The sequence below is a fragment of the Bidens hawaiensis genome, unplaced genomic scaffold (assembly GCF_021521415.1).
Source record: "Bidens hawaiensis isolate Kalapana, Puna unplaced genomic scaffold, B.hawaiensis_p1.1 tig00003698_1, whole genome shotgun sequence".
Lineage (NCBI taxonomy): Eukaryota > Viridiplantae > Streptophyta > Magnoliopsida > Asterales > Asteraceae > Bidens > Bidens hawaiensis.
In genome coordinates, this window is record NW_027491212.1 from 1,685,721 (window position 1) to 1,757,809 (window position 72,089).

Here is a 72,089-nt window from a genome sequence, read left to right on the forward strand (position 1 = left end):
AAAATCGTCTCAATGTTATCTTCATTAACCCTAAGGTTAATCGGCAAACCGTTTAACGATTTGGCCAATTTAATTTCTAGGGTTCATATAGTTAAACTTGGTATTGTAGTTGGTTGTTTAAATATTTTCTTGTACTAGTTATAACTTGAGTTGGCCACCAGTCCAGTTGGCTGGTGGCAATGTGGTTAAAACGTTGGGACGTTGGGGGGCGCGGGTTCGAATAGGGATGTCTCTTTTACCCGAAGCCCGAAACCTAACCCGAGAAAACACGTACCCGAACCCAAGAAAACACGTACTCGAACCCGAAAAACCCAAACCCGAGAAAAGACTAATCCGAACCTGAACCGAAGTAATTCGGTTTGGTCCTCGGGTTTGATTTATAAGTTTCGGGTCAACCCAAATAATCCGAAAAAAGTTTTAGATTTGAAAATAAATATATTTTTAGGTATAAATGTTATTAGAATATGGTCCTAATCGATTGTTATCATTACAACTATTATCGATCGATTGTTTATTGTTAATTTATGTTTTACGTTTATTACTAATAACAGCAACCGTAATCGACCAACCAAATCACGCCCGATTGAAGACGATTATGGCTCGAGTTAGTTTTACTCTACATTTGGATTTTTTTATCAAGTTATAATGATTTATTATTTGATTGTTTGCTTACGAGCAAAGAATAATATGTTGTTTTAATTTTAGCATTGTAGTTTTTAATTTATTTTTTTGTTTTGTTTTATAGGATACTCGAAACCCAATTAACCCAACCCGAATTACCCGAACCCGAAAAACCAGTGAGAGATTCGGGTTGGATTTCAGGTCAAGATTTAAAACTGTAAAACCCGAAGAACCCGACCCAAAAAACCCCAAAAACGAACCAGAAGAACACCCCTAAGTTCGAACACCCCCCCCCCCCCCCACACACACACACACCCTTATTTTTTGGAAACAATTTTGTCTATTTGTTATTAAATCATATAAATATTAATTAGTATTATAACTATTATAAAATCAATAACAAATTTATATTTTCATAAAACCGACACATTAACTAGTCTTTTTATGAACTTTGGTTAAACACCATATGTATATGTATATAATATGAGTTTGTTAATTAACATATTATAATATAGTTACAAGTATTTTATAAAAGGTTATATTATTTATTAATTATTATCTATTATTTACAATATTAATTTAATACTTGATCTTTATTAATAATAACAATAATGTAATAATTTATTTTTTTCACAAATACCGATCAACCTTAAATCATTATCTATATAGTATTTGTTACAACTTTAATATTTTTAAGAAAATGATTTATTTTGTTACAATTATATATTTTTTTAATAACCTTTATAAAATTTATTTTTAAATAAAAATATTTTATACTCTTAATACCCATTCATATCTTGATTCTCTAGTAGTTTATTTATTAATTCGTAATATTCCCCGCCATCACACTTGTTAGGATTTAACTTTGTTACATCTCGATCGTGACGTTTATTCTCTTACCATTCTTAACGCATTTATTCATTTGCTTATTATTAAGGTGAGTAATCACACCCATTCTTTTACTTGTTTTCAATGCTTTGGGAACATATGCGTATTTACAGTACTTTATTATTATTATTATTATTATTATTATTATTATTATTATTATTATTATTATTATCATCATCATCATCCACATTAGCAACTGTTATCCTTGTGTGTATATTAGTTTATGCCTAACTTGCAATTTGCTTACTTGCTTTATTATTACCACATTCGGAGAGGTCCATCATAATAGTATGATCATACGACTGTCGTAGTGGCCGGCGTCCAATCGCATAACAATGGTTTCACCGACAAATCTTTTTTGGTAACCAATGCCCGATTCACATGGAAACGGTTTATCACATTCTTTATTATCTGTTTGAATTTGTACATGCTTTGGGATAACTGTTATCTCACAGGAACAATTTGCATTTTCTTTATATGTTATATTGTGTCTCACTTTACTGGTGTTTTACTCACCCAACTATGTGCTGGCAAAATTATTTATATTTTATACGCATATGCAAGATATCATTTGAACTAGTTGCAAGATTTGGTGAAGAATTTAGGATTACTTATGTTAGAAGAAACGTATTAAAGACTAAATCAAGACTTAGTATAACTTAGATTTTGGATTATCTTGTTTATATGAATTATGTACTTTGTACTTGATTTATTTGAAAAATTAATTAAATTTAATCGATATTGTCACTTTTAATTATTGCATGATAGTACCTTGAGAGATATGAGCAATCAGCTCACGCTCGACATTTCCGCCTTAGGTTGGGGTGTGACACTCATGCCCTTATGCAATGACACCTTATCTAAGACCATGTGTAATAAAAACTCTTCACTTTGGGCGTTTTAGGACTTGTGACGTGCCAGTCATTAATGATTCATTTTGCAAAAATGATGTAGTGGTAAAACGTTCATACAATCATTACTCAATCATTTACTCCATTATTTTTTCTATTATTTTAAATAAAAATAATACAAACAATATTTCATTAAATAAATAAAACTATATTAAAATTAGAAAACTATATTAAAATTTAAAATATAAAAATACTAAAAAAACATTAGAGTACTTAATATAATTTAAAACTAAATTAAATTATCTCTTTCAATAGTGTCACCTTTTTGGGATGCTAGAGTCCAAGTAATAAGGTCAGGCTCGGTGTTCTTAAAAAGTCGAGATTTCTGTCATTTATCTCTGTTTGCATTACCTGAAGATATTGAAACCCAAGGCCGCGTATATCTTGGAGTCACGGTTCGTTTCCTCATATTCGCCTTTTATTTCGACACCCGCCACCGACGATCCCACTCATGATCCCTTTGCACGATTTGTCCAACCGCTCGGTTTAGGGATCTTGAGATCCTTCTCCTCACCATTTCTAGAGCAACCGAAGATGACGTTTTGAATCTCTTTAGTGGTCGCCTACTTTCGGATGTGATGAGGGGTATGAGACCCCGCTTAGGGTGATTTCTTTTATGCTTCCAACAATTCGTGTAAAGAAAGACCCCTTTGGTACTTTGAAACTCTATTAACAACTTTTCATTGATATCTGTATCATTGGCAATGCTACCTCACCCGGTTTTCACTCATTGGAAAACCCAGTGAAAAAGTTGGCATTTTGTGTTTATATTGGTCCATTTTGACTGTCACACCCCGACCAAAGGCGACGGAACATGCCGAGGTGTAACGATTGCCCATAAGCGCATAACACTATTTAAAGCGACAATATTTAACAAACTCATTTCATTTCACAACATCGAATATGTCACATAACAATATTCATAAGTCGAATACAACAACATATCACAAAATGTAGCAAAATCAAATATTGTTCACTGTTACTAATATCCTAAAGGTATTTGTAACATTTTCTCCAAGCATCCAACATCAACCTAAATTCAAACCTGTAACATTTCATAAAATAAAGTTTGTCAACACAAAGGTTGGTGAGCAATTCATAGTTTTGAGCATATATGTATATAATAAGAAAAGCCACAATCTTGTATACGAAACAAACAAATAAATAGCAATAATTTGGATAATATGAGGTCGCTAATAAGAATACATTAGCGGCATCGTCTATAACAGAATACCAAATAGATTCGGATTTCATGAGGACGTTAATAAGAATACATTAACGGCACCGTGCTATAAGAGAATACCATATAGTTCACGGATTTATGATTCAACTCTCCAAAAGCGGTAAACACATAAGCATATAATCATGTAAACATAAAACACCAAATCGAGCATTTATTTAAGTAAAGTATACAATAACGTTTGTGGTTTAAGACTCAAATATAAAGCATTTAATTTGAATAAGTATGAAATGTCACCCCCAAAACAAAAGATGGAAAACAAGGGTGAATGTACTCACGTTCAAGTAATAAACTTGAAAAGTTGGTAATTTGAAGATTTGTCGGAACGACGGGTTTAACGTATGAAGCCTAAACAAAAGAAAGTCTTGGATTTAGAAAAGTTGTCTTAAAGATCTTTAAATAAAATAATTGTTGCAAAAAGTAAACAATTAAAGTTCATGGTTTAAAATGTAACTATTTAAGAATTTATAATAATAATCCTTTAAAAATGTAAGTTTGCTCGAAACCGGGTTAAAGTATCTAACCTTAATATTTACTTAACCTATGTTAAGTAATAAGATGAGAAAAATGCTATATGCAAGTTCCTTTGGGACAAAGATACTAAAACGGGTCTTTAGCGAGTGTTCGGGGTGTTGGTTCGGGTCTTGATAATTGGTCAAACCCAAAGTCAACTTTCCAAAATAATGAATGTTATGATATAACTCAATAAAACTTTATAAGACTTAACCAAGTATGTAGATATATTGTTTTAGAACTAACAACATACGTTAAGCGAGTGTTCGGTTTTGTCGGTCCAAACTATGTTATGAGATCAAGTTGGATCCAACAATTCCAAGTACTTAAGAAAATAATTAAAATCAGTTTGTAAACTATTTTTAAAGAAATATACAAGTCTTGATAGCTAAAAACACACTTGTGTGTCTTAAGTGAGTAAAAATCGGGTTGGTTCGTTTTCCATCTCACAATATGTTCCTTGATGGTTTCCACATGCCCAAATATCATAGATCTTGTATAATAATTTATAAACGAAAAATATTTAAGTTTATAACTAAAAAGTTTACAACAAGTCTTTTAAGCAAAAGTTTTGGTTTGGTTCGGTTTCCATCTCCCAACGAGTTCATAGATGGATTCCACATGCTTAATATCAACGAACTTGTAAAAATGATTTTTGAAACTCGAATCTAGCATTAAACATGTTTAAACAACTATTTTAACAAAATTAGTAAAAAGTTCGGTTCATGGTTTGTACTATTTACGGTTAAACCGAGGTTAGTCTCTACAAACCTCCACCATGGAACTTCATAAATATGACAAAAAAAAACTAAAAAGAGAGCATAAATTAAACAAGATTAATATGTGCAACAAGTTATGTGTATGTATATATATCAAGAACACGAAGTCCTCCATGAAACCTTGCCTTACGAGGTCCGAAACTTAACCAACCGGAGTCGGAGAAGCAACTACCAAAGGTAACAAAGGGTGTGTATTATATATATGTTGTACCACCATATTCAAGTAATAAGAATTAGTTAAAACAAGGTTAGCTTTTAGTTTGACCTTAAGTAGTCAAAATAGCAAAATGTTGAAGATGAATACTTGGATTTGAGAGAGATTTTGGAGAAGATGAACAACCAAAATGGTGTATGGAGCCTTGCTTTTATAATGGTAAGAGTATGGTTCATACAAATAGAGTAAAGATGCATGTGATGGTTGAAATGGTCAAACAAGTTTTTGGTAAATGACAATAATAATCCCCAAAGTTTGGTTTAAGTCATTTTTAGTGAGTTTTAAGGACCAAAAAGGATGTTTTCAAGACCCAACAAGTGTAAAACAATATTGTAACATAAAATCCACCATTTTGATTATATCATAAGCTTTGGTTTACAAAATGGGTCGGTTTACATGATAAACGAATACAAACGAGACCCGAAATTGACGAATGTCACATTAACGATATATAATCTTTTTCCAATTACTCTTCCCTTTTACCCATGATTTGAAAAAATAAGTTCTCGAACTTTTTAATAAAAAAAGTCGGCATCTTGAATAGTTAAAAACGTTAGAAAAAACATTACTAAAAATTTAATATTATCATCAAAAGACAAAATTGTAACACCCTACAAATTTCCAAGCCAATTTTGACAATTTAAGAAGTTGAGGGATCGATTAGTCATTTAGCTAAAATAAATATATGTAAACTCTCATGAAGCGACACATGTCCGATGAATAATCGCATGAAATCGACATGTGTCCAATGACTAATCATATGGAATGACATGTGTCGCCACATGTCAACATGAAAGGACACGTGTCATCACAAGAATGAATGGTGGCAAGCAACGGTCAGACCGAGGGTGTGAGTTTCAACTATAAATAGTGATCATGGGTTGTTCATTTTTGGCATCCCGAACACCTAATCACTTCCACTTTCTCGAAGTTCGTGCCACTGAGTTGGAGTCCCGACGCCACTCTAAAGTTTCAACGTTCCATACCCCAACGCCCTACGTATAGTTGAAGTACTGCGTGTTCGTCCTTAAGCTTATACCCATTTTAAGGTAAGAGTTATGTTTAAGATATTTCAACTCATAGCTTAGATCCTTGTCGATGATATAGCCTAAACTTTGGAAAGCTTATAGATATATTTAAGTTTTTTATATATAATTTTTTTAATAATACACGTATCTTTATTATTAAGAAACATAAAATTTTGATTATAAATGTTGTCAATTGACATTCTTCTAAAGGAATAAACGTTAATTTTTTTATATAAAAAGATAATTGTAAATAATTAATCAGAAAACATGACGGGCATGTATTAACTAGAAGGGTGACAATACCGGTAGTCGAGTCTCTTGTCCAAGGAAAGTAATTCGTATAAATCTCAATCAACCGCATGACCCGTTTACTTTCCTTGAGAGCTTGATGAGAGTGTTCGAACCTATTATGCCAAAGCATGCTACATCAAACGGCATATGAACTAAAAGGTTTTAAGTAATCATTCTGAATAAATAATGTTTATTTTAAAGGAGGAAACATAAAAGTTTTATAAACACGATTTCTTCTAGAGGAAGAAACGTATAATTTAGATGATTTCTTCTACAGGAAGAAACATCAATATTAAAATAGGATTTTACAGACTAAATATCTAAAGTAATATTTTAACAATAAGATATTCAATCAAGGTTTAAAACTATTAAACAAGACTAAAGGTGATCATTTGATCTAAATAAATTATTAAACTATTATTCTTGAACTATAGGTCCGACGTAATCGTTCATCAAATACAGAGAAGTTATTAATTGAGCAACTCATCAAAAAGGTGAATACGCCCCAAACTCTTTTAAATTTTTTGATCGAGTCATTTCAATGAGTCAAAAGTTTATATGGGATTGCAGATCCCTAAAACTTTAGTGGTTGCTAGCTCTCAGGCTAGATATACGTGTGTCTGGATCCATGCATATGTGGTCAGAGGGTAGGCATACCCCGCCACGCTTAGCATCATGTCCCCGCTCATTGAGCCGGTCTATAGGGCCGTTAGGGCTTGACTATGTGATATTTGGTACGCCGGTCTATAGGGTCGCTGAGTTGTTACGAGTGAAGCTAAAGGCTTGTATAAATGATTTAGTGTCAGCGTGTTCACCAGTAATTGTCGCTGACGTATTTTCTAAATCTATTTTACAGGTAATCAGTAGAAAGGAGTAGTAGAAGATGGAGGATATAGCCGTTAGACGCATCTGATGGCTCAATTTGATTTTAATTTTGTAAAAGATGTAAATTAATGTTTTATCACTTTTAATGTTTTGTAAGAAAATAACGGGTATTTAATTCCCGAGTTTTCTATAAATGAATATTTTAATCAAGAAAAGACTTCCGATACGCAACACATACTTTGATGTATTTTCAAAACAGGTACCAACTATGGTCACACGCCTAGGCCCATGGAGCTAGGTGTGACAAAAATAATAAAAGAAAAAACTATTAAACACTTATCACATTCGAGATCTTTTATGACTGCGAGCCACGACTGTGCAAGCTCCTCATACTCAAGTTGTGTCCACATCCCACGATATAATGGTCTATATGGTCCGAGGCGTGCTCATGTATTTCTTCTTGTGTGATCACCCGCGTCCGGCTTTTATACGGTGGCTCAGCCCGGCTTGTGTCTCCAGCACGTTTCCTACAAAACGTCACCCTCTTTAATCTTTCAACTAATCAAGTTTTCTCTCACAAACTCTAACCAATTAAATATTTATGTTATTTGTATTTAATTTATAATAATTAAGTAATAATTATAAATACTTTTAACAATACATCACTTTTTACAAAATATAACTATCTATATAATTACCTACCATAAAATCCTACGTGTCGCTCTCACGTCGCTCCCCACCCCATCTAAAGCCACCAGATTGCTTGATTTATGAATAGAGGCTCCTCATTCATTCAGGCAAAATTCACGGGTACGGGTTTTTTTGACGGGTTTGGATCAGGTCAAATGGATTATATCACATAGCCTATCGTCATCGATGCTCTAAACCCTAATCGCCCCTGCAAAAACGAACTCCACCACACCCTTATCAACCCCTGCTCCCTTCTCATCTGACTACAAACCATATAAGTCTTCTAATTCATCATAAAATAAATCGATTTGTTAAGAGACGTTCCTCAATTGTTATTCAACTCTATTAAGATCTCTTCTATTTTACAACAACCTAGATTGCGTCTCCAGCAAGGTCCACGATGATTCTATTCTCAAATCCGACCAATTTCCGTTCTAATTTGATTAAGAACCATCTATCCTCTTGGTGATTATTGTTAGTTTGATTGGGGGTTCTATGATAGTGATATGAGGATTTGACATTCAGTGAGAATCGGAAGATAGATTAAAATCTTAAACCTATTTTTTTGTCTACAAGTATGGATGCACAAAGCATTGGAATCAGAAGAGAACTTGGAGTATTATGAGATTTTTTAGAGTTATTAAAGTACATGATAAACAAAATAAACAATAATCATAGATGTAAAGCATGGTCTTTAGGTTATTAATTAGTTGACTTGAGATCCATCTGTTGATTTACTAACTGTTATTTGATTGCTTAATTGTATTCTAATGTGTGTGTTTTTGTAGGTCCGAGTGTATGTTCTTTGCTGGATGTCATGCTCTTATATATTTTCTGGCCACACTGATGCTGTGTTATCTTTAGATTTGTGTACAACAAGCTCTAGATGAATATTAACTGTAAGAGGGAGCAAAGATAACACTGTAAGCTCTCTTTTTGTCTATATTTTTCGTGTTTTCATATATTAGTTTTTTTAGGTGATTTCATCAATTTACACACCACATTTATTTTATTTGGGAGGAAAGTTACGAGTTTCATACTCATTGGTAAACGAGTCAAATTTAGCATTTTTGTCTGAACATGTCAAAATTATACTTTAGTAAACAGGTTAAAATTATCGTTTTTTTAAGCATGTTTAACTTATCATTATAAGTAAAAAGATCAAAAACTTGTCATTTTTAATAAACGAGTCAAATACAACATTTATTGTGAATCAATATTAGTAAACGAGTCTATCAATTATTGTTTTTGGGGGGCAGGTTAAAATTAAGATTTCTCATTTTTAGGTCTTAACTAAAGATTTTAATTAACGGGTCAACATACATTTTTTATTAACGGGTCTAAATAATTATTATAAAAAATAGGTCAAAAGAAGTTTTTATTAACGAGTTTTCTGTAAGTATTTTATAAGTTTAATAGGTTTTTTATAAGTGTTTTATAAATTTAACGGGTCAAATGAGCAAGCCCGAAGTTCAGTACACGTAATGAATTGTAGAAAACTTAAAGAAACCCGATGATTTGTTGGTACCCTAGCGCTCAGTATTTACCAAAGACTTATGTTATTTGATTAATTTAAAGGTTCCCCCTTAAAAATCGCAATGATTATGTTACATGTGTGTTCTTTTGTTTATAGGAAGCTCATCCAACATGGTGGATGCAAACCTAGGTGTGATAAGAGCAAGAATGAAACTGGTGAAGAATGAGAAGTTGGATGCAATGGGAGTTCTACACTATCTGAAAAAGAAAAATCAAACCACAAATTCACACCATTTTCTCACCGCCTCAAAAACAATTAAAGAAGTCAATAGCCGGGAGTACACCTGATTAGAACCCGGTTTGGACTGAAACATTTTCTGATGCATTCCTTATTACTGAAAATCATTCAATAGGTGATAAAAATCTTGATAGAGATCAAGAAATATTGGTGTGTATGATTCTCAAGATGTATTTTTTAAATGTGCAATAAGATCAAGAACTTATGGCGTGAACTTGGGAGTTGACTAAACTTAGCGATTACTATCTTTGTTGTACTTTGTTTTGTTATTTGAAATATAAAATAGTGCATATATACCATGAACTATTTGCTTGGAATATGGTAAGCTGGGTATGACAAAAGAGCCATTATATGAGTAGAATTTTTTGCTTAGTGGTTGGAAAATATTTACTTTGAAGTATAACAAAAAAAACAATATTATGTGGTTTAAATTGTTTAGTAAAATGGTTGGTAGTTTATAAATATGTAATTAATTAATCATTGTATATTCAAAATAATATGTAAAAAAACCTAAATAAACCCACGTAGCACACGGGCTAAAAACTAGTTTTTTATAAAATACGATATTGCTAACCGTAACGCCATATATTACGAAACACCCTTAGATAAAGAGTTTGAGTTATGACTGCATATATAATAGATTAGAGATAGCGTATAGGAACGTGGCATGCACAAATCCAACAAAAATTTCCTTGTAATGTCGAACTTTGACTCTTTTCCAACATAACACACCCAATCACATGATAACATGTTGGCCAATCAGATGATGACAACATGTCACCTGCAATCTTTGGTGCCTATCCACTTCAGGGCAGAGTGGCAGACTACACATAAAAAATAATAAGTTATCCTTGATATGTTTTTTTTATTAATTAAAAAAAAATGTAAACGCAAGTATTCCTTCGGACGAAATTTTAATATTTACAATTTTTTAATGGGACAAACCCAATATTCTATATGTTCAAACGTTTTAGCAGTTGTACTATAATTTATAAAAAAAGTATTTGTTACGGAAAATATGTGTCACATAATTTGCTACTAGACGAGTGCACGCGCGATGCAGTGAGAAACACATACATTTGTAATCATGTAACAAGTTTATGGATGTTCGTTGTTCGATTTGAAACCTAAAAACGTTCAAACCGGTCATTGGTTTAATTTTACCATTGATTTTTTCATTAACTTTTGTCCGGTCGTTTTCAATGTTCAAAGGTTCGTTCGGTTTCCGACGACAAAACCGGTTAATAACGTTTTGACCCACGGTTTAATTTAAAATCCATTAAAACCAGACATCAAACGTCCCTACGTAAAATGATATTTTTTTAAATGTAAAAACTATAACAATACGATACTCAAATTAAAGATAAAAACATTTTTATGGTATAATTTCCTTAAAAAAATATTAGCACATGAAAAAATTATTAATGTTTAAAAATAATGAGGGGGGTTGAGTTAAAAATGAAAATAAAAATCATATGAGAGTGAAAGATCAAAGATCATTGTTGTAACTATTTTTAAAATTTACAAAAGTTAAGTAAAGTAATGGGTCAATGATGTAACTATTTAATAACTTTTTTTAGTTGTTGACAAGTTTGCCCTTATCATAGATGCATTAAAGGTTGTACCATATGTTAATTGATTTGTGAATCCCTTAAAACTAAGGTGTCTTAATTTGTTATTGTTTGATGTATTATATATAGTATAGATGAACTAGCTATGACTGGCTACGGTAAATCTGTTACGTTTAGCAACAAATATTCCGCAAATGAAAACTTAAAAAACAATGACAATTGAGAAATTTACGTATTTTAGTGAAACTCGTAGCGAAATTAAGCGATATTTATATATATATTTAAAAATAATAGAAGAGTCGTTTTATAAAACTAATGGAAAAACGATTAGCGATGAGATTTGTTCGTACCTAATACTTTTTTCAGTAGCCGATCTTGTTGGACATCTTCTATTATAAAATTACGTGTTATGAGTAGTGATAGGAACAAGATGTGGATATGTCATACGGATGTGGTTTGGTATTGGACTAGAATGTGAACCCATTTGTTAGGAAAAGCAAATATCGGTAAACAAGGGATTTTTCAGGGACTTTAAGTCAAACTTTCCAAACACAGTTGGGAAGAAAATTATAAAAAAATGGCAAGGTGATGAATAGTTTCTATGTTTTTGAATAAGGAAACATTATTTTATAGCCATAAAAGTTTGAAATTTAAGGAGATATTGGTTTCTTTAATATCTTTTAAAATTATACAAGGTTGATAAAGTATCTAGAGCACTGGTAAATCAAAAAATGTTTGACGCGTCCGAGTTCACATTTTCATGGTTACAATTTAGAAATAATGGAAGGGATTGAAAAAGATATAAAATGGTGAAGTATAAGCTTTTGAGCGTAGCCTACGCCGATGGCGCGTTGGGTTAATAGCGACTACTCCTAGAGCTTGTCATATTCATGTAAACTAATTACAAGTGTTGAATTTTTATTTTTATGTGTTAAGTTTCTGTTCCTTTAACTTAATACCCATCATTCACTATATACTAGTCCTCTTTATCCACATTCTCCAACTTATTACTCACACATCAGAGCTTTTGATAACATAATCAAGCGCTCATGGTGAGGCTAATGGTGTCGTAGTGACCTGGTTTCGGATCAAACGTTCAGATTTCCAAACACATAGAAAGTTCTCAAAATTGACCACAACAAATCTTTCGTTTCAACAACTTTAAAGGTGCAACCTCTATTGACCCTAACAATGTGTTCCCAAGTTTAATAAATGAAAGATTAAAAGGGAAATGAATAAATTAAGAAGAGAAAAAGAAACGGAGTGCTTCGGAGCAATTTAATGTAATTAAATATTTTACTTGTTTCCAAGTTAAAAGATGGAAAAAAAAGTTACATTTATACTGTTATACACCTTTATATACCCTTTAAAAAATTTTATTTACTTGTTTTTTTATATACTAAGTGGAATGGTAAAATCGATAAATAACAAAAATTTATATTTGTATTTGATTACTTTCTCTCCCAGTCCGCCCATTTTGGAAGGAAAGAATTGGAGATTGTTAGAAACTTGGGAACACATTGTAATTAGGCTCATATAAAGCGATATGTTAATTGAAAATGTTATTTTTTGTTTTCAACATATTATTGAATTCAAGTCAATAGCAACGCTCTTTTAGCATGTTGCATGACTTATTCTCACATTAGAGCTTGATTAGTAAACCAAACCCTCATGGTGACTGGTGAGACTAACAATGTATTCTTCCAATATTAGATTACACATATAGACATTCACACATACAAAGTTTCAATCAATCACCACAACTGTTCTTTTGTTGCAACTACTTGACTCTAATGATATGTAATACAATATATATTTTACTTTCAAAATATATTTGTATTTTAAGTCACTGCTATATTGTATTTTAGTCTTGTAAACCATGGGGTTGATATTTTGGTTTGGTTGCATCATTCTTGTTTCAATCGATCAGTGACGGACCAACCACCACTGTATGAGGTCGGTTTTCCGATGTTAAAAAAATATATTATATATGTGTTAAAATCCTAACCGATCATATAAAGTCTTGACAATAAACTTCATAAAAAAAAATTTAATCCACCGGTACAATTAATTGACATCCCTTTGTTGCTACTTTTATTAAGCCAACAAATCTCCGTTGTGTGGTGGATATGTAGCAAAAGCAAAACAATCAACCTCAAAAACGATAAAGGTTATCCAAATCACCTTTCAAGACGACCACCAAGACAATCAAGATTTCTGATTATATTTTAATTGTTTAATGTCGTATAAAACAAACAAAATATATTAATATTAGATTTTCTTTGACATTTATTTTACAAGATTAGGATAGGCATAATCTTAAAAGAAATAGTGTTTGTAAAAAGTATCATTTGGGTGGACATTAGGGTTGGACGTATCCCTCCACATTCAAAGTTCCAATATATTAATTCAAAGAGGACTAGGATTGAAGAATCTTTGTACTTTAAAAATAATATATATATATTAAGGGGTGAGATCTAGAGAGAACTCCTCTTATAGAGAGAACTAGAGAACTACTAAAGAATTATTTTTAACTATTTTTAAAAAAATATTTTGTGATTTTTTTTCTTTCCTCATTCTAATAAGATGATATTGATACAAAAAAAAAACCTTGTCGGTGTAGTACTGTAGTGCATATGTGCACTAATGCCTATTTCATATATACAATAGTGTTTTATTGCATATAATACAACACAATTGCATTATCCAATACACACTATTGAATATATGCAAATACGACACTAATAATTGTATGCAAAACACATTATCGCATATATGTAATACAATAGTAACGCACATATGCACTATATCGATTTTTTTTAATTTTTGTATATAATATAACATTATTGCAAATATACAATACAAACAACTATATATATGCTATTCAACAATATTTCAAATACCTAAATGCACACTATTGCACATATGCATTATAAAAAAAGTCGGTGTATTGCATATATGCATTACTCGTTAATTTTTTTTTATTTTTTTTTCATTTTTATATTTTTTGTGGTGAAGAATAACAATATATAAGAAGGATGAAAGAAAAAAAAATTTAAAAATATTTTCTTTAATTAAATTAAAAATACTTCATTATTAGTTCTCTCATGATCTTCTCCATATATATTAATATATATATATATGGGAGGATTATTTTGAGAACCATTGTGAGTTTTAAGAACTTTAAGAACTCAATTTTGAATCACACATTTAATTAAATTATATGAAATATGTTGCTGAGGTTAAATTTAATTAAAAAATGAAACAGGAGAGAGTATAAGTATTTTTAATAATTACACAAGTTTACACGTTAGTTACACATGTGTAAAAAGTCGATTCAGTGTGTAAAAAAATACCGTAATTTTTTGTACATCACTTACACTTACGTATTACACATGTGTAAAAAAATTCGAAAAAAAAATTGTTACGTTGAGTTCTTTCGAGTTCTTAAAACTCAAAGTGGTTCTCAAAAGAAATCAATATTCTATATAATATATATATATATAATGGATCTTGCGAGAAGTGATATTACAGCGAGAAGTGCGAGAAGTAAAGGTATAACTCTATTAATCCTTAATTTCACTCTATTTCATATGATGTTCCATACATAATTGTAGGTTGGCTGTATTTATTTCTTAATTACACATTCAAATCTATGTACCCACACACATACAAACATACATACACATATACAAACATACGTACCTACACACATACATATGCACCTATACATAAGAAAGGGAGTGAAATTAGAGATTAATTGAGTTACACCTTCACTTCTTGCACTTCTCGCTGTAAAAAAACTTCTGAAATGATCCAATAACACACACACACACACATATATAGTTGGTATCATTTAAGAACTCTAAAAAAGTTAAGAACTATTAGGAACTCATAACAACCAAACATTTTTTTTAACTTTTTTTATATATTAAGGTTATTTAATAGTAGTTTTATCATCTTTTATATATAAATTTTTTATTACATATATTAATCACAAATTTACATATGTGTAAAATTTATGTACTAACAAATTTACATATGTGTTAAAAAAACATAAATACGAATAATAACTAATTTTCAAAATTGTAATCGTAAATATAGATATATAAAATGATGAAAATATACTCAAATACCATTAACAAACAAAACTTTTTATAAAAAACGTTAGTTCTTAAGGATTCTTTTAAGTTCTTAAATATTTTAAAAATACTGTAATAATACTCATCATACATACATATATATATATATATATATTTATATTTATATATAGTCAAATACTTAAGTTTATCCTTCATAACAAATAAATTAAAATAATAGTCAACATTTCTAAAGTTGGATTTGCTAATTACTCCCTCAGTCTATTAAAATTGTCCACATTTCCTTTTGAGTTTGTTTCATTCCAAATGTCTACTTTCAAACTTTATTAATTAATTTACATATTTACCCTTAAAAGTACAATCATTCCAACTTTTTTAAACTTTGTCTTTTTATATATGTCAAGGGCATTATAGTAATTTGTTAATAAAAAAGTGGAATCATTCAAACTTTCTTAAATTTTGTGTTTTTCAAACCAAGACACTTGTAGAGGGACGGAGAAAGTATATTATTTACAGAATATTTTTGCAAACCGTTACAGTCTTAAAGAACTAGTATATTGGCTTTATATATCATAACTTTAAATTAATTATATCACTAAATTAATTTTAAATTAATTATATTCCGTTAATTATATTCCGTTAGATCATAATTTTAAATTAGTATATTGGCTTTATATATCATAATTTTAAATTAAAGAACTACTCATAGGAGATAGAGTCGGTTACAGTTAGACCATGTGTAGTCATAAAGCTCCACTACCAGGGGTTATGCGTCACGTGGCGCCCAGTCAAAGTTATGGTTTTGTACAAAAACAGGCTGTAGCCATAACTCTCCACTACCAGGGGTTATGCGCCACGTGGCGCCCAGTCATTATTAATTTTATTTGTTTTTTTAAATACTAAATCATTTAAATAAATTAACATAAAATTAAAAATTACATTAAACTTCCAAATAAAAAATACATTAAACTAAATTAAAAAAAAATACATCAAATTAAAATAAAAAAACATAAATAATACTAATAAAACTAAAACTCATTTATATTTTTCTAAAATTTTCGCTCGTCGATTGGCTACCCGAACCCGCAAAAATGTTTGTCATCGGGTTGGGTCTCCGGGGCGGGTTGGGAACCCGAACCCGCAAAAATGTTTGTCATTGGGTTTTGGAAACCGGGCACCGCATTTGGCATAGAACTTTGTAGAAGTGCAATGTACGCGGCCATTTGCGGGACGGGTACGGTTGGCGTCGGGGCGGTAGATTGGTTCGGTTGTGGATTTTGGTTGCTTGACGGGCATATTGGCCGAAACCGAGAATATTTTGGTTGTTGTTTGGAAACATTTTGGTAGAAATATTTGTGTAAAAGATATAAATTGGTATAGAAGTGGAAGGAGTGTGTTAAAAAAATGAGTTTGGTTTGTTTATATAGTATAAATATAATTAATATAATTTTTTTTTTAAATTTCCAACGGCTCCAACCCACCCCAACGGCTATTTTTTTGATATGTGTGCCACCATGCGCGTTTTGTATAAAACGCAACCCAAAATCAAATTCACATAACGGGGGGGGGGGGGGGGGCGGTGTACCCCCAAGTTTTCAACATAACGTGACCAACAACGTGACCACTACACCCGGTCTTAGAAAAGTGAAACGAATTGATGATAGATAAAACCGGGTCAGATCAAATCTTAACCCGACCCAGATTTTGTTTCTAGTAATAACTGTTTATTATTTGTAGGCTGTTAATTTCAGCAAGTAAAGTCGGTGTCTACTTCTTCGTTCTTTATCCTCTTCACCATACCACCACCTTCTTCTTCTCTGTTCTGTCTCCACCATTTTATTCAAATTCATATTCACCCATGTATCTCCCATGTCCTAATAATATTTATTCCCATCTCTGTAACACCCACTTATAATAATAATAATAATAACAACAACAAATCCGTTTGATTATCCGTACCTAATAATGTTGTCAAGATCCTCGTTTAATCTGCTTAACCTGGACGATTATTCGTGTGTAACTGATCGGCCTCGGATACCCAGAGTCATGACGGTGGCCGGAATATTATCGGAGTTTGAAGAGGATAACATTTCCGGTAAATCGGAAAACGACGTCGTGTCGTCGGCGCCGGAGCGTCGGATTATTGTGGCGAATCAGTTGCCGGTGAAGGGTTACCGAGACGTGGAAAGGAATAAATGGGTATTCGAATACGACCCGGATGCGTTGGTGCTCCAGTTAAAATCCGGGTTTGGATCCGACGTGGAGTGCGTGTATGTCGGATCTTTACATGTTGACGTGGACCCGTCGGAGCAGGAGGAAGTGGGTCAAACGTTGTTGGATAAGTTTCGGTGTGTTCCCACGTTCTTATCCTCGGAGATTCAGAATAGATTTTATCATGGGTTTTGTAAGCATTATTTATGGCCTTTGTTTCATTACATGTTACCCGTGACCCGAACCCATGGGGTCCGGTTCGATCGGGTCGCCTGGCAGGCTTATGTGTCTGCTAATAAAATATTTGCTGATAAAGTCATGGAGGTTATTAACCCGGATGAGGATTATGTTTGGATACATGATTATCATCTTATGGTCATGCCTACTTTTTTAAGAAAAAGATTTCACCGGGTTCGGGTCGGGTTTTTCTTGCACAGCCCGTTTCCGTCGTCCGAGATATACCGAACTTTACCCGTGCGAGACGAGATTCTTCGGGCCTTGTTGAATTGTGATTTGATCGGGTTTCATACGTTCGATAACGCGAGGCATTTTCTTTCGTCGTGTAGTCGAATGCTGGGCCTTGATTATAAGTCTAAGAGAGGGTATATTGGGCTTGAGTATTATGGTAGGACAGTGAGTATCAAGATCTTACCGGTTGGGATCCATATGGGTCAGATTGAATCCGTGAAATCTTCGGACCGAACTGCGAAAAAAGTTGTAGAATTGAAGGAAATTTATGGGGGGAAAGTTGTGATCTTGGGTGTTGATGATATGGATATGTTTAAAGGGATTAGTTTGAAGTTTTTAGCCATGGGTCAGTTGTTGGAGGACTATCCCGGGCTACGTGGCTCGGTGGTACTGGTTCAGATTGTGAACCCGGCTCGAAGCCGAGGTCATGATATTCAAGAAGTTGAGGACGAGACGCGTAAAGTGGCTAGTGAGGTTAACCAGCGGTTTGGGAAAAATGGGTATGAACCGATTGTGTTTGTGAACGGTCCAGTCTCGACAGAGGAGAAGATTGCATACTATGCCATATCTGAATGTGTCGTGGTGAATGCTGTTCGGGATGGTATGAATTTGGTGCCTTACATGTACACGGTCTCGAGACAAGGTAGTCCCGAGCTGGATAACGCGTTAGGGATTAGTGAACAGGAAGGTAGAAAAAGTGTGATTATTGTGTCGGAGTTTATCGGGTGTTCACCGTCTTTAAGTGGAGCGATTCGGGTCAACCCGTGGAACATTGACTCGGTTACCGAGGCGATGAGTTTAGCCATCATGATGCCCGATAACGAGAAGAGGTTGCGACACGAGAAGCATTATAAGTATATCAGTTCTCATGATGTTGGTCATTGGGCTAAAAGCTTCGATCAAGACCTCGAGAGGGCATGTAAGGATCATTTTCACAAACGATGTTGGGGGGTTGGGTTCGGTTTGGGCTTTCGGGTTGTGGCACTCGGGTTGAACTTTAGGAAACTATCGGTTGAACACATTGTTTCGTCTTATAATAAGACGACTAGTCGGTTGATTTTGCTTGACTATGACGGTACGGTTATGCCACAAGCTTCTGTTGATAAAACCCCGAGCAAAGAAGTTATTTCCATACTAAATGTGCTATCTAACGACCCGAAGAACGTGGTGTTTATTGTTAGTGGTCGAGGGAAGGATTCGTTAAGCAAGTGGTTTGACTCGTGTAAGAATCTTGGGTTATCAGCTGAACATGGGTGGTTGACTCGATGGAGTGGTGACTCGGACTGGGAATGTTGTGGCGGCTTAGCAGTGGATGCCGAGTGGAAGAAGGTGGCTCTACCGGTTATGGAGCATTATACCGAAGCAACTGATGGCTCGTTCATAGAGCAAAAGGAGAGTGCTTTAGTTTGGCATCATCAAGAAGCTGACCCGGATTTTGGGATGTGGCAGGCTAAAGAGCTACTTGAGCATCTCGAAAGCGTGCTAGCCAACGAGCCCGTGGTTGTGAAACGAGGACAACATATCGTCGAAGTGAACCCGCAGGTATCATTCGTTCAATTGGTAGTGTTTAGTGTTAACTGATAAGCCCCTATCTACACAAGACTTTATTTTAACTTTTTAATCAAGGGGGGTGTTTGGGATTTGCTTATTTTAAGCAACTTATGACTTATTAATTTTTGTAAAAGTTAAAAAAGTGTTTGGTATTGTCATATTGTGTTATTGTGAGGGGATAAGTTAATAAGTTACAAAGTTGACTTATTAACTTATGAAAAAAGTTATAAGTAGGCAAAATAAGGAAAATTCCAAACACCCCCAAAGTATTTGTTAATTCTAAAACATTTATTGAATACCAATTCTAGTTCAAATATTAAGTTTCAACATAAACCCGATCTGTTTTAGCCCAATCGATTTTCGCCACCCGTCCAAAAGTTTATGGATCTGTCACTCTGTCTTCCATACTTAAATAACATCATTTAATGTTGTTGAATGTTGATGTCTGTTCCCATTTATGTAACTTCAATTACTTAATGTTGTTGAATGTTGATATTTGAAGGGTGTGAGCAAAGGAGTGGTGGTGGAAAGCCTAATTGCAAGCATGCAAAGTAAGGGAAAGCCTTTGGATTTCGTGTTATGCATTGGAGATGATCGGTCAGATGAGGACATGTTCGAGAAGATCTCTAGTTCGGTTGTGAACCGTGGAATAGCCGAAGTGTTCGCGTGTACGGTTGGACTGAAACCGAGTATGGCAAAATACTATCTTGATGATACTGTAGATGTGATCAAGATGCTTCATGGGCTTGAGTCGGCTTCGACTCAAGTTCCAAAGACCGTCGGGTCTGGAGTGTCGTTTGAAACAAGCTTTTAAACGTGTTTTTTAGGTTCTTTTGTTGGTAAAAATGCAGATGTAGACACATAATCTCTTGTACAGAGCATATACAGTTATATTGTTCTTGAATTTTATATTTGTCGAAATGTTTTTCTAACACTTGGCATTCCCACAATCCGGGTTGCAAGTGTCCTAGGACACCGCATTAGCCCGGATTATTCGGGTTGCAAGTGTCCTAGGACACTGCATTAGCCCAGATTATTTGGGGCAGGTAATAGGACTAGGACACAGCATTAGCCCGAATTATTCGGGGTAGGTTATAGGACGAGTATTTTAAGAAGTTTTACACCAAAGCAAATAATAGTGATATGTTAGGTTCATAAATATATAAATCATGGATCTTACCAAATATTCTAAATCTAGGTCAGAAATCAATAAACCCCAAATATTGGACATAGATGATTCAAAACTATGTGTGAAGTGTTTCCACTATCTACTTCATTTTCATTATGATGGTGCAACCTTATCGCTTCCATGTCACCATGATCAATAACCCAACCAACTCCACCTATATAACACTTTCATCTTGCAAATCAATTCCAATATTAGTCACAATAATGTTGTAGTACTAGATTTATCAATATTAAAAGAGAGCTTTTAAAAATATTTTGAACCAATTAAAAATGAGGTAGTATTCATTATAATATTAGATCCGCCTATTATGGTCAGGTTGAAATGTTTGCGGGGTTTTGGTGGTCAAAACCATGATAATCGCGTAATATTCATGGGTTGTCCGAAAAAGCGTTAAACTTTATAATACATGGCATCATTTGATTGGTTCCGTCTTTGACAATTTAATTTGTTTTCGGAAAGTTCCGAAACATCGTCACAAGTGTCATAAAAATTGAGTTTTATGTACATGTGACATCATCCGGTTGGTTCTATCTTTAGATCGGGTAAATTTCATCACTAAACATAGTATATGTATGGAAACAGGAAAGTTCCAAACTTTTAGATGATTCGTTTGTTATTTTGGATTTTTCCCCTTTATTTTCTAACTTAGTTTAACTGAATAACTTTTTATAATTTTTAAATGTTTTTTCGCTTTTTTATCTAGCTAATGGTCTATTCCCTTTTATTTTCCAAGGCTCCGGTTATCCACATATTTTAGAACTCCATACGATCGTATATAAGAATGCAGAATTTGTCAGCTTTTCACAGCCTTTGTCTGATGTCCAGGAACATTCCATACGATAGTATGACAACTATACGATCACATGAGTTTTTTTTAACAACCAACAACTTTGAAGACCATATGAACTTTGGGTTTGTGAGTTTTTTAAACAACCAACAACTATACGATCTTTTTTAGGACATGTGAGTTTTGAGAAAGGGTATAATTGAGGGTGTTCATCGGATCGGATAATGGATTATTCGGTTCGGGTTATTCGGATTTGAAAATTTCTTGATCCTATCCGAAATCTGATCCGATCCGAATTAGGAATATTCCTATTCGATCCGAATCTATCCGTATTCATTTCGGATCAAATTCAGGTAATATTCGAATAATCCGAAATTATCCGAATAATCCGAAATAAACCTAAAAGAATTTCCTAATTTATTTTTCCTAACATCTAGTAGTTCTGAATCACAATAAACATACAAACCGGAAAATACGAATTACTCTTAACACAAATTTAAAGTTCAAACTTCAAATAATAGTCTAATAAATATACCAAACCGGAAAATACCACTAAAAACATGTTTTTTATTCGGATTAACAGATATCCGAATAATCCAAACAATCCGAATTTTTTAAAATTCCATATCCAAATTAGTTATTCGGATTGAACCGATCCGAATATGAATTCAGATCGGTTTATTAGGGTTTCGGTTTTGGTTCCGATTTTGGTTTTTTCGAATTACGGATTTCTTGAACACCCCTAGGTATTACTTTGAAAATGCATTTGTTAACTACCTGTTTACTATTCAAAACTTTGGGTATAACTTTTTTAAGAAGTTATAACTTTTAAAGGCTTAAACTTCTATCTATTCTAATAAAAGCCTACCATTTTTGCCACTTGTCAATACCATAGCCTCCCTCACCTTTTTAACCAATTTTCATATATGGTCCTTATCTTTTAAGTCATTTCAATATATGACATTAAAATTATAGGTTTATTCCAACTAAATCCGTTACTACATATAATAAGTATTCTCCATATGAATTGACAAAAGACGATTAGTGAATTTTGAAGTGTTAATTAAAGTGTTTATTATGGTTTATATTCAAAATAATAAACAATGAACATTCGATTCATAATATGTGGAATGTAATCAATCAACTCGGACTAAATCTTGATAACATCAGATTTAGCCTTTAATACCTAAAAATACATATGATTTTAAAACTGAAAGTTTTCGGGTTGACCCGAAACTTAGAATTCGGACCCAAGAACCAACCCAAATTACTTCGCTTCAGGTTCGGGTTAGTATTTTCTTAGGTTCGAGTTTCTCGGGTCGGGTTAGTTGGGTTCAGGTTACGGGTTTTCTTGGGTTGAGTTTTATGTTACGGGTAAAGTGGCAACCATACTTTCAACGATTATAAATAATAATCACTACCTTCACTTTATGCAAATTTAAATCTTCTAATATTCTTCTAACTCAGAATAATCACTATTATTTGAACATGATTTTAATGTTAGTATGTATTTTTAATTTTCCTGTCAATTACATACTTATGAAATAAACAAATCATTTTGTTATATTTAAATTTTTGGTTTTTATGTTGCTTGATTATACAATTTTTAATTATAAAATATAAATTCAATTAAAAATTTGTCATACACGGAATATTAATGACAACAAATTTATCATGATCTATCTATTTTAAATTGTAAAAATTCTAATGATGATTATATCATCAAAGTTCAGGTATATGATTTTTGGCATAATCATGTTTTTCTTTGGATAAACATGAGCAAATATTCTTAAATGACATCATATTAATTGATTAAAAGATATGATATTTTATGTGTATGAATATTTTTTTATTAGTATCATGGATATATATTATCATTTATCTAGAGTTGGTATGTATTTGGAGAACCTTTTTTTGTCACACGGACAATTATATATGGCTATATCAAGAGTTATAAGCAGACCTATATGTTATTTTATTAAGAGTTACAATCAGACATAAACTAAAAAATTTGATTTTTGATAAACTATGTATACCTGCTTATACAATCACAAATGTAGTGTAAAGGGAAGTTTTTACCTATTTGTAATATATTTGTGTAATCTTAGTTATGTAATTCCTGTAATTTTAATTTAATTGTAATTGTATTAATAATATATGATCAATTTGTTGACGATATTTCACTTAATGGCCAAAGTTTAAAATTCTTAACAATTACCCGTGTAATACACGGGCCTCAAACTAGTTTATAATGTATAACTAGTTACTTGCCCTGTTCATTCGGCGCGAGACCTGTATATGTAGAGGGAAAACCATGTAGCATAAACCCAATTTGCTAGATTAATACTATACCAATTAATAATAAATAAATTTAGAAACACGTGAATTTTCAAGAAGTACATACACAACATTCTTGGTGTAGCTTTCTTGATATGATAAATAAATAGAACAAGAATAAGATACAAAGAAACAAAAGAAAGTACCAAATAACATCATAATTAAACTTCAAACAAACATCCGTAATATATTATAAATATCCCAAAAGATAATACAAGTCTTAGCACCATAACATTAAAAACATACGTCTAAAATAAAAGTACCTAAATATGACCAACCAGTAAAAACGTCAAAACCCCTAGCCCTGTGGAGGCGGTTGGGGTTGATTATAATTTTTGAGATACTTGCCTGTTAATTGAAAACGACAACCGATTTATTCATAACAGTACGTCGGGTTTTTGCCATGCACCTGTACTAGGCATGTTCAAAACGGTTTGGGACTAGGAACCGGAACCGGTTCCTATATTCAAAACCCCCTTTTAAACCGGTTCCAGGCTCGAACCGGTTAGGGAACCGAACCGGTTCTCCCACCCTCGGACCCCTAACCTATCTAACCGGTTCTTACCGGTTCTTAACCCGGTTTCTGTACCGTAACCGGTCAAAAAAAGGGCCAAAAAACGACTATTTTTGACCCCAACGGTCAAAAAACGGCCAAAAAACGGTTAGGAACCGGTTCCGGATGGTTCGGTTCCAGAACCGGTTCCGGTTCCTACCCGCCCCCACTCAGAAATGCAAGAACCGGTCACGGATCATCGGGTTGAATCAGATAGGGTCCGGTTCCTACAAAAAACGGGTAGGAACCGGTTCGGGTCCGGTTCGGGTCCACCGGTTTGGTTCCAGGAACCGGTTTCGTTGAACATCTCTAACCTGTACTCCCCACCGTGATCACACCTTAGGTATATTTTGACCACCTCGACAACAACGTTACTCTTTGATCGTTCTGTGACTATGACGACAAATTCTCACGACCAGTAGTTTGCGCCCATGTCTTTAGTTCATCAACAAACCCAAACAACTGAAACAAAATAAATATTTAGTGATGCTCGTGCTTAAATAATACAAACATAATTTAAAAAAAATTAGATCTCATCAGTTGTAAACACTGAGATGTTATACAATTTGTTATCGTTATCTTTATCGTCATCGCTAGAAATCGACATCACTCACGTTAGTTTGGTAGTGAATGAATGAGAAAAAAACAAGTCTCGTTCGTGTTTATATATTAAAACCGGTAGAATATTATACCGCGTCCGGAATATTGGGTCTTGTCAAATAATAAACTGAATATTATATCACGTCGGAATATTGTATCGTGTCCTTGCATAAAACGAGGGTAACTATGCACGAATATTATATCATATTTCATGTAGCAACCATATCCATATATCATCACATTTTTTTAACACACACGGTTCAACTCAATCAATTCTGGATTTTGTTTTTTGTTTCTATACGATCATATGGGAGTCATACTATCGTATGTCAAACTCCGTACACTTGAACGCTCAGTGTACTTCTGTTGTACTTTTATCACGTGGGGTTCCATACGATCGTATAACTCCTATACGATCGTATTTAGGGTGCATGAGTTTTTAGAGATGGTGTATGACAACACATATTGATGTCCTTTCATATTTCGATTATATTTTTTGGGGTTTTTTTGTTTGCTATAGCACATGCACCGACCGAACCATCCGTCATTAGTTTGGGTTGGTTAATTCAATTCGGATTTGTCGGTTTTTTGGTTTCGGTTTTCAAGAAACATAAACCCAACCCTCAAATTTATAGTTTCGCACTTACCATTGCGCCACCCCTAGAAGGTTTTCGACTTTTCCCATTAACAAATGTTGGTAACCGGTTATGGATCCATTTTGCTGGTTGTGTATATACATGATAGACATACACCCTTATTTTTCACACATATCCACATCAAACAATCCTATGCTGAGAGCAATAATCATGCTCAAACAATCTGACATTGCATGAAACACAAATTATTGATTTAGCTAAAGGCCAGGTCAGGTGGCCGCATCGCAGTTTCACGTCAAGGATTCTTACTCGTCATACAACCCTTTGAGATCTTGTAGGGTTGAATCTTATATCTACAGATTTGGTTGAAGAACAACATGCTGGAAACAACAATAAAACAATCAGCAACATTCCAAACTTGTAATAAAAAAAGCATTCAAACAAAAACATCATACCTTAATTTGTGTCCGGTTATATGTATATGTGATATGAATACATCCATCACTTGATTGAATAACAGCTGGATATGAAAACTCCATTCCTTCAGTATCCTCCAATGTCACAACATCTTGCCACGAATCTCCATCGTCTGCTGATGTGGCAACTTTCAGCACGGCCCTCGAGACTGTGTTGTACACAAGCAACACCCGTCCATCTTTTAACTTTACACCATCAATCCCTATCAACTCGCAATGAACAAGAACCGGTCAAGAACGAGTGATTTTGGAGAAAATAAGGTTTTTATGTTCAAACCTGAATTTGGGTTGGGCAGGTCAGTGGGGACCACAAAACTCCATGTTTCACCGCCATCAACGGACTCCGACATGCAAACTCGACCAATTCCCTCAAACGATCTTAACAGAACCCGTAGATTTCCGTTTGCGGTCTTGTAAGGAACCGGTTGGATCACACTGAGTGACTTGTTTTGCATATAAATCGGCCCGTATTTCTTCCATGATCTGCCTGAATCTGCAGTCATCTGTCCATCAAGTCATAAAGTCAAAGTGAGTTGACTCGCACTGATTCAACTTTTAAGGGTCTATCTATATTATAACTTATAGATTTATAACCTCGACCCATGCACCCCACGAGTTCCAACTCTCGACAGATGAACCGCATAGTAATTTCCCATTTTCAAGTAAGATAGGCTGCACAAATAAAATAAAAAAACAAGATTAATGATTTAACATCATAATTTGGTATCCTTAAAGAACATAAACCGAATGTTCAACCTTGTTCTTTATTGGTCCTAGGATGCCGGGAGGATGTTGTTCTCTCTTGCCCCAAGTTAAACCACCATCGTGCGACCTCTTCATACTGCCACTCCATCTAAAACAACAATTCCATCAATAAAATCTTATTTATTCAAAATAACACTAAAAAAACAATAGAAGTGAAAATGTACTTTTGAACTTCTTGTCCGATCTTATAGAAGAGAAGCAACTCGTTGGATGGAAGCTTAAATAGTACAGGATTCCACATTGGCACGCCTTCTTGCTCATCAGCAATAACCGGCGCATGCCAGTAACCATTCTGCACAAAGAAAATACTTCAAATACAATGTCTATTTATCAAAAGAATATATATCAATAAAAAAATCATTTATATAGAGTTAAAAGAAACAAATGAACAAATTAGTTTGAAGGTTTTTTATGTACATAACATACAAATTTGTATTTAAGAAATACAAATTTGAAGAACTATGACCAATGATAAAAAATTTACGATTTAAATTTGTTCTTTATGTTTTGGCAATACCTTGTGGAACTGTAACCAAATTTTGACATCGGGAGCCCCCTCGTATGAACCACCAAAGTATGCTACCAAAAAGGAGTCTTTATCAACCTGAAACGACCGATAAACGTTCTGAATGACCGAAACTGACCATTTTTCCCTGTATGCAAAAAGTGATTTAACTAAAAAGCCTTATACCTCAACTATTGTAGAAGCATGACAACTATTAAAAGGAGCTGTATTTTCTCTATATGTAAACTCTTCTAGCAACGGCTTCCATGGAGATTGGTCCTTGTTTACATCCGAACCACCTTCCATTTTAACTGAATCCCTGCATTCATGATAAACCAGAAATAGAAGTAAAACCAATGTATATCGGGTATGTTGACTTGGTCAACGTTCGACTAAAAACCGATACATTGACTATCAAATACAATTATCAAGTTATACATGTAAAAGATACAAACTTTAATCAAACTCAAAGTTTTTGCAGATGGGTATGTTGACTTTGACCAAATTTGGATTGAAAATCAATCTTTGGACAGAAATACAGAATCACATTCAAGAATCTTGTTATGTTACCTTTCGGAAAGCACACGGATTCTATGAAACCATAACTGGGAATGCAGTATGACACCAGGTTTGACCAATTTATGAGAAAATGTAGATCCTTTTCTATAAATATTGAAATTTGACAGCAAACAATGCAATGCCAAAGACAAGAACAAGATTGATAAGATCATAAACCCTAATTTTGACATTCCTAACTGTATACTTCTGTAAGGGGTTGACTTCAAGAAGATAAACAAATCCTTGTTCCAGAAGTGACTTTGCACAAAAGTTTAAATCTTTTCTTGATTTTGGTTGAATCAATGAAGATTAAAGGAACATTTATTAATTTATTAGTCATAATCAAACACATTTAAAGCTGTTTTGACTAGCAACTATATTATAGAAAATGGCATTAAAGAACAAAACAGGGGGAAAAGAATACCTGATCGGTTAAAAAGGAAACGAAAAATGTTGTGGGTCTTTAATGTTCTTCGCCTTTTACATATAATAAAGACAGTCTGGAAGCTGTATATCGATTTGTTCATACACATCTGCTTTAAGTTAAAAAGATAATTAAGGATTAAAACATTACCGTTTTTACTTCAATAAAACATCACATTTGCAACATGTCTTCTTTTGTCCCCTTCTCCCGATAAGGCCTCAGCAATTTACACAGTCAAATTATATTTTTAGAGTTTACTTTTACAAACCTAACCTATTATCATTACATCAGTTTTCAATTTTTTCTAAAAAACTCCATTTTTTTATAAGAGCAAAATTTCACAAGCCAACATATCATCACATACTATTTTATATTTAATCACAAGTAAAAGTACTTTTATTATATATCTAATTAATATATTAACAACTTAATATTAATCTCCTAATAAATTATTATGTTAACCACCGAATGAATTTGGCGTTTTAACAAAAAAAAAAAGAAAAAATAAAATAAAATCCCCTAATATTAATCTTTATACTATACCATGCAGCACCTATCGCCCCAACTTTCTCTTCTCTATTCTTTTCTTTTTTTTCCATTCTAGATCTGAAATGATCACCGTTAAGAAAAAGACACAATGTTGAGAAAAAAGATTATTATGTTTTGTTGATTATTTTCGTCATTGAATGTGTCTTATTTCATTGACACCGTGTATTTTTTTCTTGATATTGTGTTATATTACTCAATGTTATGTTATAATTTGCGATCTAATGATATGTTTTGCCCTTTTGTATTTATCATTGTGTATTTTGTTTATTTTCGTTATTGTGTCTTTTTTTAGCGAGAATGACGAGATAAATATTTTAGTTCTTGTTTACTATTTTAACTTTTTATTTTGAGTTATGACTTTTCTGTTACTTTTGTTGAATTTTTTTAGGGTATTTTTTTTGAGGTCACAAATATTTCTCACACTTCACATTTTTGTCTCTCTTTATAGTTTAATTTTCCCTTCTTTCCGTAACATAAGCCCACAATTTCACTTTAATAAAAAACCGTCTCACGCTTGATCAAAAACTTTATTGTTTTAATCATAAACCCAAGTTTCAGACACTTACATCGACCATTTTTTCTCAAACTCTTTGGATAAAAATGACGATCGAACCCTTTATTACTCTAACTTTTTCCTCTCTTTAGGGCATTTTTTTGAGGTCACAAATACTTTTCACACTTCTTATTTTTGTATCTTTTTGTAGTTTAACTTTTCCTTTCTTTCTGTAACATAAGCCCACATTTTCACTTTAATAAAAAAACCGTCTCACGCTTGATCGAAAACTTTATTGTTTTAATCATAAACCCAAATTTCAGACACTTACATCGACCATCTTTTCTCGAACTCTTTGGATAAAAATGACGATCGAACCCTTTATTACTCTAACTTTTTCCTCTCTTTAATTTACATGGCACCCTCCCTTTTTAAAAGTACCAAGATATATTAAACTTCTTTTTAGGTTAAACTAGTATTTAGGCCCCGTGCTTCGCAACGGGATTGTTTAACCGAATAATAAAAAATATGTAAAAAAACATTAAACCACAAACGTGTCGTAGGTCGATGTGAATTCAGTCTGTATTGGCTTACGAAGTCAGACCAAAATCACAAAAAAATGGCACGTTACAACTACAAATCGATGCGAATTCAATTGGCAGCGGCGGTAGCGACATTAACTCATAAACATAAATTAGTAGGCCAAAAAACATATTTTAAATGTGCGATATCAAACATCAAAACACAGATAAAACACACATGTGACGACGGGATATTTGTAAATCATGAAAAAAGTAACAGTCAGATGAACTATAAAATATACCAAAGCAAACATTAAAAAAAATAATTTAACCTAAATTAAAACATATAACACCGACACTCTCCCAAATTAAAGGTTCAACATATTTTTCTCTAAATATTATAACAGTTGAAAAGAAAAGTGAAATAATGAAGTAAAAACCATTTGATGGTGTGGGGAAATTCATATATGTATTAACATATAATAAAATAAAGGTTTAAGTAATATAACAACAAAAGGTATTAGTCTTTGCTTTAATTGTTATAGTCCTGTATAATAAAAGTATAAAACAATAAAAGACATGTACTAATAAGCTACAGAAAATTGAATACTGGCTTTGTGAGGAGAACCAAGTCTCCTATTTAATATATATAATAATAGGGTCAAGTTATTTACAAAGGGGAATAAAAATGAGAAGGATGAGAAGCCATAATTAATTGACATGTGTCAAGTATGGACCAAAGGAAAAAATGATATAAAAGTAATATTACACATTTTCTCTCTCCACATGCAAGTCACATGTTAATTCTCCATCATTTTTAAACGTCTATAACTTTTTCATATGATATTTTTTGTAAATAAAATTCACTATAATAACAAGCGGGTTTTTACCTTTAATATGAGTATAATTTTGTTATATAAGAATAAAAAAATAATTTACGTCATTGTGTCTTTTTACTTACCATTGTGTATTTTTTCTTCATTGTGTCTTTCTGTTTATTATTGTGTTTTTTCGTCATTGTGTCTTTCAACTGATCATTGCTTTTTTTTAAATACTAATAACACTGTTGTGTAATAATATATATATAATGAAAAATACCAACAAATTATCTAATACATAAAACACAATGATAAATGCATATTCCACAGTAGCATGAAACGTAAAACACAATAATGAATACATATAATATAACAACATAATGGCCTGAAACGTAAGACACAATGGTAAATACATATTGCACAATGACCTTAAACGTAAGACACAATGGTAAAAACATATAACACAATGACCTTAAACGTAAGACACAATGGTATATACATATAAGACAATGACCTTAAACGTAAGACACAATGGTAAATACATATAACACAATGACCTTAAACGTAAGACACAATGGTAAATACATATAACACAATGACTTTAAACGTAAGACACAATGGTAAATACATATAACACAATGACCTTAAACGTAAGACACAATGGTAAATACATATAACAGAATGACCTTAAACTAAGACACAATGGTAAATAAATATAACACAATGACCTTAAACATAAAACACAATGGAATCTACATATTACACAATGGTTTGAATGTAATACACAATCAACATAAAGCAAATGTTGAGCACAAAGACACGGTAATAAACGAAAGACACAATGACGTAATCTTTGTTTTAATTTTTATCTTTAATATGAGTATCAATTGAAAAACACAGTGACCAAAATATATAACACAATGCATAGAAAAACCCAATTAAAAAACACAATGAACAACCAAATAACACAATACAAAAAAACCCACCAACTTTTTTTTTTATTTTTATTTAACAATATGATATTCATATTAAAGATAAAAAATGCTCGTTATTATGGTAAAAAAAATTCAAAAAAAAAAACGTCGTATGAAAAAGTTATAGACATTTTAAAATGACAGAGAAATTGACATGTGCCTTGCATGTGAAGAGAGAGAGTCATCATAAGTGGGTTATTACTTTCATGCCCTTTTCATCAATTTTTATTTTCAAATTAATCGCCACCATCCAAATCTAAGATCAATGGATTAGATTCCTTCTCACACTTCTCATTTTTGTTGTCATTTGTATTTTAGCTTTACCCTATAATAATATACCTAACCTCGTTGAGATCAACTTCCATACCACTTTTCATATTCAGAGTAAGTGTACCAACTCCAAGAATGTCTGACACAGTTTATCATCCTCCAACTTAACAGACCCAAGATCTTCGTACCTCATATCTTTATAGAATTCCTTATATTGGTGGCATACAGAATAAACATCCAGAATCCAACACCCATTGTTCTTCTCCTTCATAGATATTCATACAATAAACATTAGCACTATCATATCCATCATATTGATTATCTTGGGATATATGGTTATAATGTTGATTGCTTTGCCCCATAGACTCACTAGCTTCACACTTCTTTCTTTTAAATTTGGGTCAATCCTTCTTGAGACGTTTCATAAAATTTCACAAGTAGTATTTCCTGTTGAACTTGGATTTTGATACAGACCGGTTCTTTGGATTCATGCAACCCTTGATCTGGTCTACCTTTAACAAACAACCCTTCTCCACCTTCCCATTTTGGATCAGACCTCTTCCTTAACTCCTTAGAGTTAAAACACACAACCACTTTTTCTATTGACAAGGTTTCTCACCCATACATCAGAGTATTAGCAAAATGTTCATATAAGAATGGTAGGGGTGTTAGAAAAATGATTGCCTAATCCTCATCATCTATTTCCACTTCAATATTTTCAACATCTAATACAAAATTACTGAATTTGTTAGCATGATCTTTAAGGTCTTTCCATAACTCATATGAAAGGTATACAACTGTTTCTTCAAGTAGAAATGGATCACCAATGATTTGGTCATATACAATTATACATGGTTCAAGCTTTGGCAAAACCCGTGCAACACTTGCTTTGTTTGAGACTTCATGATGAACTCGATCACCAAGGCTTAATATATGTTCGTGTTATGAGCCTTTGTGAGTATATCTTTCTTCTCTTTATCCGTCAGGCCAACCAACAAATTAGATTCACCCAACAAGGCATCAGATATGTCTCGATGAACCAATAACGCCCTCATCTTAACTTGCCATAGGTTTAAATGTCCCCCAATCACATTTCTCCAATTCAAACTTTGTGGACACTTGATCATCCATTACGAAATGAACTTATAATTTCACTGAATCTAATCACAACTTGGCTCTAGTATCGATTGTTACGATGAACACCAATGCAATCACCAATCGAATAGCAAAAACCAAATGATTATTATTGAATCAAGATTGAAAACAGTTATAGATGAAAATGAAACGAAATTAAAAACTCAATTATAGAAATTGAAAATGATTGCGTCTTATATGACCTAATCCCCATATTTGGCATGTTAACGGTTATTTACGAACTTATTTTTCATTTTGTCAAAACTGCTCCCACAACTTTATCATCTTCACCACATATTGTTCAAACTTCTACAACAACTTTATCAACATTAAGAATTGACAACTTAACCCCCTAAACTTCTATTTACTAGTTTAACTTACCATAATTTTGACTTTTAACACCGAGAATGGAGCTTCAACCACCACTATATACCTATCCCTCCCACCCCCAACACACACACATGATAACTAACTTAGAATCCGTGTACTACACAGGGTATAAATATTAGGTAAAAGTTAAAATACAAAGAGAGACAAAAATGAGAAGCATGATAAGGATTTATAACAAAAAAACCCATAAAAAAGTAATAAAAAAATCATAACTCAAAATATAAATAAAAAACAAAAAAAAAAATAAAAACTCAAATGTTTCCCCCGTCATTCTCGCTGAAAAAACGACGAAAAGACACGATGCCGATAAAAAAAACACAATGGCGAAAATAAACAAAAAACATAATAATAAATAAAAAAAATACACAATAGATCGCAAAATATAACATGAGGTCGGACAAAATATCACACAGTGTTGAGTAATATAAACACAATACCAAGGAAAAAAGACACAATGTTAAAGAAAAAAGACATAATTAATGACGAAACTAAACACAAGACATAATGATAAATAAAAAAGACACAATAATCTTTTAGCCTTAACATTATGTTTTTTTAGAATGAGGAAGACGTTGAAAACATTTTAGTGTCTTTATTTTATTTTTTGTTTTTTTATTAAATTTTGAGTTATGATTTTTTAATTAATATTTTATTATTTTTTGAGGATTTTTTGTGTGACTACAAATCCTTCTCATTTTTGCTCTTTATAAAATAGCTTGACATTAAAATATTAATACATAAAGTTTTTTAATCCTTCTTATGGATGTAGTCTTGCAGAGTCCTTATATTGGATTGATTTTGGTGTTGCTTTAAGCATGTTAATTAGAATTTTGGCATCGGCTTACAGCAAGACCATAATAAAGTAGTTACACATTAAACATCTTATAATTCGTATAAAGAAAGGCCATGATTCTTTTTTTTTAATGTGACAGTTAATCGATACAATGAGAATCGTACTAAGATGCCTAGGGCTAATCTTATTCAGAAAAGCTTTAACTGCAGGGTTTCATGCACAATTTTAACATCCACCATTTTATTAATAGCTTTTTAATTTGCAATTTGTATAGATTACTGTAGCACCTCACACTTGTATGATTTTAGGACAAAAAACAATGCATGGCTTTAGATGTATCTTCTTGAATTAGCGGCCTATGGCAACATCAGCAGAGGACAAGAATACGTTTTAGTTATAGTTGGCTAGACACTGGTTCTATCCATAGGTAAATATATGAAGAATGGCTCGGGTTAGCAAGAAGCGGGTCCATAGGAATTAATATTTATTTGGCGTAAGCATATTTAAAAAAAATATGCTATTATATCCATATATTTACTTCAGTTAATAATGTTTAATGAGTTTGATCATTTCTCCTGTGGTTGATTTATTAACCCTTTTCCATAAAGGAATTATATAATTGGCAAGATACATTTTCTCTATGAAACCGATACAAAAGAGACTATGAGGTGTGTGGATTTTTTTTTTTTTTTTTTTTTATCATAAATCAAGAAATGTTTAAGTTCATATGGGGGTTTGGTCAGCTTATGGGCTTTTTTGTATTTTCACAATTTTACCCCCATCTCTTCTTTTTGTTCTTCTGCACTTTTTGATTCATCGTTGTGATTATTCTAAAATATCTGTATATTTATTTTGATCAAGAATTTGCATGATAGCTCATATCTTTACATGAGGGCCAACAGGGAAGTGATAAAGTCTTGACTCTTGAGGTAAGAAAATCTTTAAATCACATTTATTCTATACCACAAGTGTTTCTTAGCAATCTTGAATTAATGCTCTTATTTCGTAAAATCTCTTTGACTTTTTAATTAATGGTATTTCAAGGTGTGTTATTTTGGGTTTGACCTACAATTTATTGTTGATAATGTACAGTAAGCCAACAACCATTTGAAACTATTAATATACAAATGACTCGGCTAGATCAGTTGTTAATAGTTATATTAGATTGAATTAGTTTAATCATATTATTGTTTGTTTGTTGATTGCTGATTGGGTCAAATTAGTCCAAATAGTTAAGAGTATATACTTTCATGTGCAACAAACTGAGAGCTTCATATTTCTGGAATACGCGTTGGGGGTCACGGTTCTCTGACCACTGGCGCGTTTGCGTAACATTAATTTTTTTATAGTTTTAGATAGTAAAAGGTGAATAATATGAGAAATCTTGGTCAATGTTTGTTGTGACCTGAATCAACATGATTTAAATCAAGTCAAAAATGCATTCTTTCATGCAGGAATTGAAAAGGTTGACTGTGGGTGTTGATCTATAATGGATGTTTGCAAGTTTTGACAGATCAGTTGATAGAAGGTTATTAAGTTCATGCTACTCTACATAACAGCAGCATTCTCGCTTCTCCATTTCTTCTTAAAAATAGTATAAATTTTACAACTATATTGTTACATCTTATTTAGAGACCTACTATTTCTGTAAATGGCAAGAGGTATAGGGGGGAAGTGTTTTACTTAATAGTATTATTATGTGACATATTTGAAACATTTTGCAGATTTGGACTGTAGATTTTATATATTACACTCATTAGTCATATATAGTTGTCATTTAGAGGTGGTGAAAAGGGTCAAACAAGTTTAATTACTACTTAAATAGACATTTGACACCATGTTTGATTTTGTTTATACTTTAAAGATAATTTGTCAATGTTTCATAAGTATGATAAAAAAAATTTACATTTTTATTATTTTGATTATCTCGTGTATTACACGGGCTCTAAAGCTAGTATAGAAATATAGCAAGATGTATTACATATATTAACTAGTTATCTTTATTTGACACCCTGGCATGTGATAAATTTATCCTAAGTGTTTTTTTTATGTTTGATGTACGTACCCGTCCTATATAAAGATGTTTTGCATAGTAAATCAGTTCTTTCTATATATATAAAAGATTTTTCTTATTTTATCCTAATTTTACCTGTTTGGACTTTTCAGAGTTAAACTTGATTTGATATAAATCTACTTTCAAGTATTAAGCATACCCAAACCATATCACACCAAATTTCATAAAAGATTCAAGATACTAAATTTTATATAACATATATATGTTTATGTATTACATTCATGGCGTATGCAAGTGATATAAATTAGTTATTATTAGGAGAGTTGTTTAAATTATTAGCATTTTAAATCATTATACTCATGCACCCATACTAGTTCATGTGGCTTTATTAATAATTAATAATGATAGAAATACTTGTAACAATGACAACAGGCTACAGACATGACAATTACATAAAATATTTTACTGTGGGTTTGGTGGACGGTTGCTAGTTATCGAGACTCTTGAACCCCACTCGAGTAACTCTTTGCTGGTGTCGTCCTTGTGAGCCATCACTTCAATGAAGCACAAACAATCCTTTTTAGCTCCTGTTGCCGTCTCTATTGCGTCTATTACATCTTCTTCACAAAACACCTATAGTATTATGATCAAAATTGATAGGTTATAAAAAAATAATCGATTTGAAACATGTGACCAGTTCATCACTTACTTTTGTTGTCCAACACTTGTCTTGGTTGTTGTTGATTGCATCAACTAATCCAGTGTAGTCCCAATTTTTAATCACATTATATGGCCCATCATGGATCTCTACTTCAATGGTGTAACCACCATTGTTTATGAGGAAGATAATGTTTTTCTGTCCGCATCGTAACATTGTGGATACATCTTGGGCTGTTACCTGTAATAAAAACAAATCATTTGAAAAAAAAAAACTCAATTTAGACTACCTGGTTGCTAAATTTAAAGTCACATGTTCATACCTTGTTACTAAAGTTTATTCTTAGATCACTCAAATGCAGTTTTTAAAAGATTGAGTTTTGCAATGCCTTATGTTTCGATGTAATCTCTACTTTTTCGCAAATGTTATTAATTATTTAGATCAAACTTTTTTATTGAAAGTGACCACACGATATATATATTTACCTGGAAGCTACCATCACCAATGCAAGCAATCATTCTCTTATCAGTTGCAGCTTGTGCATACCCAAGTGTAGCACTAACGGACCACCCAATCGAGCTGTATTGCATCTGGACTTCATACCTATCACACACATTTTCAATAATCAAAATACGAAAACAAAGAACATGTACAATTAAGACGAATTAATAGTTTATGACCTATGTGATGCTTACCCACACCCTTGTGGTAGTTTTAGTTTCTGGCAGTTGAACCAGGAATCACCGGTTTCTGCAATCACAGTTGTGTCACCAGACAACATATTTTGTATGTGTTCAAAGAGAACATTAACTCTTAATGGCTCCCTAGGGACACGCTTGAGAGGACCCCCTTCGGGGACAAAAATCCGCTGGTAATTCTCAAATGCAGTTGTGTTCTTAAGCCTTTTTCCTAGAGCTTGCAAGAAATCCTTCATTACAATACAACCAAAAGTTGGCCCATTTCCAACTACAACGCGACCCGGGTGAACCATTAGTGCTCTCTCTTTCTTGAGAAGCAGAGAGTAACCTACAGTGCTGCCATCATTGAATACAGGGCCAGCAACGATGTACGCATCAGCTGATTCTATAATTTCTGCACAAAATGTTGTGCTTATAGCACCCCAATATGTCCCAATGAAATGGGGATGGTTCTCGGGGACGAAACCTTTTCCTCCTGATGTTACCGCAAGAGCGTAGCCACAAGTGTCTGCCAATTCAACAAAAGCCTGGCATGCGTGTGCGACACGTAGTTTTGGTCCACCCACCATTACAGGCTTTGTTGCCTTGTTCAAGAATTCTGATGCTGCCTCAACCGCTGCTTCCAAACTCATCTTATTACTCAACCTACACATTCAAACAATAAACACTACAAGTCAAAGCATATATATTGGATGCTACAATATTACGTATAAATTTATGTGTAGAATTATGCAACATGTAGGATATTTGCTGATCATACTTGGGTGATAAATAATATTGAACAGGCTCTCGACAGAAAGTATGATGAGGGATTGCAGGTAAGTTACAACATATGCTGATATATACAGGCTTGCTTTCTTTCAAAGCAGTTGATATTGCAGTGTCAATCAATTCCTGTGCATCTTCCAAGTGATTTATCACAGCCTACATTTAAATAGTAATAAGTTAGCCAAATTGGTCCATGATTTAAACTTTTATTCCTTCATTTATATATTTTTTTTCTTAAAACCAATGTTTTTTATAACACACATTTTCCAAACCTAGAAAACAGATAGAATTCGAGGATCCCTCCTTGGCGACCTACTCATTCAGTGACTCTGGCACTGGACGTTCACTAAATAGGTACAACTCGAAATATCTCATTATCAACAATTTCAAAATAAGAAATTAAATATTCATTTTAATTTGTTGGTGGTCATTAAAGACGATCAACAAGGGAAAAGAAAATCAGTTTCCATAGTTGCAAATGGTCCGAACGGATATATTTTCCTGTTTTACAACCGAGTTGGAATTTTATAACAAGATGTTTTTCTTGTTTAGAGCATACACATGTCCAACTCCGGGTTTTAAAAGGGCGTTTTTAGCCTTGTTGGCGCTTCATAGCTGTTCTTAGCCAATGCAGCCGTTTAGTTGTAAGAAAGAAGGTAGATAAAGTTGAAGTTTAAATAAAATTAATTATGCTAATTATTTAGGTTAATCGATATATTTGTTTTATGAGTCAGTGATTTTCTTTTGTAGAAGTCAGTGGGTTAGGAGACTATCGGGGAAAAGAACACACAAGAGATGACAAGAGAAAAGAAGACACTATAAGCAATTATACTTACAACGTTGGTGTTTGTGCAAAAGTAAGAAACAAATCTTTTTTCAATAAGATGAAAACATCGGCGCGAATAGAGTAAAAGAAGACATTAAACATCTTTCTACCTTTGGGTCAAGAATAGAGGTAAAATGGATGGTTTGGATTGCGAGACTTGATCAATGTGTGTTCTCGTTTTAAGTTTTATGTAACTGGGTGTGTGTGTAAGTTGGTTTGTGATCTTGTTTTTTGGTGCGTATAATCCCGGAGGATAGCTACTTGCTACTCACTTTTGTTAAAAGAAATTTTGGCCCTTAAAAAAGAAGTAACCGGGTTAGGAAAAGTTAGAGTGTTTCTAGCTTCTAGGGAACTCTTTTGTGCAGCTTCGACCGAAATCAGCCAACTTTTGGTGAGGTAGCAATTGAGTTGTAGACTTGTAGGAATTGATGTTACAAGTCAGAGTCTGCTTAATTTCTGAACATTTTAGAACTAAATAAAAATGTGTGTTTTTGGATGAAAAATTTCAATCTAACTGTGGCGGCCTTTCTAGCCCTAAGTTCTCCCTCTTGTTGTTCACGTTCTTTACAAATCCAAATCATTATTACGTAATGTTTTTCCTATGTATATTTGTAATTAGTTGGATATGCTCTTTTAATAGAAGTTATAAGTTCTATAATTTTATCTTTTTAACTCTCGGTAAAGGCCCCAAACTTTTCCTCCGGTTTAGGCTCCATTTCATTTGTTGGTTTTACATTTGACAACGTACTTGAGAATCCTGTGTCCTAGGACCTAACCACCGAACTTATAATCTCAAGTGTCTTCAATCACAAGTTAATCTCAAAATATAATGAACCCAGAATTTACTTTTACAAACACATAAGCTTTGAAAGAAAAATTCCTCGGTCCTTAACTTTTCAGCACAACTTAAGCTTCTCTTAGCAGTGCTAAAATCAAATCGTTATGCTAATTTTTAAAAGAACGCGTTCCTTAACTCTACTCCTAAATTACATATTTATTTATTTTTTTACAATCACGAAACTTGAATCCTGGCCATATCCAAATAGTTATGCTAAATACTGTTAAATTGATATTATTATTCACAGAAACAGATACCTGATAACAAGTGACTGTCTGGAAACAACGAAGCTCCTGGCTAAAATCCGGCAATCCAATCGAATGGTGAAGAATATTGTTTGTTCCGTAATCATTGGAGTTCGGTCCACCAACGATACATATCACAGGGAGATTTTCACTATACACGCCGGCAATGGCGTTGAGTACGCTGAGTCCACCAACAGTGAAAGTGACCACACATGCACCCACGCCTCGAGACCTCGCGTATCCATCAGCCGCGTAACCTGCGTTAAGCTCGTTGCAGCAGCCAATGAGGTTGAGGCCAGGCTCAGAAATGAAGTGATCAAGCAAAGTCAGGTTAAAGTCGCCTGGTACAGAAAATACATCCGAGACGCCTATCTGCACGAGGCGACGAGTGAGGTGGTGACCGAGCGTGGCCTCGACTGAGGACTGTACGCAACAAGCACCACCGATTTTTGGAGGGTAACAGACATTGCTGTGAGTAGTAACATCCAGAGCGTCGGTTTTGGCATTTTCCATAACTTTTTTATTTAGATTGGAGTTTTGGGTATGGACCATGGAGGATGGAATTAAGAGTATATATATAAGAATGTAGTAGTCATGAGTTTGTGGGTGGTGCTAAGTTTGGCTTTCTATTCTTCTTTAACTTTAATTATTTCTTTTTAGCGAGGGTCTTTGTAGAAATAGTCTCTTTATCATCACGAAACAGGTAAAATTTGTTTAAATTACATCATTTCTGACTATTAATAGAATTTTTGGTTATTTATGAGATTTACTTTGTATAGTTGTTATTATATACATTCTCTATAATTTTAGTTACTCTATAACTTTCACAATTGGCAAACTAGGGGTGCTTATCGGATTGGATAACGGATTATTCGGTTTACTCAGTTCGGGTTATTCGGATTTGAAAATTTGAAGACCCTTTCCGAAATCCGATCCGAATTAGGAGTATTCCTATTATATCCGATCTGAATCTATCCGAATTCAATTCGGATCAGATTCGAATAGTTTCCGAATAATCTGAAATAAACCTAAATATTTTCCTACTTTTTTGTTCCTAACATTTAATAGTTTTGTATCACAATAAACATACAAACCAGAAAATACGAATTACTCTTGAACACGTACAAATTTAAAGTTCAAACTTCAAGTAATAGTCTAATAAATAATCCGAACAATCCGAATTTTTTTAAAATTCCATATTCGAATCCGATCCGACTATGAATAAGAATTCGGATCGATTTATTTTGGTTTCTGTTTGGATTTCGGTTTTTTTTTCGAATTTCTTGAACACCTTAGGACGAACCTATATCTAAATTTTATATTGATTACTGCATAAGTTTCGGCCCCTGTCCCTATCTAAATCCCCTAAACTTTTAGAGGAAATTACAATGATAAGAAAAGCAATTGAGTTATCGTTAGAACAAGAAATTAAGGGATCAAGAGATATTCAATCCTATGAATAGACGGATCAGACAAGAAATCAAACATGAAAAGACTAATCGAACATGTACAACTGGATCAAACTTGAAATCAAACTGAAATATAAACAAAGACTAGAAATGCTAGCTAGAAAAAATTTGAACACGAATAATTATCTAACTTTATTTTACTGGTAATTTACTTGTCAACATTACTATAAAAAATTAGTGTTTATATTGAAACATATGGTAAACGGACAATAAACTGCGTCTAGCCATAACATTACTATATAATTTAACCCAACCAAAAATAAAAGCGATGAAAATATAAAATGTTAGATTATATATAAAATTTAATGATAGCAAGTGTTAGGGGTTGTTTGGCAAGTACTGAATTATTAAGTGCTGAATGATTAAGAGGCTTGAATGATTAAGAGGTTCCGAGCCATTAAGTGCTGAACCAGTTAAGACTGTTTGGTTGTACCTCTGAATAACCATGCAAAATGACTATTTTAGCCCTTTCGTGCTGAAAGAAACGTATCTGTTCGATTAGAGCTCGGAATGATTAATAATTATAAAAAGAAACAACAAAATGTGATATGTTCGGTTAGAGCTCTGAATGATAAATACTAATAAAAAGAAACAACAAAATGTGATAGAAATCCAAAGTACACGTTTCTTCAAATCCATGAAAACATACTAAAATCCAAATAGAAAGTTTGCGTACAAGTTGAATTTTATTCATGGAAACATGCTATTCAAATAAAAAGTAATAGAAACCATCATAGGCTCATAGCTATAACTAGTTATGACCCGCGCGATGCGACAAAACCAGTTGCTTCCATGTTCTCTACACATTAGAGAGTGTACTTGTTAATTATAACTACCAAGTCAAGTCTCCTGACCAAACACCAGTAACTTTTGATATCTCCATTGACCGTCACTTTTGTTTCACCTTAGCCCATCGGTTGCTTCTCATATATCCGCCTGCAAAAACCAATTCTAACCGAAAGTAAAGTCTGACCAAAAAGTCAATTCATCAACAAAATAACTTCTTTAGTTTGTATTAACGGGTAACCAGTCTTGTCACTTATTTACCAGCATCATATTATTACAATTTTTCGTCATTCATCAGTTTGTATGCTATACAACTATCATCTTTTCATAAGTAGCTTCAAATAATGTGTGGAGTTGTTTGGAGCCAAAGGCTATAAAACATAGATAATAATGTCATCTAATTATCATATAAATACAGTAGAAGCTTTAAAGATTTTCTTCTTTTAAGCGCATAAACTTTTTTCAAGATCGAACATAAAACTTGAGTAAATTTGGAATATGCATAATTTGGAAGTATAAAAGATTATGCATGACGCATAATCGTAATCAAATATTAAGATACTTTCTCAGGTTTCTTACGAATATGCATAATTTGGAAGTATAAAATATTATGCATGACGCATAATCGTAATCAAATATTTAGTAACAGTTCGGTTTGGTTCAATTTCAACTGTCAATAATTTCATTTTGGTTTATAGTGATTACAACTTTACTAGGGATGAGATCAGTACCGAAAATCCCGATCCTGAAAATCCGAAATTCTTGGAACCGGTACCGGTATTGAAGGTAAAATCCGAAAAAATACCGGTACCGAAACTCAAAACTTTTATACAGATTCGGTACCGGTACCAATACCGAATTTGCTCATCCCTAAACTTTAATAATAGTTTTAGTTTGAGAAGCACCATAGAAACTTGAAATTATACCAATACCAAATGGTTAATTGTAGATAATTCGCACAATCTGGATTTGAACATCATAACTCAGCTATAACTAATTTCATCTTTTGGTATTTTTCAAGTGTTGGCCCTTCCAAAAGTAACAATCAAATAGCTTGATTATGACAAAGAATAGTTAGAAAAAACATAGTTTTGGAACAATATTCAACCTCTAAAATGGGCTTGTGCAAGAAATCATCAAGATTAAAGAACTGTAAGTATGTAAGTGCAAGAATTCAACCAGTTCAAGAACATTAAACATGTAAGCCCTAATCTCAAAAACTTGATAAGAAAAAACACAGCATAAGCCCTAATCTCTAACAGTTATGACCAATCCTATGCTTAGAAGATGGGAGAACAAAGAACGAACCAAACGATTCATCAATTTCAGAAATAACATTCGCAAACTGCTATTGGAGAAAAAATTTACCTTGAGTGACATGAGATCGATGTAGCAGATGTATTCGAAGGGTGGGTTTCTTGCTTCAAAGGGCTGGTAGCAGAAGCGATGTGCAGATGATGTGGGCAGCAGGAGCAATCGTGATTTGGGAGGGAAGAATTAGGTTAGAGTACTTTGGTCCTCTTTCTCATTCAGACTTATTTTGTGTCTGAGCGAATAAAAGGTTAGAAAAATCATTCAGAGGTAACTCTTGAACAAGCCAAACACACTTAATCTGACCGATTCAGATATTGACATCTGAATGGTCCCATTAAGAGGCCAAACAAACACCCCCTTAGTCAGTTATTTTTATTTTAACTCCTCCAACAGTACTTTATCAAAACTGTTTTATATATCTAACCGGCCATTTCATAATAATATGAATTAAATTTGTACACAAGTCAATTAATATTTAACCAAATCACGTGAATTACCCAACTATATATGTCACTAATACATCACGCACATGCATACGTAAATATGTTATACGTACATGCATATATAGTAATAGGAGTGCAGTGTTTACTTATATGTGGAAAGCTAATCATTAATATTCAATGTAGCCACTCGACGATATGAGACCTCCTCTCATGCATTCCAGATCTACATTAGATATCCTATGAATCAAGTGGTTCAAGATTAACGATCTTGCCAACTATATCTTACATTTCGTTTAAACCAATCTGCCTTAGCCAGTTGCCATTAATTAATGAGAGTGGGTTTAGGAGTTGTGGATTCTGGAAGACTGGAATACACAATGGCAAAATATGTTATTGTAAAGCAGAGTTCAAGGACATGGCCTTTGGGTAGCTTTTGCTACAACTTAATTATAATGGCTGATCGAGATGTCATACAGTAAGAAACCGAAGATTATAAATATTAACTATTTGTCCAGGGGTTGATGGCCTAGTGGCAGTGACAAAGATTATCTTGAGCATATTTTAGGGCCAGTCTTTATGCTTTATCAACTAAAGCCGTAGCTTGGGGCCTCCAGTTTCTCAGGGCACCTAAAGAAGTTTTAAGCGATAGGGTTAGCATTTAAATCCTTGCCAATATTGATACGTGGAGTGCGTAAATATATCTTGAGACTTGAGTACATTATGTTGTTAATTACCAATTACCATAATTTGTCCATAATAAACTTCTATGCTTTAAAACAACATATTATTTATAGTTTCTTCTACATATTTGTTTATTATTATTTGTGGCAGAGAAATCAAGCATTCTAGTGAAGACCATTTAATACTTGATAATTTCTTGTTTGTTTATGAAAAAAATGTCTAAATTTAATTTGTGGATACTTTCTATCTTCTAATTTTTACAATACACAGGTCGTTATCGATTCGTATTTCAAAAAAGTATTAGTTAATTTTCACAACAGGTAATTACCTGACAAATGCCCGACTGGTTGATGCGCTTTACTAGTTGGGTATGGGTTTGGGAATGCATGCCTAAACCCGTCCCAAACATGATTTCCATGCCTACAAGAATGGTTAATTTTGTTAGAAAACTAAATAAAACAAAAGATTACAAGGAATCAGCATAACATTATTTCTCAATTTAGACATGAATTGAAGCTTGTACAATGGCCGTTAAAAGGCAAATTTTAAGGGATTGTGACGTCCTTGATTTTTAGTTTTTCCTTTTATGCCAAGGGCTGTTGTATTATTTATTTTATTCTCCTCTTTCATTTGAAATATAATTTTAAGATACAACTAATATGCAATTACTCTATTATCAAATTCACATGATATTAAAGCAGTGAATGGTCCTAGGATCAATTCATGTGTTTTTTTTCTCATCATCTACCAAATCGTCTTATCACAAAAACCTAAATCGTCATGTCTAACAACGGCAATGCAAGATGCAATTATAATCCTTTGATCCAAATTGCAAACCTTCGAACACAAACCAGAGACTAAACTTGGAACTCATCAACAACAACCATCTCAAACCTTCAAAGATATACAACATCACCACCAATCACCTTTGTTACACCACCACAAGCAACCACAGTCCACAAGCAATCCACAAGATTCTCCACAATTAATTCACAAATCATTGCACAAAGAACAATAGACATCAATCAATCCAAAAACCAATCAATAGGATACGAGAGTCCGCCGCACCACTAACCGCCACTATTGCACCATCGATCCACAAACCAATCAATAGGATACCAGAATCCGCCACACCACAAATCGCCACTAGCGCAACACCACAAACAACCCATGATATCTCGCCGGCTCAGTCACAACAGGGCACGGCGTCCGGAAATATGGTCACCGGAGCTAGCGAAACCGAGTGGTAGAGTGACGGTAACAAGAAAGGGGATATCGGATATGGGGAAACCACCAATATCGGTAGCGGTGACCAACACTATGGAGGAGACAGAAGCTTTAGTATGGCATCAGATGGAGGGTGGTCTTGTGCAGATGAGATTGATTTCACTAAGAGGTAAAGGGTTTGAGGGTCTATATTTGCAATCTTGATTTTATAGACCCAATAGTTCGAGAATTACTTTCACACCTTAGACTGAGGGGTGTGGGGGCTTCAACGGGGCCGCTAGAGCCCCTCCGCTCGCGCCCCCAGGCGCTAACACCACACCACCAGGGGCGCTAGCGGGCAAATAAAGGCAGGCGTGTGCTGGTTAGCGGGAGAAGAGAGAGAGGAGGCACACCTTTTGATGTTTTTGGGACCGTTGGGGAGCCGAAAAAAACAAAAAAAATATATATATATATTTTCTATATAATTATACTCCATTTCACCCATTTTTATACCAAAACTTCAAACCTTCACCCAAAATCAATTCATCTTCTCAACTTTTTTTAAAAAAAATGGCTGGAAATTGGTTCCCAAACCTTGATTCAGATTATCTTGACGACGATTTATGGTCGTCACCGCACCAACCGATGTTTTATTCGGAGCCGCAAGAATCATCCGGCTTTCAACAATCCAACACACAACCGTCTCCTAACTTTGTTGTTCCGGAGATACAAGAATCACAAGGTGAAGCTACGGGACCAAAAAGACGCGTCCACCGGAAAAAACCAGTTGCAACGGACGGGTCGGAACCGGCTTCGACTCCGAGGACGAAACGGAAAACCACTCCGTGGTCATCGGATGAGAAGGAAGCCTTGTGTCGGGCTTGGATAGTCATTTCTGAGGATCGGCGTTGCGGTAATTGTTTTAACGTTTTTAAAAAAGATTTTTAATAAAAAAGTTAAATAAAAAAGTTAAATGGAAATCTAATTTATTTATTCATTTTGCAGCCGGCTACCAAAAGAGAAAGATTTTTTGGACAAAGGTTAGGGAGACGTTCTACATGCTCGTTGGGAGTACAGAGCGGAACGCCGATATGATTTCTGGTCGGTGGTCCGAAATCAGAAAATTTGTCGGCTTGTTTACTAATCTTTTCAACAGGAACAGCGGTCGTATGAGACCAAGTGGCAGTGATGATTTGGCGGTTTACAATTTCACGGTCGAAGAGTGGAAGCAGGAGTGTTTGCGGAGGTATGGGATGGTGAAGACGTGGGACGATTTAAAGTTGTGGGACAGGTTGAAAAGGTGTTCCAAGTGGGTTGAGCTGGTGGCGCCGGACTTTGATGCGGAAGTAGGGCCGAAACGGACTAAAACTAGTTCGTCTGGAGCGTATAGCACTTCAACCGGGTCGGATTGCCGCGTTAGATTCGACCTAAACATTGCGGAGGAGGAAACGTCTTCACCACCGAGGAGGCGGCCATTGGGAAGGGACGCCAAGGGGAAAAAAGCGGCTGAGGGGGAAGCCGTAAACATCGCCAATCTTGTTGAATCCCTCAATAAATTCAACAAAACCATGGAGGTGGTCTCTTATGACAAAAAGGAAAAAACTCGAATGAGAGATTTGGACTTTCTTACTAGAGACTTCAGTAACCTAAATCCGGTCGATCAAATGCTAATGGAAAAGCAAAAGGAACGTATCCGAAAGAGGTTGATCGAAGAAGACCAAGCCGAAGAATAAGAAGAATGTTTCTTTTTAGTACTTTAATTTTTATTTTATTTTTAGATATTAATGTGTTTTTTTATTAATGTGTGTTTTTTTAATAATTTATGAGTTTTTTTTAATAATACGTTGTTTGAATATATTTATAAAAAAATAAAAAAAAAATTTCGTTGGAGCCCCTGCTGGAGCCCCTCCGCACCAGGGGCCAGGGGCTCCAACACCCCCCTTATCCAGTTTATCTCTCTGCTACACGTCATAATATTATTGGTTCTTGGCTCTGCTGGAGCCTCCACTAAAGCCCCCACACCCCTCAGTCTTAAAAAAAGTATTAATTCCATTATTGAATATAAAAAAACCTTGTATCTTTAGTAAACCCTTTAAAAGATTCGGATAAACCATATATTAACCCGAAAGATTCTGTTTTTTCCTATTGCATGCCAAAAGTTTAAAAATTTTAATGAAAATAACTTAACTAAAAATATTGGAGAAATTAATATTGCCAAAACATGTGAAAGCTTAAATAAATCATGGATATTTGATTGTGGTGTCACCGATACCATGACGTCCGAATTATCCGACATTATTTTGAATCCTAAACCTAAAATTGATCATCTAAAAACTGCCAATGGGGGAATAGTTCCTGTAAAGGGAGGATGAACTATTGAGATATCACCCACATTAAAACTTTCGAACTGTGTGTACGTTCCGTCCTTGTCACCTAAATTGTTATCCATTAGTCATGTGATAAAAGAATTAAATTACAATGTTTTGATGCACCAGACCTTCTGTACCTTACAAGATATCAGGACGGGGGAAATTATTGGGCGTGACATTGAGCCATGGTACTATGATGTTAGCCCATGAAACTACTAATAAAGAGGCCTAGTTATGACATAGGAGATTGGGACATCAATCTATCAATTATTTGCATATCTTATTTCATAAATTGTTTCCTATTAATGAAACATTAAACTGTGAAACTTGTGTCTTAGCCAAAAGCCATAGACAAACTTTTAAACCAAGTAACACAAAAGTTAGTTTAGTGTTTTCCTTTATGCATTATGATGTTTGGGGGGGGGGGCATCAAAAGTTATTGGGGATAAGATTTTTGATTTTTGTTCTTTTTGTGGACGACTGTACTCGTATGACATGGATTTATTTTTTAAAACATAAATGTGAAGTTTTTGATAAAATTACTATTTTTTATAAAATGATACAAACTTAATTCAAAACTAATATCCAAGTTCTTCGATCTGACAACGGGGGTGAATTCTTAAATGATTCTATGAAACAATTTTGTCAAACAAAATGAATAATTCATCAAACATCGTGCTCCCATACCCACGAGCAAAATGCCACCGTTGAACGAAAAACCATATTATACTAGAAATGACATGGGATTTCTGATCGAATTGCAAGTCCTAAAATCTTTCTAGCCTGAAATTGTCGCTATTGCCACATACCTTATCAACAGACTTCCAACAAAAGCCCTCGATCTTAAGACCCCTTTTCAAGCTCTTTCAGAATTTACTAAACTGACACCTCTTCTTACATTTCAACCAAGAATTTTCGGGTGTTCTGTCTTTGTTTACATACCTAAAACCAATCGAAGCAAACTTGACCCACGTGCTGAAAAATGTGTTTTCGTAGGCTACAGGGTTAACCAAAAAGGTGTAGGTTTTATAATCCATCTAAACGTCACATATACACCATCATGAATTGTGATTTCCTTGAAACAAAATTCTTCTATACTGGCCAACATATTGGTGAGGGGGATAAAGAACATGACACACTGAGTTTGGTTAAAGTGGGTTCCAAAATGGGCTTCATCATCCGAAGAAAATAATCACAACACCTAGGATGAGTCACCAACCTCATAACACACTAATGGGCCATCAAATAGCGTTTCAGACCCAAATGCCCACGAACCAACCTCACAACACACTACTGGGCCATTAATCAGTCTTCCAGGCCAAATGCTCCCCATGTAGCATCTGATGTAAGTAATTCTCAAAATCCCATTCATGAAAATATACCTTATAAAAATATTAAAACTTTAAACAATCATGAAGTAGAAAAATAACAAGTAGTGCAGGAGGAACAAGATGACTCAGTTCACGAACAAACAAGACAAGAAGAAACATCTGAGAGACATGTCCTCCCACCAAGAGCCAACAAAGGAATTCTATCAAAACGATACTCTCCAGAAAAACAGTCTAAAACTTCAAGATACCCCATAGCAAACATAACCGAATGGAACTTACCCAAAGAAGCCAAAGCCTTTACCTCTTCCCTTTACAATGAACAAATTACATCTTCTATTGAGCAAGCCCTTGAATCAAAATATTGGAAGGAAGCAATGGATACAAAAGTGAAGGCTTTAATGAAAAACAACACATGGGAAAAATGCGATCTTCCTCCTGGAAAGAAACCAGTTGGTTGTCGTGGGGTCTTTACAATTAAACGCAAACAAGATGGGACTATTGAAAGATATAAAGCATGGTTGGTGGTTAAAGGATATCCCTAGACGTACGAGATTGACTACTCAGAAACTTTTTCTCTGGTAGCTAAAATTGACACAATTAGGTTTCTTTTTTCGATTGTTGCAAATGAAGGATGACCTATTTATCAATTTAATGTTAAGAATGCATTCTTACACAGAGGACTAGAAGAAGAAGTTTGTATGAAAGATCCACCCGGATTCACAAGAAATTTCAAAATAGAGGAAGTACATCGGTTGAAAAAAATCTCTCTACGGGCTTAAACAAACTCCTCGGGCATGGTTTGACAAGTTCTCTCAAGCAATGAAAAAATATGGCTTACGAAAAAGCAACTCCGATCATACATTGTTCATGAAACAAACAAGTAAACTTGTAACTTTTAATTATATATATGTTGATGGCATGATTATTACAGGAAACAATGAAGCGGAAATGGAAATTTGAAGGTAAAACTGTTCATAGAATTTGAAATGAAAGATTTGGGGAGACTTAAGAGTACTTTCTTGGAGTTGAGGTACTAAGGTCCGAACAAGGAATCTTTATATGCTAGAAAAAGTACATTCTTGACCTTCTAGCTAAGACGGGAATGATTGACTGCAAGCCTGCCGACACACCAATCAGGATGAACCATAAACTTTGTGTAGAAAAAGAGGTCGAGCTAACAAACAAAGAAAGATACTAACACCTCGTAGGTAAACTAATATACCTATCACATACTCGTCCTGATATCACATATGCAGTTGGAGTGGTTTGTAAGTTTATGTACCGACCTCAATTGCCCACATGGAAGCGGCGATTAGAATTATTAGCTACCTCAAAGGAACAATGGGCCATGGAGTTCTCTTTCACCAAAACAAACATCTTAAGGTCCAACTATATATCGATGCATATTGGACGGGAAATCAAGACAACCGAAGATCTACATCAGGATACTTTACTCTAGTTGGAGGCAGAATTTAGAAGGATTACACGAGGTTTGGCAAAATTCATATGGGTCCGTAAATTTTTGACTGAGATCGGGTTCCTGTATGCAAAGCAAGCAAAATTATAACAAAGCCGCAATACAAATATCATAGAATCCAGTTCAACATGATCGTACAAACACGTAAAAGTTGATCGAAATATCATCAAAGAAAAACTTGAAGCCGAAATTATAGAATTACCGTTCGTTCGATCAGAAGACCAGTTAGCAGATATATTAACAAAAGCCGTTAACGGGAGAATATTCAACAACTGTCTTAGCAAATTGAGCATCGCAGACCCGACTACTCAACTTGATAGAGAGTGTTAGAAAACTGAAAAACAAAAGATTGCAAGGAATCAGCATAACGTTATTTCCCAATTTAGGCATAGATTGAAAGCTTCTAAAATGACTGTTAAAGGAAAATTTTAAGGGATTGTGACATCCCTGATTTATAGTTTTTCCTTTCTAACAAGGGTCATTGTATTATTTATTTTGTTCTCCTCCTCCATTTGTAATATAATTTTAAGATCCAAGTAATATACAATCTCTATTATCAAATTCACAATTCTTTTCTTTTTAACCAGCATGGATGGTTATTCTCCATTGTATACAGAGTTTTTGGAGATGGCAATCACGTTTATTAATTTTATCATACTGGTTTACGAAAAGGTGAAATAATAGAAGTATATACAACGGAGGTTCTTTTACTCGTTAGAACTCAAGCTGAAGGCCAGGTGGAATAGAGAGAGAAAAGAGAGACTGATGGAGTTTTGTAAATTCAAATGACCTTCAAAGTGAACTGTGAGGGGGGAAGGAGAGGAGAAGAGGTTCTTAGTCATTGTGGATACTCTAAAACAAGTAGGAAAAAAAGACTATAAAAGCATTTTGAATGATCAACACAGGCGACATCTCATAGTCACAAATTAAGAGTGGCAGACTAATAATGAAAAACAGTAATCAAATGAAAAGCTTTTGTGGTAATTCCTAACATGTATACAATAGTTAAGGTAAGTGTTTTCAAAATGCACTACCCTTTCTGCTCAATTTGTATTTTTTTTAGATTAATACGCTTATTAATAAAAGTTTTTAAAGTTTTCTTTCTTAATTAAGTTTTTTAAGGACCATTTCCCTATAATGTCATTGGACATTGGGCTTAAGGTTTGGACTTAAGGAATTAAGCAATGGAAATGACTAATAAGACTAGGAAATCTAGGCCATCTAGCAGTTTATAGGCATGTTGGACCTGCAATGAGTATATGACTTAAGGCTTTATACACTTGGCTATATTACTACTTTGTGGATCGGTGGATTGTGAGTTTTGCACACACTAATAATAGTAAGAGGAATTTGAGGGTTAAGCTCAAGGGCTTCTGACTTTTGCACAAACTTTGTTTATTGCTTAAAGGCTTAGAGGCTTTGTTCAGATTTGGTTATTTTTTGAATTTCTGACATGACAGTTGATGTGATGGTAACTGCCAGATAGCGGTTCCCAATAACTGTTTTTTCATTAATAGTTATCAATATGATAACTACTCATTTTCTTCTAGTTTTCCTTTAAAGTTTCCATCATAAACAAATTCTAGTTTCTTTCAATCCTCTATCAGGTTAGTTTTGATCCTTCATATTTCCTTCAAAATTATGGTTGCCAAAAAAGATCTTTCGGTCAGTTTTTCTCGATTAACCCAAGAGGTTGAATCGTTTTGTATTGAGTGGGGAATATGGTTAAAGTATAAACCGATTGCTCCGCCGGTCGATTCTTCGATCGATCGTTGTCCGGCGGGCTCCATTGCTCTATATTGCCGTCATTTTGAATTTTCTAATCTCCGACACCCTTTTTCGGTTTTTGTTTTGAATGTTTTGGAGTATTACCGTGTATCGTTCGGTCAAATCCATCCTTTAGGGCTTGCTAGGGTTTTGCATTTTGAGGTTTTGTGTAGAGCCCTAGGTTATGACCCTTCATTGTTGAGTTTTCGCCGTTTCTTTCGCTTAGCAAAGAACGAAGATTGGTATACTTTTGAACATACTAAGGTCGATACGTGTTGGGTTTCCTCGGCGGTTACAACCCTCGGTTCTTGGAAGGACCGTTTTTTCTTTGTTTCCGATTCTATCCTTCCATTTAAACCCGTTTTGAGACAACCCGAGGCTGTTCTAAATGAACCAAAGCCGGCCGAATCGGAGTTAAATGAGGCTTTTTTGAAATCGATTAGAAAATGTCCATCACGTCTTCGTCCTCTTCCCGAACATCTTCTTGTGTTGTTAGGAATAAGCAAATTGTGGGATAAGCCTAATCCGTGCTTATGAGGGATAATAAGGGTATTCATTTGTTTGTCCCGTATTTGCTTTGTTTTGTTGATATGTTTGCTAATGATTTTCCTTTGTGTTTGTGGTTATGTCTGCCTTGGATTTTTTGAAAAGTGACGATACTTCAGATGTTGGGTTTACGGACGTTGTTGCTGTTGTTGGGGAGGATTCAATGGTTCGAGGGAAAGAGGGTCGTTTTGAAGGTGGTGAGTATGTGGGGGTGCCAGACGTTAAAGGGTTCACCAAGGTTGCTGGTTCCAAGGCTTCTACTCGTCGTTCTACACGGCGTTTGTTGAAGTCTTCTAGTCATCGTCTTCTCATGAGCCGGTTGATGTTAGTGACGATGTTTTGGTTGTCGAAGATCAAGGTCCGAGTGTGGAAGTGGAGAAAGAGCAAGGATTGGTTGTTTCCAAGAAGAAGAAGTTGACTGGCAAGAAGGTTGTGATGCCGATGGTTCAGGGGTTGGGTGGGGATGCGATCTATGTGTCGGAGTGGAACGTGAAGGTTGGTGATAGCTTCAAAAATCCGAAAGTTTGTGCTGATGTGTTAGCCAATTTTACTCCTCCTGGTGTTCGTGAGACTATTTCTGGCATGGAAGGTGATTCCATGCTGTCTAAGTTGATCTTGAGTTCTTGCAACCTTTTTTCCCTTTTAGCAGAGGGTGTGACTCGTTTTAGAAAGGGGATGCAGGAGTATGAGGACTTTTCCAAGAAAAAGGAGGGAATGAAAGCTTCCATGATGGAGACGAAGAAGAAGATTGAAGGTTTTTCGAAGAAAGAGGAGGGTTATGTTAAGAAGATTGATAAGTTGTCTCGTGGCCATGAGATTGAGCTGGCAGGGTTGAAGAAAGCCATGGAGGCTGACGGGGCCAAGTTGGATGCTGACCGGGAAGCCTTTGAGGTGCAGAGGAAGGCCTTTGAGATGGAGAAGGAAGGCTTGAAGGCTTCAGTCACCCAGACCTCTGACGACAACAAGTGGCTGATTGAGCACGGGTTTCAACAGGTTGTGACTTACTTGCTTCATTCTAGCGAATTCAACTCGGTACTGGGCGACGTGTATCCGAAGCTGTTGGCCCATGGTAAGCATTTGGGCTTCGTTGCTGGTTGTAGTTATCACGAATCTGGCCAACCTGTGGAGAAGTCACCCCTGTACAACCGTGAAGCTTACAAGCTCTTTATGGATTCAGTTCGTGCGATGGAAAAGCTCACTTACCCTTATGTGGGTGAAGTTTCATCATGCTTTGGTAAGCCTCTTTCTGTGTTGCAGGGTTTAAAACCAGCCGGCCTCGATGAGAAAGTTGTTAAGGAGGTGCTCGATTCCTTGTCGAAAAAGCGCTCCCGTTCTGATGATAGCGAATAAACTTTGTCTGGGGGCAGCGACGGATCTCATGTGGCAAGCCTCGAAGGCTCGGCTGTTTCTGATGTTGGCCCGCAAGTCAAGAAGTCCAAGAAGGCTAAAGGTGGTAAGGCTAGTACTTCAAAGCCTGTTTCTGATGTTTAGACATTTAATTCGTAGCTTTCTTAGCACCGTTAAACAATGTTTTGTAATCTTAAACAATGTAGGTTTTGCATGAAACTCTTAAAGTTTCTGCCTTATGGTTGTGTTTGGCCTTTTTGGCCCTTTGAACATTTTCTTGGGAATCCTTGTGATTTCCTTGTTAAGCCTAAAATGGCTTATTATGAATGTTATTAGTTATGGCCTTGGAATAGCTTTGTTTATGAACTGTGATGTTCTATGTGTTTGTGTTTTGGTTGCTTGTCTTGTTAGTTTGATGTGATTTTAGCTAACTTTCCTTTAAGAAGTTTTAGTGCTGCAGTCACTTTAGCTTCAAGGCTTCATTAGATAAAAAGCACATGTTGGCTATCCTTTTTATCACTGCTTAGTGTATGTTTTTGTTTCGTAAACTTTTTCAAAGCTTAAGGAACGAATTGGTGTAGGCTGTTCAGACCTGTCTATGAGATAAGTTTTGGTTGAAAAAATTTTCTAAGTCTCATGGAGTTGGATTGATATAGGAACTCACCCCTTATATAGGTCAATTTAACCCTTGAACCTATTGAGCGATGTGGCCTGGGAGCTCATCCCCTTACATGGCTCTTGCCATGGAGTTTCTTGCTAGGTTCTCAACCTGATTATAGGATAGTAAAGACAAGTTATGACAAAAAGTTTATCATTCATTCAAGAGGTTGTTATTCACAAAAAGGGGAATTATACATCTCTTGAAATACATATTCTTAGATTTTGACTAGGCATGGAACCTTTTAAGGGTTTTGCCATTCCAGTGCCTTGGAAGCTTTTTTCCTTCTGTGTCGGCCAGCTTGTAGGATCCACCCTTGTGAGCTTCGAGGATTGTATATGGTCCTTCCCACTTTGGGCCGAGCTTTCCTTGATTTTCTTTCTTGTTGGCCTCGTTGTTTTGGAGTACAAGGTCTCCAGGCTTGAAACGTTCATGCTTCACTCTTGCATTGTAATAAGCTTCCATTTTTTGCTTGTACTTAACCTCTTGTATTGCGGCTTGATCACGAATTTCTTCGAGGAGTTGCAAATTCAACATGGTCTCATTGTTGTTTGATTCGAGATCCATGTTGAGTGTTCTTTGAGTCACAACTCCGACTTCGGCTGGGATTACAGCTTCCAATCCGAACACTAGGCTGTAAAGTGTTCGTTTGTGGCTTGTCTTCTCGGTTGTTCTTATCGCCCATAGAACGTTTGGGAGTTCTTCAAGCCAATTGTTGTTGTGCCTTCCCAGCCTTGCTTTGATTCTTCCACGATGGTTCTATTTGTTCTTTCAACTTGGCCGTTGGATTGTGGGTATGCAACTGAGCTGAACACTTGGGTGATTCTGAATTCTTTGCACCATGTGCTGAAAGGCTTCTCAGTAAATTGTTTCCAATTATCCGTGACCAACACTCCTGGCAACCCGTAGCGACAAAATGATACTTTCCCACACAAAGTCGATGACTTGTTTGCCCGTTATCTTTGCAAGTGGTTTGACTTCAGGCCACTTGGTAAAGTAGTTAATAGCTACTAGCAAAAATTTTACCCCACCTTTGGCCGGTGGGAATGGACCAACGATGTCCATTCCCATTTGTGGAATGGCCAAGACGAGGAGATGGGGACTAGATCGTGCTTGGGGCTTTTTGGGACAGGTGCATGAATTTGACAAGATTCACACTTCTTGAGTTGTTCGGTTGCATCTCGGTGCATCGTGGGCCAGAAGTATCCAAGGTTCATCAATTTTACAACCACCGTTCTTGGCCCAAAATGAGCTCTACATATTCCCTCGTGAACCTCTTTGATCAGATATTGACTTTGTTCAGGGCCCACATATCTCAGCAATGGTGCAAGGTAGGCCTTTTTACAAAGGGTTTCTCCTTACAACACATACTGTCTAGACTTGATTCTAACCCTTTCAGCCTCCGTCTGGTCCAGAGGTAACTCACCATTTTTGAGGAACTTTTCTATGGGAGTCACCCAATTGGGACCCTCTTCAGCGATTACATCTTGAACCTCCAATTCTTGAATTGAAGGAGTTTTCAACACTTCTACCAATACTTTCTTGGTGAGATGTGAAAATGTGAGGGATGCTAGTTTGCTCAGGGCATCGGCTCTTTTGTTTTGTGATATTGGGACTTGTTTGATGGTTCATTCTTGAAACGTGGTCATCAACCCTTTTGCCTTTTCACGATACTTTTTCATGTTGGGCTCTTTGGCTACATAGCTATCATTGACTTGACTTGAGACAAGCAACGAGTCTGTGAAGACTTGTAGCTTTTGGATCTTCATCTCTTTGGCAATCTTCAGACCAGTAATCAATGATTCGTATTCGGCTTCGTTGTTGGTGGTCTGAAATTCAAGTCGAAGAGCATATGTAAATTCTAACCCTTCAGGGTTGATTAAAATGAGCCCAGCTCCTGACCCATCGATGCTGGAAGCTCCATCGGTAAAAAGCTTCCAGGCTTCAGGGTCAGAAGGTTCAGTGGCAGCTATGTGTATTTCAGGAATGACTTGCTTCGGGATTTCTACAATGAAGCCCGCCAAGACTTGGGCTTTGATTGCTTTTCTTGGGAAATAGGTGATGTTAGGTTCACCTAGTTCCACGACCCATTTGGCCAATCGACCTGAATTTTCTGGTTTCAAGCACACTCTTGATGGGTTGGTCAATGACCACTTGTATAGGGTGTGCTTGAAAGTACCTTCGAAGCCTTCTGGCCATTTGAATTAAGGCCAGAGCAAGTTTCTCCAAAGGAGGATATTTGATCTCTGCCAGTTTTAGTGTTTTACTAAAGAAATAAACGGGTACCTGAACTTTGTCTCATTCGATGGTTAGAACCGCGCTTAATGCTTCTTCAGCGACTGAGAGATAGACAGAGATCAGTTCTCCTGTTTCAGGGCTGCAATAGCTGGAAGTGAAGCCAAGTGCTGCTTCATTTGGTTGAAGGCTTCTTCTGCTTCTTCCGTCCACCTGAAGTCTTTCTTATTGGTGCAACCCTTGAGTGTTTTGAAAAAGGGTAGTGACTTCTCATCAAGCTTGGAGGTAAAATGCTTCAAGGCTGCAAGCCTTCCGTTCAGACTTTCCTCTTCTTTTTTGCTTTGTGGGGATTTGGTTTCGAGAACAGCCCTGACTTTGTTGGGATTAGATTTTATGCTTTGTTTTCCCACAATGTGTCCCAAAAACTTGCCTTCTTCGAACCCGAATGAGCATTTTCCAGGGTTAAGCTTCATGTTGATCTTTCTTAAGTTTTGGAAGGTTTCTTGTATGTCTTCAAGAATTTGATGCTCGGTTTTGCTTTTGATTACTAAATCATCAACAAAAGCTTCCAAGTTTCTGCTGGCAAAAGCTTTGTCGACCAAACGTTGGTAGGTTGGACCGGCATTTCGTAGGCCAAAGGGTATCTTTTGATAACAGAAAATACCCTTGTCTGTGTGGAAAGAGGTTTTTTCTTCGTCTTCCACTTTCATGAGAATTTGATGGTAACCCTTGTAAGCGTCGAGAAAGCACTTAAAGGGATGGCCGGTTAGAGAGTCAACCTTGAGGTCCATCTCGGGTAAGGGATAACAATCCTTTGGACATGCTTTGTTTAAGTCTTTGAAGTCGATGCACATCCTCCAAGACTTGTCAGGCTTTCGAACCATGACTGGATTAGCCACCCAATATTGATACTTGACCTCTCGCAGGATCCCAGCTTTCACAAGATTTTCGACCTCTTGGCATGTTGCCAAGCTTCTTTCAGGAGCTAGGCTCCGTTTCTTTTGGACAACAGGCTTGATATCGGGAGGTATTTTTAGCTCATGTTCTGCAATGCTTCGAGGGATGCCTGTCATGTCTTCCGGGCACCAAGCGAAGACATTGCTATAGTTTATCAACAGCTTTTCAAGGTGTGAAAGTGTTTCTTTGGAAAGGCTTGTGTTTACCCGTACCTTTTGTTCAAGGTACTTGGGGTTTATGAGTAAGCCCTGTTTATCATCTTCATTTTTTAAACTTTCCCCTTCAACCGTGTAAACTTCTTGGGTAGGTTGAAGGGTTGCGATTCCCCTATCGGTGGGAAACTTCACAGCACCTTGACCAACCGAGACAACCATGTTAAACACACATTGTCCTGGCCTTCCTATGATTACGTCATAGTTGGAAGGTATGTTGATAACCACAAAAGTGAGTGGTTTGGTTTTCTTCATCATGCCTTCACTAAAACAGACATCAAGGGTTAGTTGGCCTAAAGGCTTCAGGGGTATATCGGCGATACCTTTTATAGACATCCCGGAGGGTTGAAGCCTTGAACGCTCTTCCTTACTCAGCCGGTTGAAGAAACCTTCATACATGATCTCTGTGGCCACCCCTGTGTCGATGTAGGCTTTGCTTGTGTTGAGTGTTACCACGACCGCTGCTATACCAAAGGATTTGAGAGCAAGTTACCTCGGGGTGGTGGGAAGCAAATGCATTGAAGCTCCCAAGCTTCCAAGCGTTGTCGTTTGTGGGGAACACCTTGGTCTATATTCACCATATTCACTTCTTTGCTTTTTCTTTCAGCCATCTTGTCTTTGACCCCTTTCACCAAATGAGCCAATTCTCCAGACTTGACAGCTTCCTCAGTTCTTCTCTTGAGTTGAAAGCAATCGTTTGTGTGGTGACCTTTTTCTTCGTGAAACTCACAGAACTGGGTGGAGCTTTCGTTCTTCTTGCTCTTGGGCAAGGTCGAGGAGGTCGGAAATTGTGTTTCACTTCTTCGGTGGCGAGGATCTCCTGAGGGGTTTTGGTTAAGGCTGTGAAGTTCACAGTCTTGTCCCTGCTTGGAGGGTTCCGGCCTTCAGGCCTTCATTGATCTGAGCTCCTGGGATATTTGTCATAGGGATTGTAGTTCCCTTTCTTTCGGTTGGGGCTGTTGCCTCGCCAACTAGGAGCTCTTTTTCTTTGTTCTTTGAAATCAACGGCCTCCTCGCCTCGGATATGAGCTTCATCTCGTTCGAGAGCTTCTTCAAGGGTTTTAGGTAGGCACTTGTTAAAGTCCATTGTGAGGTATTTGGAGGTGATGGCGTTCATGAAGCCTGCCACCCTCATTTTTTCGTCATCCCCCACATATTGCAACCCTTCTTTTTTGTACCTTTCGATGAAGTCTCGAAGGATCTCGTCATCTTTTTGCTTTATCTGGAAAATGACGGTGATATCCTTGACGTACCTTCTTTATTGTGAAAAGTTGGCCAATAAGCCTTTGCTCAGATCGTCGAAGCTTCGAACGCTTTGAGCAGGAAGGTCATTGAACCATATCCTGGCTGATCCAACTAACGTTTGCATGAACATCAGGCAACATTCAGCATGGGACCATTTTTTGATTCTGGCCGCCCCAGTGAAGACCTGGAGGTGATCTTCGGGATCTTCGGTCCCATCATACGTTCTTATATGGGGTGGCATCTTGATTTTTGTTTGAAAATCATAATTGGCGATTTGTTGAGAGAAACAAGATAGGTTACCGGGCTTGTAAGGTTTTGCCAGATCTTCATCTAGCCTTACAGCAGGATTATGACTTGTTGTTCCTTGGTGAGTTCCCAGCGCTTGGTTGATGAGCTGGGTCCAAGGAAAGTGTGCTATCATTTGAGCCATCATCTGAGGCATAAGGTTAAATCCTTGAAGGCTTTCAGGGGTTGCTGCGGTTTGAATTGTTCCCATGGGAGTGCTCATTGCAGCACTTCGAGCCAAGGGTAAGACCGAAATGGCCTGCTCCCATGTAGTGGCTGTAGGAGGAACACTTGAAGCTGGTGACTGCCATATTTGGTCGCGAGTGGTCTCGTGTCCAAGGGGTTGTGAAGTGAACAGATGGAAAGCCGTTGGGCTTGGTCTCCCATAGGTGTAAGGAGACGGTTAAAAGGTTGGCAGGTTACACTTGGACCAACTTCAAAAAGAGAAGAAGTTGGTTGTGAGCTGGTTAGAGGGGAAGGTGGACGTCCGAGCGACAACGAGGGCTCCGATTCGTCATACTCCAGCCTTATTCTTATCCCCTTTTCTCTTTCTAGGCTCTCGTGTTGGTTAAGAAGATGCCTTAGTTGCAAAAAATTCCGTGATACCCCTTCCAGCATTAAATCAACGCGCTCCGGGGTGTTCGTGACTCCTGCATGAGGAGAAGGAATTCCGGATCGTGAAGGGGTTGGAGTTCGAAAAGGTGAAAACTCGAGGAACAAAGGTTCCGTCGAAGTTCCTCCCGGGGTGGAAAAAAGCGAGGCCGTCGCCGGAGTTTCTTGACCGGCACCGGATGTCGGTGTTCTTGACACCTGGTTGACTTCACCGGGAGATCCACTTTCTGACATGGTGATGGAGCTACACTATTGGTCTCTAAGATAAAGTAAGCGGCGTAGCCCCACGGTGGGCGCCAACTTGTTGCTACAACAAAGATAAGACCAATGATAGTGAATGGACTGGTTAGGCTAACAGGCTTCAAGGGTCCAGGTTAACCTAACGCAGGTCGTGGTGTCCCTCTACGTTTGCGAAACGTAGAAGGAGGTTCACTAGTTTGTTTGTTGGTTGTTAAAGTTCACCGAAAATCCAGAACCGTGATGTTTGGAATCGGTTATTGGATGAAGCTCTTGGTGAAGCAAGGATGTTTTTGAAGTAAGAAAGGAATAAGAAAGGTGTGTATTCCTCCAGGGAGAAGAGAAGATCCAGGAGTATATGTTAACTCCAGATCTGATGGCCCCCTTGTTTATGGCTAAGTCCTCATTATATAGAAGGAGAGACCAAGCCTTTTGTCTAGTGTACAAATTAATTCCCATCCAGTTTGCATAGAGAGTTGACCTTTATGGGTGGGAAGCTTTGGACCGTTGGTCCATGATTAAAATAATAATACTTTATCTGAGCATGTCCCTTGCTCAGAGGGAACAGTGATGTGAATAGTGAGTTGACATCGTACTGCAGCACGTGGGTACTTGTTTACATAAGTTTGGGCGGGAAACGAAGCTTTTAACCTTTTTAGCGATAATGTGTGGAAGTCATTTTACTAATTCCTTGGGCTACCCCTGTCATCAATAGCTAATGACAGTATTGGTCCAAATAATCAAGGCTAAATAGCCTATACCCGATGGAGTTAACATGGTCTCGGCAATTATATTTATTTAGTTATTTGGAATTTTAGGATTGTGTATTTGATTTATAATAAAAAGTATGTCATTAACTTAGGTTTTCGGCAATTAAAACCCAATGTGGATAGACTCATTGGCTTCAAAGAAGAGGCTTCACTTAATTAAAATCGACGGAGGCAAAGTTGGTGTAATGGTGCGAACATATGAAAAGTGTTAGGGTGTGGTGATAGAAACGAGTTCTAATCAATCATTGTGTGCGCAATGGTTGTCATTGAAGGCGGAAATGATGATAGAAAGACATAAGCAGAGGATGAAGATAGATAGTTGCGGTGATAAAGATATGCAATAACTGAACCTTAGACCCAAGAAGTTGATTTTCTTTTTTGTTTTTTATCTGTAAGTAAATTACATAAATGGTGCATTTAGTTTATTAAATAGCATAATTAGTCTCGTAGATGTGAAAAAACTGAAATAAAGCTTAGAGTTTAACAAAAGTTAGTGTTAATACCCAAACTCATTACATTTTGAAATCACAAGCCACGAACTTGTTACTTTTTGTGCTTAACACCCAAATTTGTTACTTTTCATGGTCAACATGAACTATCTATGTGTAATTTTGTTAAAAAATGTATATTTAATTTTATTTTTAAAAATATATATATTTTTATAAAAATTTTTGTAAACTTAAGAGCATAAGGCTTGCTTTAATAACCAATAGTTTGGTGTAGTGGTAAATGTGTGGCTTATAATCAAATGGCTATGATATCTAATTTCACTTTAGACATGAGATAAGATATTGGAAAAAAAAACTTTGACTATTAAAAAAAAGTTTCTCTATGTTCGCAAAGAGAGCGTGCATGTTAAGGGGAAACTCATGGGTACTATGTAAGAATAAATATATGGATATATATATTTATATATGGTCATCATTATCATTTATATAATAATTAGATCAAAATATTAAATTATACCTTATAATTATATTAGCTAGGTAACTGTTGATGGACCAAATTACCCTTACTTGCTAATCAAGGGTTTCCCCTTGGATGTATATAAATATATGGAGAGACTAATTAACATCACATGGCATAACCCTAAACCTGACACAAAATTTGTCACCCTCTCTCCCTCTATATTATTTGGTTTCTCAAGAACCCTAATCCCCATCACTAATATACATACTAAAGGAGAACTCGAACAAGCTGACTATCATGTCGTCTACATCCTTCTCTGTTGCAGTTACTACTCTCCATGTTATAACAGGTTCATAGATTTAATATTTATCATGTTTTATATTATTTATATGAAGAACTAATCAACATGTGACATCAGAGTGATGTTGATTAATCAGTTCTTCATGTTTTCCATAAATCAAGATCTAAATCGGAATACATGAACTAAAACTTGATAAACTCTAATAATATTAGGTTTTTATTGTTCTTTTATAAACTGTTTAAAATCATTAAACTCGTTACAATCCATATAAGAACCATAACGTTTTTTTTTTAAATCTCTTCAAAAAAAACAAAACATGACTAAAGTTTTGATTTCAGAATACTAAGGTTAAGTTATTGTTGATGATGTTCTTGGTATTCATCAAGATCTTTGAAAAAAAATAAATATATTTTGGTTTAGAATTCAGATTATGATGTTTTTCTTAAATTATTGACTAAACTTTATCTCCAAGATATTTCGAAATTTGAATAATTAATAAAAGATTTGTATTCGAAAATAACTAAATCTTGGAAATAAAATCAATCCCTTAGACTTAGACCAAATCTTAAAATAGTTTAGTGAATAATATACGGGTGATCATACTACATCTATTATATTGTTACTATCTAAATTATTAAACACACGTATATATAGTATATTTTGACCATTATTAATATATTAAGAATAATATGTTCACACTAAGGTAGTGTTTGGTATGATGGAATAAGAGGTGGAATTAAATGAATCATTTCAAGGTAATGGAATTAGTTATTCCTTAAGGAATGAAACTCCTTCCATTTATAGGATTTTCATTCCTTTAAGAGGGGGCGTTTTTTTTTTCATTCCTTCAAGGAATGAAATGAACCCAATAATAATAATAATAATAATACTCTATTATTGTTATTATATCAATATTTTATTATAATTATTTATTTATATTATAATTATTGTATATTATCAATATTATTATTATTTTACATATTATAATAAAACTATTACAATATTAAAATTATTATTATATTTAAATTTGCAAAGCTAACATTTCATAGAGTATACGTGTGATTCAACGTTTTTACGAGTATGTTTATTTAGTTAAATAATCTCGTTGTAAGGTGCGAGTCTTAAAAACTAGTTATTATAAATATTCATATTATTAATTATTATTTTATTTACTAATAATAATAATATTCAGTAATGATAATAATAATTATTATTATTATTGATGAATGATGATGATGATGATAATAATAATAATAATAAAGTGAAGAATTATTGCATTCCTATATGTAGGGCCGTCTTTGAGGCATGGCAGGGTAGTCGACGGCCATAGGCCCGACACCCCGCTATGCCCGAAATTTTTTTTTTCAAAAAAAAATTATATGTATTTTTATCAAAAACATGTGTATAATCAATGTTTCAACACAATTACATAACCACTAACTTGGTCTAATGATAAAGAGGTATGATATCTAACAAAAAAGTTGTGGGTTCTAGTCTTATTTGAGACAATTTTTAAGATTATTTTTATACAAAAGTTTTTACACAACTTAAATCATAATCAAATAAGCACATTTATAATTAAATTGTTTAAACCCAACAAAATGTTTCTTTTAAGACCCAAAAAAAAGTTCGCCTCTGGCCCAAAAAGTTTTTCGTCTTTTCGAAGCCGGCCCTGCCTATATGGTAACCAAACATGATAATGGAATGTAATAATCTATTTCATTCCTTTGCCTATTCCATTACCACCTTCATTCCATTCCTTTATTCATTCCATTACCACATACCAAACAGACCCTAAGGTAAATATACGAAACATTTAATTATATGAATATAAGGGTATAATTAGATATATAATTTTCCTTATTAACGCCGAATGAATATAACATAGTTTCAAAGGTCATAGTTGATATTAGATTTGAAACAGTAAGACGTTTGGGTCATTATTGTTCACGGATTACGGGTCATAAACAAGGTTTACAGATTATAAGTGTTCGCGAGAACTAAAAATCATATATTTTTACGGGATTATATTCTGGAAACTATAAACTTATTGTTTCCGAACACCCAATCAATTCCCGAGAATTCATATTTTCCCAATAACTAATTCCCGTAAACTGTTTACTATAAACTCATTAAAATGTTTTGTAGATACTTAAATATTATAAAATTTTACAAAACATAAATGCTTAACTTGAATGAACTTTTGATGTATCACTTCTGCCCAAAGGTGATGAGTTACATTTACCATATCATTCAAGTCTAACTAAAAGCTTTTGTTAGTTTTTGCCTAACATAATATAAATGTCTCACTTCTGCCCAAAGGTGATGTATTACATTTTTATTCAGCAAAACTAGCATGTGCATAATTAAAATAATTGTCTCACTTCTGCCCAAGGTGATGTGTTACAATTATTTTGCACACATACTTAAATAAAATTTAATTCTGCTCAAAGGTGATTTATTTTTTGTTTAAGTAGAACTTTTAATTATAATCTATTAGTTTGATGTTAATAATAGACATATCAAATCTTCAAAAAAATATAATGATTCTCACATTAATGATCCTTCATTAATCTAATGATCATAAATTTTAATATGTATTATTTTAGTATCCCATAACATTACTTACTATAATTTTCTTCTATAAATAATTATATCATTTAAACCATCCACTCTAATCTCAAACCCAGATATGTTTTGCTTCATAAAGAGTTTCATTAACTTTTAGCTCTTCTCGTTTTTTGATTATTCTCAAGACATGACCATCTCGTTGCTCCTTCTAATAATAGTATTAAAGAAGAAGCCTAGAGCATGAAAAAATGAGATGAGTCAAACAGAATGTCTACTATGATAATCAATAAACTCATGCTATCAAATAGAGTTATCCTGGTTTAGTTTTTCCTAAATCTAATCTAATATCTATTAAATAATTAAAATAACTCATAAAATGCATGTGTTCCTTGAAAATTCTAACTATAAGGTTAAATGGCATTACCGAATACATCACAATGTACAATACCATGACCCATAAAGTTAAGGGCTCACACATGGAAATAAGTACACTTTTCTTATGCATTACATACTAAATTTTCTATTATTACAATTTGTTGCATTAAAAATCAACTATAACACTCACAAGTACAAAATGAAAACGAGTATGTTGATTAGCAACACATGTAAAAGAAAAGAATATGGCATTGGAACATAAGATGTTATTCAACTCACTACCATTAAAACCTTAAAGAGGATAATTCTAATGTTCATTGACAAAATACAAGTATTACTTTCAGCTTTAAGTTCTCTATGGAGAAGTCTCATTGTAAAAATATATCATTATATTAGGCATAGGTAACAAGAGTATCCATAATTCAAAAGAATGTCTGGATAAAATAGTAGTCGTATATTAATGAAATTTAAGTCTGCTGATCCTAATATTCCAATTACCAATTAATACATGATAGGTTGAGTCTAGTTCTATAAGTTTCTTTACTGATATCAACAAATAACTAACATGAGTGTTAGTGACAAAATTTAAATGTTAAAGCTATTATAACCATAAAAACTGTCTTCTAATTATGCTTTATGATACCTTAAATATTCTGGAAATTAATCAGAATTTAGTATCAATACTTAAGCTACATTATTACAGTTATAAGGTTTGCATAGTCAACATAAAGTCACAATTACCTTAAAATCTCATATGATTTGTTATCAATATTTGTATTGAAACATTTACAAAATACAACTAGATGATACAATATACTTTCACAACTTTTGTTATCATGCAAATAAAAATTTAACAAAAGACAAATGAAACATATAAAATTCATCCATTAAAACCAAATTTCATGAGAAATCATGACATTGTTAATGAGGGTGATTTTTCATATAATCTCATTCTTAGTGATTTTAAATCATGTGTTAGATGCCCTAAACATTGTTTGGCTTAAGAAATAACTATGGGTCCACTAGAAGTTATATTTCACTTACATTAGTGGAACTTATTCAAACGGAATATTCAGACATAATTATTTTATCATTTAAATGGCTATTTACTTGTATCTAATCTGTCTTCTATTATACATGGTCTTAAAGAGATCCATTCATATATACTTAATATGATTTCTTCTAAATATTTCCCTAAGTTTCTTATGACACATAAAGGAAATCAAATTAAGTCTAACGTATGTATGACAAATTCCCACATAACGTACATCATTGAAACTTCTCATGTAGTTTTCCCAGAGATATCAAATATTAGTGGGAACCTTAAGTGTCTCAATCATAACTTACAAGATTTGCAAGAGGTGGGGGAGTGAAAACTTGATATTATCATAATTACACCTCTTGTACAAGACACTGCTCCATTACAACACTATTCCATCAAAACTTATCTCTGTAAAATTTACTACTACTACTACTACTGCTACTACTGCTACTACTGCTACTACTGCTTCTACTACTACTACTCTTACAAAGTTTCGGTGTTTCTTAAATGTGGGCATACTCCGATTTCTTACTGAAATAATCCTCACAATAGAAACTACGACGACTTACATCATTAACTCGTTTTTCTATTAGAATCTATTGGTCTTTAAATATTGACCCTAAGCATGCAAATTTTCCTAAAGGCTTCTAAGGTCAGTGGGAGTAGTAAAATTCCTTATAATGACTTGTAAGAAATACAAGAGGCGGGGGGAAGAGAGTAATTAAATTTTACTCTATATTTAAACTTCAATTGCACCTCTTGTACACCATACTTCACCAACTCTTACATACTTAGAATCCTAAAAATGATAGAAACCTAACCGAGAGCTAATCCATAAAACCGAGACTTTTAAAATTACCCAATAATCAACTCAGGAGGCCATCTAGGTTTTAAAACCTACTAACAATGATGATTATATAATCTCCCTAACTAAAGTTGAAATGGATGTTGGAAAGTTTAATGATCCTACCCCTTATAATTAAACCATTAGCATCAATCATAATTGACTCCATAAGTCAGGCTAACGTTTTGAGATTTGGTTGAATCACCTAAGAGTGTTCATAACTAAACTAAATCCCAATACGAAACGTTAAAACAATAAGAAGCACGATTGATTGCTAAAGGTTATATTCAAGGATAAACCAATTATCAAAGAATCTTCTTACCTATATTATAAAAGATTTTTTTTAAGGATCATTATTGTTCTAGTAGCTTATAATAGTTACGAGCTACATTAGATGAACATTAAAACAACTTTCCCAAACAATCAGCTTACATTTTTATATGTTCATAAAACAACCTAAAAGTTATAAACTGAAGGTCAAAGAACATTTAGTTTATAAGTCAATAAAATTCATATATGGGTTAATGCAAATATCAAAATATGATGAAATCTTTATACAACTATTTTCATCAAAAACAAGTGGATTAATGTACCTACCTCAAGATGAGTGGGAGTAACTAAAAACAAAACATGTCCTTATAAAGATGACATTCTTCTGACAAGTATATGTTACATGAGTCAAAGCATTTTACATACATACTTTGATATTATAGATCTCAGAGATATTCCTTACACATGTAACAAACAGTATTGCTCTACTTTAGAGGATAATAGGATCACATAGATTATATCCTTATGCTTCATCAAGTAGAAGCCTTATATAAGTTCAAGTCTATACTCGTTTAGATATTACTCAAATTGCAACACACTAGATATGTCTAGATTAATGTGAAGCATTTAAAAGAGTATTAAAATATCTTTAAAAGAAACGAAAGACTATAACTTAGAAGAAGAAGTGAGAATTCAAACCGGTTGATTACTTTAAATATAACATAATGTAATTTTCGAGATATATTCTTATGTCAGCTGATAAATCTATCTCATGGAGGAGTCATAATGAACTGATAGCAACAATCTAAATTTTAGTGGCATAATATGTTGGTTAAATCACAACGTAATTGTCAATAAATTTTGTTGAAAATTTATCATTGGACTCACAAGTTATTAACTCCATATAAATTATATATTGAAGACTTATTGTGATAAAGTCAGCTACCATGTTTTCTCAAACAGTAACAGTTCGAGAGGTGCTGCATTAAATTTCGATTTGAAATACATTAATCGTTTATGAACGAATTGAGGAAACTACATTTTCATGTCAAATACATTCATGATATGCTTAAGGATCCTATAACCAAAGGTCTGTCACCCATAAGTCTTATGAAAGCGCTTATAATAAAGACGGGATTATTAATGACCATGTAACTGTATATCGCTAAATGAATGACTAATTATTAACTTTCCTCGGCAATTTTGATTTTGTATGTCTCTTAATATGTTCTGCATGCGTAATGACATATAGAAAAATTAGTATACAAATCAAATATTTGAAGGGCTTACTTATAAAATTTTGATCATAACTACTTAGGTTTTAAATAAGGACTGCAGTATAATTAATGGGGTTCTTGAGCTGATGTTCAATTCAATGACTGTATTTCTCTGCTCCAGTTTAAGTTTAAAGCTAAAATGAGTGTTAAAATCTGCAGACTAATCTAATGCTCATAATAAATGATTACTCGGCCAAGTGGGAGAATGTAAGAATAAATATATGGATATATATATTTATATATGGCAATCATTATCATTTATATAATAATTAGATCAAAATATTAAATTATACCTTATAATTATATTAGCTAGGTAACTGTTGATGGACCAAATTACCCTTACTTACTAATCAAGGGTTTCCCCTTGGATGTATATAAATATATGGAGAGACTAATTAACATCACATGACATAACCCTAAACCTGACACAAAATTTGTCACCCTATCTCCCTCTATATTATTTGGTTTCTCAAGAACCCTAATCCCCATCACTAATATACATCTTAAAGGGGAACTCGAACAAGCTGACTATCATGTCGTCTACATCCTTCTCTGTTGCGGTTACTACTCTCCATGCTGTAACAGGTTCATAGATTTAATATTTATCATGTTTTATATTATTTATATGAAGAACTGATCAACATACTATTCATGTATCGCCCAATCCTGCATTGTCATCTCATTTATACCCTCAAGTACCCACAAACCGCAAAATCACGAGCAACACTTACTTACAAGTACCTTAGAATTTTTTGTTTGTTTTTTTAGTAAGAATTGAATCAATTTTACGTATTATTACATGCATGACCACCTAAACTTTGTAGACTTTATTACCATTTTAGGGAGCAGCCTCCGATCCTGTTAATTAGTAAAAGAACAATAATTATATATAGCTAATAGCTCTAATCATTAGAAGATGATGGCTACCGTACTACCATAACAAATTATCAATGATATGTATCCACGCGATATAAACATATCTAAAAACAATGATACAGAATTTAAGCTAGCTCGTTGACCTTTTTTTAATTTTGACAACGTTATTAGAAAAGGATGGCGGATTGATGTGAGGGGGGGGGGGGGGGGGGGGTTGGTTGGTTATAGGCCCTCACTGAAGCGAGCCCGACAAAGGCCCCCACTGAATTTAATTTTATGGATAAATTCATGAATGTCCTCCAAAGAAAAATCACACCGCCCCTTCTAAAAAGTCTAAATTTATTCAACCAAAAGTTTAGAAACCAATATAAACTGATTATTCAATTGTTGTGTATTTATATATGAATGATAAAAAGCAAACTAGTTTAGTTTCGGTCTATTTATTTTATGTCGTCTTCGATTAATTCATTTGTTACCTATTAAAATTTTAATTTAAAATGGATGCTTAATGATTTCTTTTCAAAATGTAAGTATGATACATGGTATTATTTTTTTTCGTTTTCTAATTTATCAGTGTTGATTTAATAATAATACTTACTGTAGTGAGTAGCTTAAAGCTAATCGCTCACTTGAGGTTTTAGATACGTTAGTTTTATTGTTTTAGATTACGATTAATTTTAATATATTTAAACGAATAAATCATCTTATTTGGCTCATTTTGGCTTGTCCATTTTTTTTACCTGTTTTGATTTGGCATTTTACCTATTTTATCGTCCTGTTTGCGATGCGCGCATATAATGTATATATGTGTGAACTCTTGGGTGGGAAAAAGTGAAATTGCACTAATTTTGACGTTATTTTACTAATCTCGTGAAAATAACGTTAAAAGTGACGGAAGGCTAATCAAGCATCATGTGGTGGCGTTGATAGCCGAAAGACAAGGGTATATGCACCAATTGACAGTGTCCTGATGGTTGAGTATTATATGCCTTATGTCCAAAGCTTGATGCAAAACTACTATCGAGCCGAGGGTCTCACCGGAAGCAGCATCTCTATTTCTAAATGGTAGAGGTAAGGCTGTCTACATCTTACCCTCCTCAAACCCTACCATAACTTTGCTATTGGTGGGATATACGGAGTACGATGATGATTTTTACACATTTTAAGTGATCCCCTTTTTGCCCCCACTGATAAGGATCTCTCATTGTTAGAAAATGTCCGCG

General features: G+C 34.4%; 4 protein-coding genes and 1 pseudogene across 5 annotated transcripts; 1 reads left to right on the plus strand and 4 right to left on the minus strand.

Annotated features, from left to right (window-relative positions):
* Window positions 1-17,287: 17,287 nt before the first annotated feature.
* LOC143624227 (putative alpha,alpha-trehalose-phosphate synthase [UDP-forming] 11) lies at window positions 17,288-20,580 on the plus strand. Its single transcript, XM_077094945.1, has 2 exons — window positions 17,288-19,666; window positions 20,178-20,580. Exons 1-2 carry the CDS (start codon window positions 17,411-17,413, stop codon window positions 20,487-20,489), a joined length of 2,568 nt encoding a protein of 855 aa, XP_076951060.1. The 5' UTR covers window positions 17,288-17,410; the 3' UTR covers window positions 20,490-20,580.
* A 5,371-nt stretch (window positions 20,581-25,951) lies between these two features.
* Window positions 25,952-28,572, minus strand: LOC143624164 (uncharacterized). 2 transcript variants are annotated; one of them, XM_077094891.1, is made up of 9 exons: window positions 28,466-28,572; window positions 27,670-27,802; window positions 27,496-27,582; window positions 27,143-27,270; window positions 26,970-27,066; window positions 26,808-26,885; window positions 26,491-26,716; window positions 26,193-26,416; window positions 25,952-26,117 (listed from the first exon to the last, which is right to left on the minus strand). In XM_077094891.1, the coding sequence occupies exons 2-9, from the start codon at window positions 27,787-27,789 to the stop codon at window positions 26,091-26,093; spliced, it is 987 nt and encodes a 328-aa protein (XP_076951006.1). In that variant the 5' UTR covers window positions 27,790-27,802; window positions 28,466-28,572; the 3' UTR covers window positions 25,952-26,090. The 2 variants fall into 2 exon arrangements, with proteins under 2 accessions (XP_076951006.1, XP_076951005.1); XM_077094890.1 differs by lacking the exon at window positions 28,466-28,572 and adding an exon at window positions 28,054-28,237.
* Window positions 28,573-36,787: 8,215 nt separating this feature from the next.
* Window positions 36,788-37,347, minus strand: LOC143624166 (pyruvate decarboxylase 2-like). The gene is made up of 2 exons (XM_077094892.1): window positions 37,131-37,347; window positions 36,788-37,054 (listed from the first exon to the last, which is right to left on the minus strand). Exons 1-2 carry the CDS (start codon window positions 37,293-37,295, stop codon window positions 36,884-36,886), a joined length of 336 nt encoding a protein of 111 aa, XP_076951007.1. The 5' UTR covers window positions 37,296-37,347; the 3' UTR covers window positions 36,788-36,883.
* A 420-nt stretch (window positions 37,348-37,767) lies between these two features.
* On the minus strand, window positions 37,768-38,509 carry LOC143624165 (pyruvate decarboxylase 1 pseudogene; annotated as a pseudogene).
* Window positions 38,510-40,346: 1,837 nt separating this feature from the next.
* Window positions 40,347-40,967, minus strand: LOC143624193 (pyruvate decarboxylase 1-like). Its single transcript, XM_077094912.1, has 2 exons — window positions 40,467-40,967; window positions 40,347-40,352 (listed from the first exon to the last, which is right to left on the minus strand). The coding sequence occupies exons 1-2, from the start codon at window positions 40,965-40,967 to the stop codon at window positions 40,347-40,349; spliced, it is 507 nt and encodes a 168-aa protein (XP_076951027.1).
* Window positions 40,968-72,089: the final 31,122 nt, after the last annotated feature.

Coding starts and splice junctions, on each gene's coding strand:
- LOC143624227 (XM_077094945.1), top strand. CDS start 17,411: ATGTTGTCAAGATCCTCGTTTAATCTGCTTAACCTGGACGATTATTCG. Junction 19,667..20,177: donor TCGTCGAAGTGAACCCGCAG/GTATCATTCGTT, acceptor TGATATTTGAAG/GGTGTGAGCAAAGGAGTGGT.
- LOC143624164 (XM_077094890.1), bottom strand. CDS start 28,232: ATGTCAAAATTAGGGTTTATGATCTTATCAATCTTGTTCTTGTCTTTG. Junction 27,803..28,053: donor ATCCGTGTGCTTTCCGAAAG/GTAACATAACAA, acceptor TCATGAATGCAG/GGATTCAGTTAAAATGGAAG. Junction 27,583..27,669: donor ATGCTTCTACAATAGTTGAG/GTATAAGGCTTT, acceptor CGGTCGTTTCAG/GTTGATAAAGACTCCTTTTT.
- LOC143624166 (XM_077094892.1), bottom strand. CDS start 37,295: ATGTTACGATGCGGACAGAAAAACATTATCTTCCTCATAAACAATGGT. Junction 37,055..37,130: donor ACAAGTGTTGGACAACAAAA/GTAAGTGATGAA, acceptor ATAATACTATAG/GTGTTTTGTGAAGAAGATGT.
- LOC143624193 (XM_077094912.1), bottom strand. CDS start 40,967: ATGGAAAATGCCAAAACCGACGCTCTGGATGTTACTACTCACAGCAAT.